At 40.0% G+C, this 72,089-nt stretch overlaps 2 protein-coding genes and 1 long non-coding RNA gene across 3 annotated transcripts; 2 read left to right on the top strand and 1 right to left on the bottom strand.

Moving 5' to 3' along the window:
- Positions 1-28,981: 28,981 nt before the first annotated feature.
- On the top strand, positions 28,982-31,435 carry LOC116410801. Its single transcript, XR_004222640.1, has 3 exons — positions 28,982-29,124; positions 29,330-29,404; positions 31,151-31,435. It is a non-coding gene; the product is annotated as an uncharacterized LOC116410801 (long non-coding RNA).
- A 2,437-nt stretch (positions 31,436-33,872) lies between these two features.
- LOC100497949 (trace amine-associated receptor 4) lies at positions 33,873-34,920 on the bottom strand. Its single transcript, XM_031902704.1, has one exon. The coding sequence runs from the start codon at positions 34,908-34,910 to the stop codon at positions 33,873-33,875; it is 1,038 nt and encodes a 345-aa protein (XP_031758564.1). The 5' UTR covers positions 34,911-34,920.
- A 10,861-nt stretch (positions 34,921-45,781) lies between these two features.
- stx7 (syntaxin 7) lies at positions 45,782-62,272 on the top strand. The gene is made up of 10 exons (XM_002936309.5): positions 45,782-45,889; positions 47,612-47,756; positions 48,548-48,617; positions 49,741-49,831; positions 51,641-51,778; positions 52,757-52,809; positions 53,425-53,521; positions 54,839-54,911; positions 57,769-57,851; positions 58,825-62,272. The coding sequence occupies exons 2-10, from the start codon at positions 47,678-47,680 to the stop codon at positions 58,918-58,920; spliced, it is 780 nt and encodes a 259-aa protein (XP_002936355.1). The 5' UTR covers positions 45,782-45,889; positions 47,612-47,677; the 3' UTR covers positions 58,921-62,272.
- Positions 62,273-72,089: the final 9,817 nt, after the last annotated feature.

The raw sequence follows: 72,089 nt of genomic DNA, 5'->3' as shown, positions 1-72,089 counted from the left end.
AGATATGTTAACTGTCCCTGCGCTGCAATGGTATCTTCCAGCCTTTTCTAGGTTGAGATATGTAACTGTCTCTAGGCTGAAATGGTATCTTCCAGCCTTTGCCTAGGCTTTCATATGTAACTGTCCCTGTGTTGCAATGGTATCTTCCAGCCTTTGCCTAGGCTGAGATATGTAACTGTCCTTGCACTGCAATGGTATCTTCCAGCCTTTGACCAGACTGAGATATGTAACTGTCTCTAGGCTGCAATGGTATCTTCCAGCCTTTGCCATCTAAGATATATAAATGTGTTTGCGCTGCAATGGTATCTTCCAACCTTTGTCAGGCTGAGATATGTAACTGTCCCTGCACTGCAATGGTATCTTCCAGCCTTTGCCTAGGCTGAGATATGTAACTGTCCCTTCACTGCAATGGTATCTTCCAGCCTTTGCTCAGGCTGAGATATGTAACTGTCTCTAGGCTTAAATGGTATCTTCCAGCCCGTTGCAAGGCTGAGATATATGTCACCTCTCTAGACTGCAATGGTATCTTCCAGCCTTTGCCTAGGCTGAGATATGTAACTGTCCCTGCACTGCAATGGTATCTTCCAGCCTTTGACCAGGCTGAGATATGTAACGTCTCTAGGCTGCAATGGTATCTTCCAGCCTTTGCCCAGTCTGAGATATGTCACTGTCCCTGCGCTGCAATGGTATCCTCCAGCCTTTCACAGCTGAGATATGTAACTGTCTCTAGGCTCCAATGGTATCTTCCAGCCTTTGCCTAGGCTTTGATATGTAACTGACCCTGCTGTTGCAATGGTATCTTCCAGCCTTTGTCAGGCTGAGATATGTAACTGTCCCTGCACTGCAATGGTATCTTCAGCCTTTGCTAGGCTTGATATGTAACTGTCCCTGTGTTGCAATGGTATCTTCCAGCCTTTTACCAGGCTGAGATATGTTACTGTCCCTGCACTGCAATGGTATCTTCCAGCCTTTGCCTAGGCTGAGATATGTAACTTCCCTGCACTGCAATGGTATCTTCCAGCCTTTGACCAGGCTGAGATATGTAACTGTCTCTAGGCTGCAATGGTATCTTCCCGCCTTGCCCAGGCTTAGATATGTAACTGTCTCTAGGCTGCAATGGTATCTTCCAGCCTTTGCTCAGGCTGAGATATAACTGTCTCAAGGCTTAATGGTATCTTCCAGCCCTTGTCAAGGCTGAGATATGTACTCTCTCTAGACTGCAATGGTATCTTCCAGCCTTTGCCTAGCCTGAGATATGTAACTGTCCCTGCACTGCAATGGTATCTTCCAGCCTTTGCCTAGGCTGACATATGTAACATCCCTGCACTGCAATAGTATCTTCCAGCCTTTTCCTAGGCTGAGATAGTAACTGTTCCCTGCACTGCAATGGTATCTTCCAGCCTTTGCCAGGCTTGGATATGTAACTGTCCCTGTGTTGCAATGGTATCTTCCAGCCTTTGCCTAGGCTGAGATATGTAACTGTCCCTGCGCTGCAATGTATCTTCCAGCCTTTCCAAGGTTGAGATATGTAACTGTCTCTAGGCTGAAATGGTATCTTCCAGCCTTTGCCTAGCTTTCATATGTAACTGTCCCTGTGTTGCAATGGTATCTTCCAGCCTTTGCCTAGGCTGAGAATGTAACTGTCCTTGCACTGCAATGGTATCTTCCAGCCTTTGACCAGACTGAGATATGTAACTGTCTCTAGGCTGCAATGGTATCTTCCAGCCTTTGCCATCTAGATATATAAATGTTCCTGCGCTGCAATGGTATCTTCCAACCTTTGTCAGGCTGAGATATGAAACTGTCCCTGCACGGCAATGGTATCTTCCAGCCTTTGCCGAGGCTGAGATATGTAACTGACCCTTCACTGCAAGGTATCTTCCAGCCTTTGCTCAGGCTGAGATATGAACTGTCTCTAGGCTTAAATGGTATCTTCCAGCCCTTCAAGGCTGAGATATGTCACTCTCTCTAGACTGCAATGGTATCTTCCAGCCTTTGCCTAGGCTGAGATATGTAACTGTCCCTGCACTGCAATGGTATCTTCCAGCCTTGACCAGGCTGAGATATGTAACTGTCTCTAGGCTGCAATGGTATCTTCCAGCCTTTGCCCAGTCTGAGATATGTACTGTCCCTGCGCTGCAATGGTATCTTTCAGCCTTTTCCAGGCTGAGATATGTAACTCTCTCTAGCTGAAATGGTACTTCCAGCCTTTGCCTAGGCTTTGATATGTAACTGTCCCTTTGTGCAATGGTATCTACCAGCCTTTGCCTAGGCTGAGATATGTAACTGTCCCTCACTGCAATGGTATCTTCCAGCATTTGCACAGGCTTAGATATGTAACTGTTTCTAGCTGCATCATGGTATCTTCCAGCCATTCCCTAGGCTGAGATATGTAACTGTCCCTGCACTGCAATGGTATCTTCCAGCCTTTGCCCAATCTAAGATATATAAATGTTCCTGCGCTGCAATGGTATCTTCCAACCTTTGTCAAGGCTGAGATATGTAACTGTCCTGCACTGCAATGGATCTCCAGCCTTTGCCTAGGCTGAGATATGTAACTGTCCCTCACTGCAATGGTATCTTCCAGCCTTTGCTCAGGCTGAGATATGTAACTGTCTCTAGGCTTAAATGGTATCTTCCAGCCGTGTCAAGGCTGAGATATGTACTCTCTCTAGACTGCAATGGTATCTTCCAGCCTTTGCACTAGGCTGAGATATGTAACTGTCCCTGCACTGCAATGGTATCTTCCAGCCTTTGACCAGGCTGAGATATGTAACTGTCTCTAGGCTGCAATGGTATCTTCCAGCCTTTGCCCAGTCTGAGATATGTCACTGTCCCTGCGCTGCAATGGTATCTTTCAGCCTTTTCCCAGGCTGAGATATGTAACTCTCTCTAGGCTGAAATGGTATCTTCCAGCCTTTGCCTAGGCTTGATATGTAACTGTCCCTTTGCTGCAATGGTATCTTCCAGCCTTTGCCTAGGCTGAGATATGTAACTGTCCCTTCACTGCAATGGTATCTTCCAGCTTTGACGAGCTTAGATATGTAACTGTTTCTAGGCTGCAATGTATCTTCCAGCCTTCCCTAGGCTGAGATATGTAACTGTCCCTGCACTGCAATGGTATCTTCCAGCCTTTAGCCTAGGCGAGATATGTAATTTCCCTGCACTGCAATGGTATCTTCCAGCCTTTGCCTAGGCTGAGATATGTCACTGTCCCTGCGCTGTAATGGTATCTTCCAGCCTTTGACCAGGTTGAGATATGTAACTGTCTCTAGGCTGCAATGGTATCTTCCAGCCTTTGACCAGGCTTAGATATGTAACTGCTCTAGGCTGCAATGGTATCTTCCAGCCTTTGCCCAGTCTGAGATATGTCACTGTCCCTGCGCTGCAATGGTATCTTCCAGCCTTTTCCCAGGCTAAGATATGTAACTGTCTCTAGCTGAAATGGTATCTTCCAGCCTTTGCCTAGGCTGAGATATGTAACTGTCCCTGCGCTGCCAATGGTATCTTCCAGTCTTTGTCAGGCTTAGATATGTAACTGTCCCTGCACTGCAATGGTATCTTCCAGCCTCTTGACCAGCTTTGCCCAGTCGAGATATGTAACTGTCCCTGCGCTGCAATGTATCTTCCAGCCTTCTCCCAGGCTAAGATATGTAACTGTCCCTGCGCTGCAATGGTATCTTCCAGCCTTTGCCAAGGCTGAGATATGTAACTGTGCCTGCACTGCAATGGTATCTTCCAGCCTTTGACCAGACTGAGATATGTAACTGTCCCTGCACTGCAATGGTATCTTCCAGTCTTTTACAAGGCTTAGATATGTAACTGTCCCTGCACTGCAATGGTATCGTCCAGCCTTTGCCTAGGCTGAGATATGTAACTTCCCTGCACTGCAATGTATCTTCCAGCTTTGCCAGGCTTAGATATGTAACTGTCTCTAGGCTGCAATGGTATCTTCCAGCCTTTGTCTAGGCTGGGATAGTAATTGTCTCTAGGCTGCAATGGTATCTTCCAGCCATTGCCCAGTCTGTGATATCTCACTCTCCCTGCGCTGCAATGGTATCTTCCAGCCTTTTCCCAGGCTGAGATATGTAACTGTCTATAGGCTTGAAATGGTATCTTCCAGCCTTTGCCTAGGCTGAGATATGTAACTGTTCCTGCGCTGCAATGTATCTTCCAGCCTTTGCCTAGGCTGGAATATAACTGTCTCTAGGCTGCAATGGTATCTTCCAGCCATTCCCAGTCTGTGATATCTCACTCTCCCTGCGCTGCAATGGTATCTTCCAGCCTTTTCCCAGCTGAGATATGTAACTGTCTATAGGCTGAAATGGTATCTTCCAGCCTTTGCCTAGGCTGAGATATGTAACTTTCCTGCGCTGCAATGGTATCTTCCAGCCTTTGCCTAGGCTGAGATAGTAACTGTCCCTGCTCTGCAATGGTATCTTCCAGCCTTTGACCAGGACTGAGATATGTAACTGTCTCTAGGCTGCAATGGTATCTTCCAGCCTTTGCCTAGGCTGAGATATGTAAATGTCCCTGCACTGCAATGGTATCATCCTGCCTTTGCCCAGGCTGTGATATGTAACTGTCTCTAGGCTTAAATGGTATCTTCCAGCTTTTGACCAGGCTTAGATGTGTAACTGTCTCTAGGCTGCAATGGTATCTTCCAGCCTTTCCCTAGGCTGAGATATGTAACTGTCCCTGGCACTGCAATGGTATCTTCCAGCCTTTTTCCAGGCTGAGATATTAACTTCCCTGCACTCAATGGTATCTTCCAGGCTTTGACCACGCTGAGATATGTAACTGTCCCTGCACTGCAATGGTATCTTCCAGCCTTTGACCAGGCTGAGATATGTAACTGTCTCTAGGCTGAAATGGTATCTTCCATCCTTTGCCTAGGCTGAATATGTACCGTATATACTGATTATAAGCCGATCCGAATAGAAGCTGAGGTACCTAATTTTACCTAAAACAAAAACTTGAAAACTTGTTGACTCGTGTATAAGCCTAGGTGGGAAATGCAGCAGCTACTGCTAAGTTTTAATAATCAAACAAGCCTTTAGGGCTGAGATATGTAACTTCCCTGCACTTGAATGTATCTTCCAAGCCTTTGCCCAGGCCCTTAGGATACTGTAAAACTGGTCTCTAGGCTGCAGATGTATCTTCCAGCCTTTTGTTAGGCTGGATATGTAATTGTCTTAGGCATGCAATGGTATCTTCCAGCCATTGCCCAGGCTTGTTGATATCTTCACTCTCCCTGCGCGTGGCAATTGGTATCTTCCAGCCTTTTTCCCAGGGCTGAGATATGTAACTGTCTATAGGCTGAAATGGTATCTTCCAGCCTTTGCCTAGGCTGAGATATGTAACTCTTCCTGCGCTGCAATGGTATCTTCCAGCCTTTGCCTAGGCTGAGATATGTAACTGTACCTGCTCTGCAATGGTATCTTCCAGCCTTTGACCAGACTGAGATATGTAACTGTCTCTAGGCTGCAATGGTATCTTCCAGCCTTTGCCTAGGCTGAGATATGTAAATGTCCCTGCACTGCAATGGTATCATCCTGCCTTTGCCCAGGCTGTGATATGTAACTGTCTCTAGGCTTAAATGGTATCTTCCACCTTTTGACCAGGCTGAGATATGTAACTGTCTCTAGGCTGCAATGGTATCTTCCAGCCTTTGCCCAGTCTGAGATATGTCACTGTCCCTGCGCTGCAATGGTATCTTCCAGCCTTTTCACAGCCTGAGATATGTAACTGTCTCTAGGCTCCAATGGTATCTTCCAGCCTTTGCCTAGGCTTTGATATGTAACTGACCCTGTGTTGCAATGGTATCTTCCAGCCTTTGTCTAGGCTGAGATATGTAACTGTCCCTGCACTGCAATGGTATCTTCAAGCCTTTGCCTAGGCTTTGATATGTAACTGTCCCTGTGTTGCAATGGTATCTTCCAGCCTTTTACCAGGCTGAGACATGTTACTGTCCCTGCACTGCAATGGTATCTTCCAGCCTTTGCCTAGGCTGAGATATGTAACTTCCCTGCACTGCAATGGTATCTTCCAGCCTTTGACCAGGCTGAGATATGTAACTATCTCTAGGCTGCAATGGTATCTTCCAGCCTTTGCCCAGGCTTAGATATGTAACTGTCTCTAGGCTGCAATGGTATCTTCCAGCCTTTGTCTAGGTTGAGATATGTAAATGTCCCTGCACTGCAATAGTATCTTCCAGCCTTTTCCTAGGCTGAGATAGGTAACTGTCCCTGCACTGCAATGGTATCTTCCAGCCTTTGCCTAGGCTGAGATATGTAACTATCCCTGCACTGCAATGGTATCTTCCAGCCCTTGACCAGGCTGAGATATGTAACTGTCTCTAGGCTGCAATGGTATCTTCCAGCCATTGCCCAGGCTTAGATATGTAACTGTCTATAGACTGCAATGGTATCTTCCAGCTTTTCCCTAGGCTGAGATATGTAACTGTCCCTGCACTGCAATGGTATCTTCCAGCCTTTGCCTAGGCTGAGATATGTAACTTCCCTGCACTGCAATGGTATCTTCCAGCCTTTGTCCAGGCTGAGATATGTAACAGTCCCTGTGCTGCAATGGTATCTTCCAGCCTTTGCCTAGGCTGAGATATGTAACTGTCCCTGCACTGCAATGGTATCTTCCAGCCTTTGCTCAGGCTGAGGTATAACTGTCTCTAGGCTTAAATGGTATCTTCCAGCCCGTGTCAAGGCTGAGATATGTCACTCTCTCTAGACTGCAATGGTATCTTCCAGCCGTTGCCTAGGCTGAGATATGTAACTGTCCCTGCACTGCAATGGTATCTTCCAGCCTTTGCCTAGGCTGAGATATGTAACTATCCCTGCACTGCAATGGTATCTTCCAGCCTTTTCCTAGGCTGAGATAGGTAACTGTCCCTGCACTGCAATGGTATCTTCCAGCCTTTGCCTAGGCTTTGATATGTAACTGTCCCTGTGTTGCAATGGTATCTTCCAGCCTTTGCCTAGGCTGAGATATGTAACTGTCCCTGCGCTGCAATGGTATCTTCCAGCCTTTTCTAAGGTTGAGATATGTAACTGTCTCTAGGCTGAAATGGTATCTTCCAGCCTTTGCCTAGGCTTTCATATGTAACTGTCCCTGTGTTGCAATGGTATCTTCCAGCCTTTGCCTAGGCTGAGATATGTAACTGTCCTTGCACTGCAATGGTATCTTCCAGCCTTTGACCAGACTGAGATATGTAACTGTCTCTAGGCTGCAATGGTATCTTCCAGCCTTTGCCCAATCTAAGATATATAAATGTGTTTGCGCTGCAATGGTATCTTCCAACCTTTGTCAAGGCTGAGATATGTAACTGTCCCTGCACTGCAATGGTATCTTCCAGCCTTTGCCTAGGCTGAGATATGTAACTGTCCCTTCACTGCAATGGTATCTTCCAGCCTTTGCTCAGGCTGAGATATGTAACTGTCTCTAGGCTTAAATGGTATCTTCCAGCCCGTGTCAAGGCTGAGATATGTCACTCTCTCTAGACTGCAATGGTATCTTCCAGCCTTTGCCTAGGCTGAGATATGTAACTGTCCCTGCACTGCAATGGTATCTTCCAGCCTTTGACCAGGCTGAGATATGTAACTGTCTCTAGGCTGCAATGGTATCTTCCAGCCTTTGCCCAGTCTGAGATATGTCACTGTCCCTGCGCTGCAATGGTATCCTCCAGCCTTTTCACAGCCTGAGATATGTAACTGTCTCTAGGCTCCAATGGTATCTTCCAGCCTTTGCCTAGGCTTTGATATGTAACTGACCCTGTGTTGCAATGGTATCTTCCAGCCTTTGTCTAGGCTGAGATATGTAACTGTCCCTGCACTGCAATGGTATCTTCAAGCCTTTGCCTAGGCTTTGATATGTAACTGTCCCTGTGTTGCAATGGTATCTTCCAGCCTTTTACCAGGCTGAGATATGTTACTGTCCCTGCACTGCAATGGTATCTTCCAGCCTTTGCCTAGGCTGAGATATGTAACTTCCCTGCACTGCAATGGTATCTTCCAGCCTTTGACCAGGCTGAGATATGTAACTGTCTCTAGGCTGCAATGGTATCTTCCAGCCTTTGCCCAGGCTTAGATATGTAACTGTCTCTAGGCTGCAATGGTATCTTCCAGCCTTTGCTCAGGCTGAGATATAACTGTCTCAAGGCTTAAATGGTATCTTCCAGCCCGTGTCAAGGCTGAGATATGTCACTCTCTCTAGACTGCAATGGTATCTTCCAGCCTTTGCCTAGGCTGAGATATGTAACTGTCCCTGCACTGCAATGGTATCTTCCAGCCTTTGCCTAGGCTGACATATGTAACTATCCCTGCACTGCAATAGTATCTTCCAGCCTTTTCCTAGGCTGAGATAGGTAACTGTCCCTGCACTGCAATGGTATCTTCCAGCCTTTGCCTAGGCTTTGATATGTAACTGTCCCTGTGTTGCAATGGTATCTTCCAGCCTTTGCCTAGGCTGAGATATGTAACTGTCCCTGCGCTGCAATGATATCTTCCAGCCTTTTCCAAGGTTGAGATATGTAACTGTCTCTAGGCTGAAATGGTATCTTCCAGCCTTTGCCTAGGCTTTCATATGTAACTGTCCCTGTGTTGCAATGGTATCTTCCAGCCTTTGCCTAGGCTGAGATATGTAACTGTCCTTGCACTGCAATGGTATCTTCCAGCCTTTGACCAGACTGAGATATGTAACTGTCTCTAGGCTGCAATGGTATCTTCCAGCCTTTGCCCAATCTAAGATATATAAATGTTCCTGCGCTGCAATGGTATCTTCCAACCTTTGTCAAGGCTGAGATATGAAACTGTCCCTGCACTGCAATGGTATCTTCCAGCCTTTGCCGAGGCTGAGATATGTAACTGACCCTTCACTGCAATGGTATCTTCCAGCCTTTGCTCAGGCTGAGATATGTAACTGTCTCTAGGCTTAAATGGTATCTTCCAGCCCGTGTCAAGGCTGAGATATGTCACTCTCTCTAGACTGCAATGGTATCTTCCAGCCTTTGCCTAGGCTGAGATATGTAACTGTCCCTGCACTGCAATGGTATCTTCCAGCCTTTGACCAGGCTGAGATATGTAACTGTCTCTAGGCTGCAATGGTATCTTCCAGCCTTTGCCCAGTCTGAGATATGTCACTGTCCCTGCGCTGCAATGGTATCTTTCAGCCTTTTCCCAGGCTGAGATATGTAACTCTCTCTAGGCTGAAATGGTATCTTCCAGCCTTTGCCTAGGCTTTGATATGTAACTGTCCCTTTGTTGCAATGGTATCTACCAGCCTTTGCCTAGGCTGAGATATGTAACTGTCCCTTCACTGCAATGGTATCTTCCAGCATTTGACGAGGCTTAGATATGTAACTGTTTCTAGGCTGCAATGGTATCTTCCAGCCATTCCCTAGGCTGAGATATGTAACTGTCCCTGCACTGCAATGGTATCTTCCAGCCTTTGCCCAATCTAAGATATATAAATGTTCCTGCGCTGCAATGGTATCTTCCAACCTTTGTCAAGGCTGAGATATGTAACTGTCCCTGCACTGCAATGGTATCTTCCAGCCTTTGCCTAGGCTGAGATATGTAACTGTCCCTTCACTGCAATGGTATCTTCCAGCCTTTGCTCAGGCTGAGATATGTAACTGTCTCTAGGCTTAAATGGTATCTTCCAGGCCGTGTCAAGGCTGAGATATGTCACTCTCTCTAGACTGCAATGGTATCTTCCAGCCTTTGACTAGGCTGAGATATGTAACTGTCCCTGCACTGCAATGGTATCTTCCAGCCTTTGACCAGGCTGAGATATGTAACTGTCTCTAGGCTGCAATGGTATCTTCCAGCCTTTGCCCAGTCTGAGATATGTCACTGTCCCTGCGCTGCAATGGTATCTTTCAGCCTTTTCCCAGGCTGAGATATGTAACTCTCTCTAGGCTGAAATGGTATCTTCCAGCCTTTGCCTAGGCTTTGATATGTAACTGTCCCTTTGTTGCAATGGTATCTTCCAGCCTTTGCCTAGGCTGAGATATGTAACTGTCCCTTCACTGCAATGGTATCTTCCAGCATTTGACGAGGCTTAGATATGTAACTGTTTCTAGGCTGCAATGGTATCTTCCAGCCATTCCCTAGGCTGAGATATGTAACTGTCCCTGCACTGCAATGGTATCTTCCAGCCTTAGCCTAGGCCGAGATATGTAATTTCCCTGCACTGCAATGGTATCTTCCAGCCTTTGCCTAGGCTGAGATATGTCACTGTCCCTGCGCTGTAATGGTATCTTCCAGCCTTTGACCAGGTTGAGATATGTAACTGTCTCTAGGCTGCAATGGTATCTTCCAGCCTTTGACCAGGCTTAGATATGTAACTGTCTCTAGGCTGCAATGGTATCTTCCAGCCTTTGCCCAGTCTGAGATATGTCACTGTCCCTGCGCTGCAATGGTATCTTCCAGCCTTTTCCCAGGCTAAGATATGTAACTGTCTCTAGGCTGAAATGGTATCTTCCAGCCTTTGCCTAGGCTGAGATATGTAACTGTCCCTGCGCTGCAATGGTATCTTCCAGTCTTTGTCAAGGCTTAGATATGTAACTGTCCCTGCACTGCAATGGTATCTTCCAGCCTTTGACCAGCCTTTGCCCAGTCTGAGATATGTAACTGTCCCTGCGCTGCAATGGTATCTTCCAGCCTTCTCCCAGGCTAAGATATGTAACTGTCCCTGCGCTGCAATGGTATCTTCCAGCCTTTGCCAAGGCTGAGATATGTAACTGTGCCTGCACTGCAATGGTATCTTCCAGCCTTTGACCAGACTGAGATATGTAACTGTCCCTGCACTGCAATGGTATCTTCCAGTCTTTTACAAGGCTTAGATATGTAACTGTCCCTGCACTGCAATGGTATCGTCCAGCCTTTGCCTAGGCTGAGATATGTAACTTCCCTGCACTGCAATGGTATCTTCCAGCCTTTGCCCAGGCTTAGATATGTAACTGTCTCTAGGCTGCAATGGTATCTTCCAGCCTTTGTCTAGGCTGGGATATGTAATTGTCTCTAGGCTGCAATGGTATCTTCCAGCCATTGCCCAGTCTGTGATATCTCACTCTCCCTGCGCTGCAATGGTATCTTCCAGCCTTTTCCCAGGCTGAGATATGTAACTGTCTATAGGCTGAAATGGTATCTTCCAGCCTTTGCCTAGGCTGAGATATGTAACTGTTCCTGCGCTGCAATGGTATCTTCCAGCCTTTGCCTAGGCTGAGATATAACTGTCTCTAGGCTGCAATGGTATCTTCCAGCCATTGCCCAGTCTGTGATATCTCACTCTCCCTGCGCTGCAATGGTATCTTCCAGCCTTTTCCCAGGCTGAGATATGTAACTGTCTATAGGCTGAAATGGTATCTTCCAGCCTTTGCCTAGGCTGAGATATGTAACTGTTCCTGCGCTGCAATGGTATCTTCCAGCCTTTGCCTAGGCTGAGATATGTAACTGTCCCTGCTCTGCAATGGTATCTTCCAGCCTTTGACCAGACTGAGATATGTAACTGTCTCTAGGCTGCAATGGTATCTTCCAGCCTTTGCCTAGGCTGAGATATGTAAATGTCCCTGCACTGCAATGGTATCATCCTGCCTTTGCCCAGGCTGTGATATGTAACTGTCTCTAGGCTTAAATGGTATCTTCCAGCTTTTGACCAGGCTTAGATGTGTAACTGTCTCTAGGCTGCAATGGTATCTTCCAGCCTTTCCCTAGGCTGAGATATGTAACTGTCCCTGCACTGCAATGGTATCTTCCAGCCTTTTCCCAGGCTGAGATATGTAACTTCCCTGCACTGCAATGGTATCTTCCAGGCTTTGACCACGCTGAGATATGTAACTGTCCCTGCACTGCAATGGTATCTTCCAGCCTTTGACCAGGCTGAGATATGTAACTGTCTCTAGGCTGAAATGGTATCTTCCATCCTTTGCCTAGGCTGAGATATGTACCGTATATACTTGATTATAAGCCGATCCGAATAGAAGCTGAGGTACCTAATTTTACCTAAAAAAACTGGAAAAACTTGTTGACTCGTGTATAAGCCTAGGGTGGGAAATGCAGCAGCTACTGCTAAGTTTTAATAATCAAACAAAATACCAATAAAATAACTAGTTCTGTAAGTGGAGAAGAGGGTCAACAAAAACAATATGATACCTTAAGAGTACTACCCCCTTAGCTCAATCAGCAACCAAGCTAAAACACAAAGAGTTAAAGTCCTTCAAAACCATATATATATTTTATATAGAATATAAAGTGCAATGTCTAGTGCAGAATGGGGCAGCTGAGGATGGTAGATGAAGATGGATGTGAGAGCCTAGGCCAGGGCACTGGAGGGTCTGGTTGCGGGTGGGCTAATTTGCACACAAAGGACAGAGGGTGCTAGTCTGGAGGGACCCATGGCACCCAACTCAAGTATAAGACGAGGGTGACTTTTTCAGCACATTTTGGGTGCTGAAAAACTAGGCTTATACTCGGGTATATACAGTAACAGTCCCTGCACTGCAATGTATCTTCCAGCCTTTGCCCAGGCTGAGATATATAACTGTCTCTAGGATGCAATGGAATCTTCCAGCCTTTGCCCAGGCTGAGATATATAACTTTCTCTAGGCTGCAATGGAATCTTCCAGCCTTTGCCCAGGCTGAGATATATAACTGTCTCTAGGCTGCAATGGTATCTTTCAGCCTTTCCCCAGGCTGAGATATATAACTTTCTCTAGGCTGCAATGATATCTTCCAGCCTTTGCCCAAACTTAGATATATAACTGTCTCTTGGCTGCAATGGTATCTTCCAGCCTTTGTCCAGGCTGAGATATATAACTGTCTCTGCGCTGTAATGGTATTTTCCAGCCTTTGCCCAGGCTGAGATATATAACTGTCTTTAGGCTGCAATGGTATCTTCCAGCCTATGCCCATGCTGAGATATATAACTGTCTCTAGGCTGCAATGGTATCTTCCAGCCTTTGCCCAGGCTGAGATATATAACTGTCTTTAGGCTGTAATGGTATCTTCCAGCCTTTGCCCATGCTGAGATATATAACTGTCTCTAGGCTGTAATGGTATCTTCCAGCCTATGCCCAGGCTGAGATATATAACTGTTTCTAGTCTGCAATGGTATCTTCCAGCCTATGCCAAGACTTAGATATATAACTGTCTCTAGGCTGCAATGGTATCTTCCAGCCTTACCCCAGGCTGAGATATATAACTGTCTCTAGGTTGCAATGGTATCTTCCAGCCTTTGCCCAGGCTGAGATATATAACTGTCTCTAGGCTGCAATCGTATCTTCCAGCCTTTCTCCAGGCTGAGATATATAACTGTTTCTAGGCTGCAATGGTATATTCCAGCCTTTGCCCAGGCTGAGATATATAACTGCCTCTAGGCTGCAATGGTATCTTTCAGCCTTTCTCCAGGCTGAGATATATAACTGTCTCTAGGCTGCAATGGTATCTTCCAGTCTTTGCCCAGGCTGAGATATATAACTGTTTCTAGGCTGCAATGGTATCTTCCAGCCTTTGCCCAGGCTGAGATATGTAACTGTCTCTAGGCTGCAATGGTATCTTCCAGCCTTTGCCCAGGCTGAGATGTGTAACTGTCTCTGCACTGCAATGGTATCTTCCAGCCTTTGCCAAGGCTTAGAAATGTAACTGTCTCTAGAATGCAATTGTATCCTCCAGCATTTGCCCAGGCTGACATATATAACTGTCTCTAGGCTGCAATGGTATCTTCCAGCCTTTGCCCAGGCTGAGATGTGTAACTGTCTCTGCGCTGCAATGGTATCTTCCAGCCTTTGCTCAGGCTGAGATTTGTAACTGTCTCTAGGCTGCAATGGTATCTTCCAGCCTTTGCCCAGGCTGAGATGTGTAACTGTCTCTGCGCTGCAATGGTATCTTTCAGCCTTTGCCAAGGTTTAGAAATGTAACTGTCTCTAGGATGCAATTGTATCCTCCAGCATTTGCCCAGGCTGAGATATATAACTGTCTCTAGGCTGTAATGGTATCTTCCTGCCTATGCCCATGCTGAGATATGTAACTGTCTCTAGGCTGTAATGGTATCTTCCAGCCTATGCCCAGGCTGAGATATATAACTGTCTCTAGGCTGCAATGGTATCTTCCAGCCTTTGCCCAGGCTGAGATATATAACTGTTTCTAGTCTGCAATGGTATCTTCCAGCCTATGCTCAGACTTAGATATATAACTGTCTCTAGGCTGCAATGGTATCTTCATGCCTTTACCCAGGCTGAGATATATAACTGTCTCTAGGCTGCAATGGTATCTTCTAGCCTTTGCCCAGGCTGAGATATACTTTATGTAAATGTAACTGCAATACCAGAATAGTTATTTACTTACTAGAATTCTTGCATTGTAAGAAACAATGTGTGGGAAGAAAAACCCGTAAAGTTAAGGACAGAGTAAGAGAGCATAGTCTAGCAACAGAGAGAACAATGCTTTAGCTTCACCAGTAACGTGAGAAAAGGAAGTAGGGATTGTAGGTTCAGTTTGAGGTGGCGTTGGTTCATGCAATTAGAGATAGCTAGGAGGCAGTTAGAGATTTGACTCTTAGTTTCAACTGTTAATGAAGGGGTTGACAAATTGGACAAATTTGGATATCATCAGCATACAGATGATATTTAAAGCCAAATGAACGGATAAGATCTCCCAAAGACAGCGTGTAAAGGGATAACAACAATGGCCCAAGTACAGAGCCTTGGGGTACCCCCACATTAAGAGGAACTGGAGATGAGGTTTTGTTAGCACAGGAGACATAGGAGACCTGAAGATCGTTTGCAACTCTGCACAACACCGTCTCAGTAGAGTGCGCAGCCCGAAAACCAGATTGCAGCGGGCCTAATAAATTATGGGCGTTTAGAAAGTTAGTTATACGGGAGAAGACAATACGCTCTAAGATTTTGGAGGCAAGCTGGAAAGCGAGACAGGACGGGTCGAGTGTGCCCTTTTTTAGGATAGGCTTGACACAGGCCTGTTTGAATGAAGAGGGTAAACTTCCATAGATCAGAGAAGAGTTGAAGCTGGAGTAAGTTCAAGAGCACAGTGTTTAAGCAGAGAAGAAGGCATAGAGCCTGATTCACTAAAGTGCAATAAAAATTATCAAACGCTTTTTTGCGATAATTAGTGCGCGATTCACCATAGTATTATCGCGTGCGTTAATTTGACATTTTCGCACTAGTTTTAACGCATGCGTTAATTTCCGCACTGAAAAGAATACGATCGCATGATTCACTATAACTTAGGCGCGCTAAATATCGCATTCGGCTATGCGAAAATTAACACATATTACAGGCAGGCGAAAAATTATAGAAAAGTACAGTAAATGAGTTTTTGCCAATAAAATATGGACTTACAGTGTTATTTATTCAAGTATGTGTCTTTTTACTCAATTTTACTAAAGTCTTGGCATGTATGGAATTTCGCTACTATTATACAGTATAATAGTGGTAAATATTTAGTCGCCAAAATATACTGTGCAATAGTGGTAAATGTTTAGTCGCCAAAATATACAGTGCAATAGTGGTAAATATTTAGTCGCCAAAATATACAGTGCAATAGTGGTAAATATTTAGTCGTGATATTATACAGTACAATAGTGGTAACTATTTAGTCGCACAAAATACGTTACTAGGTATAATAATTATAGAAAGGTACAGTAAATTAGCTTTTGCCAATAAAATATGGACTTTGCAGTGCTATTTATTCAAGTATGTGTTTCCCCTAGAGTGAAGCAGCCGCCAGTTTGCAGGGAAATGGTCATTTTTAATACAGTAATTTTACGAAAGTATTGGCGTGTATGGCTAACATGGCGTGCGTTCATTTGCGCGACTATTTATATGCGGCTACAAGTGATGAAATGTTTCACCAGGCATGGATTCGCAGCGAATTTTTGGACGTGCGGCGAATTTTTCCGCAGCAAATTTTTTCATGTGTTTCGCAAAACAATCCGCCAATGGCATAAAAAAATTCACCACGCGAAAATTCCCCACACGTCCAAAAATTGACACAGGCTTCAAAAAATAATAGTCACGGGCAACAAATCTTTTGCCTGCACAACATTTTTGCCGTTTCGGGGATCTTTCAAAATTAGTATGTAGCGTATTTTCTGCCGAGTGTGATATGTAATGTCGCGACAATTAGCGCATGCGATAAATAGCGTGCATGCGACAAAAATATTGCATGAAATACAGCGTGTAAAATAGCGCAAGTATGCTTATAGTGAATCGTGCGAAAAGTCGCGGAAATTAAGACGCAATAAAATTTTTACCGCGCGCTATAAATATCGCACGTTTTATCGCACTTTAGTGAATCAGGCCCATAGGGTCAAGAGAGCAAGTGGTGAGCGGAGCCGACAAAAGAAGCCGGGAGACTTCAGAGACAGTTACGGAATTTGATTGCGGATGGACTCCACTTTGTTCATGAAGAAATCAGCAAAGTCCCGGGCAGAGTGCATAAAGTGAGGTAATGGAGTCTGTGAGGGACGCAGAAGGGTGTTGAATATAGAAAACAGGCACTTCGGGTTGGATTAATTGTTGTTTATAAGGGTGTTGTAGTATTCCTGTTTAGCCTTCGATAGGGCAGAATTGAGGCAGGCCAATAGGAATTTATAATGGATGAAGTCTGCTTGCGTACGGGATTTCCTCCACATACGTTCCGCAGACCTTGCACAGAAGCGTAAGAATTTGGTCTGTACATTCAGCCAGGGGCGTGGGTTTTGCGCCCGAGTACGCTTAGGCTGAAGGGGTGCAAATAAGTCAATGGTGGAGGCTAGAATGTTATTATCAAGAACGTCTAGGGCTTGTAATAATGCATAGGAAGGTTGGCTTTTAAACGGTTAATAATATGTTTCCATCTGCGGTAACTAGGCAGAGTTGTGAATGACCCCCCTTTTCCCCTATGCGATTGGCTTGAGCTTGTTGGCAGGGATATTAGGTCACAAGGGCAGAGTTCAGGGTGCAGATGTCATTGGTGGTTCAGGGTCACATGAGGTCGCTTGTGGGCTATATATTGGGACCGCCGCTTATACTTACATTCAGTCATCTTCAGCTGGCTTCGAGGCTGCACCGTCTTCAGGATGCTGTCAAGATTCGCATCTGCGGGATCGTTGGCTCTGGAGGTTCCTGATCTGCGAGCGGAGGACGTCATGGCGTGGCTGCGTTCCAAGGCGGAGAAGGAGGAACTACGTTGAGTCTTCTCGCAATGACAGGAGGAGCTCGCCGGTGATTCTGACGACAACATCGCCTGCTAATCAGAAGACATCTCAAGCCCCAGGAGCCAGCCAATCAGAGGACAGCGAACCCGGAAGAGTGGTTATAAAGCTGCGGCGAAGGGGAGTGCGGCAAAGAAGAAGACGACGCAGATGCGGAAGAAGACTCGCGCTGCTACAGGGACCTCCGCCGCTTCGCCAAAGAGTCGCCGCTGGCCAGCCACGTCGCTACCGCCGGAAGAGGAGTCGAATGCGCCGCCGGTTGAAGAAGGAGGAAGCCAAAGAGGAGAGCAGTGCGCTGATGCAAGTGCGCCCTCTCTGTTCAGAGCTGACAACACTTCAGCTGTTAACACTTCAGCTGCTGCAGCGTCTTCCCCCACCCTGTCTTCTCATGCTCTCTTTCAGGTCCGCAACTCCGCTGCGGGACCGGGGCAGACAGAGCAGAACTCGGCATTGCTACGGGAGCTAGGTAAACTACTCCAGGCTATACCTGGTTTTAACTCTGCCTGCAATGATAATTCTCCTGGTGCGGTGCACGTGCAATCAAGCACAGGAGTTAACCAATATAGCTTTAAAGACTCTTTTACTTGCCCAGTCACTCCCCTTGGGCTTCATTTATCTGCTTCGGTTAGGGATAAGATTTTAAAATGCGAATATATTGACTTATTGTCTCTTTTGCCTTCTGCAAAGGAGTTCCTTAAAATTGAGAAAAAGGGAGAGAAAGAAGAGGACAGGCGTAAGCCTGTTGCTAGAACTTTCTCAAACTGGTTGCAAGCATTCTGCATTTATGCCAATATATTATGTAAAAAGCATCCTCAAATTGGACCAGGTTTATTTAAACACTTGGATATCATATTAGAAGCCTATAGAAGCTATGGGGGAGTGGCGTGGTTTATATATGAAGATAGGTTTCGCCAAAAAATGTCTGTGCACAAATCTATGACTTGGGGTTCAAAGGATATAGATTTGTGAATGGGCATGCTGACACCTAGACCTCAACCAACTAATTCTGCTGGTAAGAATGCTGCAGGGAAGTCTAATGCTTGTTGGGCTTTTAACGAGAATTTTTGTAAGTGGCAGAATAGCTGCCGTTACAAGCATGAGTGTTCTATATGCAACGGGGCACATCCTGCCTTTCGTTGCGCAAAAAGATTCCTCAGTAGTGCCAATAAGACAAATCCAAAAGAACCCGGAGTTAGGGCTGATAACGCCAGTGAAAATCAGCGAAATGTTGCCATACCTAAAAATGTACCCAGACAGGCAGACAGCGGAAATAATTGAATTTGGATTCTCTTTTGGCTTCCAAATTCCTGCCGATGATTTAAGTGGTCTCCTGTGTTGGTTGATAATTAGAAATTGGCTAGTTTACACCCTGAAATAGTTTCTAAAAAATTAGAGAAAGAACTGTCAAAAAATAGAATTGCAGGCTATTTCTCTGATATAACCATAAGGAATATGAGAATTTCACCCCTGGGGGTAGTGCCCAAGAAAGAATTAGGCACATATCGCCTAATTCATCATTTGTCATATCCCAAAGGCCTTTCTGTGAATGATGACATTTCTCCTGAGTTTTGCTCAGTTGAGTATTCATCTTTTGATAAAGCAATTGATTTAGTTCGAAAATGTGGTCAAGGTGCATTACTTGCAAAAACGGATATTGAATCAGCCTTTAGGCTGTTGCCTATACACCCTGATTCCTATTATTTGCTGGGTTTTCATTTTCAAGGGGCTTATTTTTATGACAAATGTCTCCCCATGGGTTGTTCTATTTCTTGTAAATATTTTGAAATGTTTGCTAATTTCATAGAGTGGGTTATTAAGTTTGAATCTGGATCCAATTTTGTGATTCATTATCTTGACGATTTTCTATTTTTGGGCCCAAAGGGGTCAAACGCCTGCAGCATTCTTCTTAATACTTTCTTATATTTTTCTCAAATATTCGGAGTTCCCATTGCAAGAGAGAAAACTGTTGCCCCAACAACTTCCTTACAATTTTTGGGTATTGAAATTGATACTATTTTAATGGAATTTAGGTTGCCTGAAAGAAAAATTTTAAAGCTTAAAAGCTTAATTTCGGGTGCCTTAGTGGCTAAAAAATTAAAATTGAAGCACATACAGTCTTTAATAGGACATCTTAATTTTGCCACTAGAGTAATTCAGATGGGCCGTGTCTTCAATAGGCGGCTTATTTATTTAACTACGGGTGTAAGTAATCCTAACTGGCATATACGTGTTCCAGGTTCAGTGAAAGAGGATTTGTTGGTATGGCAACAATTTTTATCAATATACAGTACAATGGTAGAACTTGTTGGCAGGAAGAATTTGTTGAGAATTCGGCCATTCAGCTGTTTACAGATGCTGCTGGATCAACTGGTTTTGGGGCATATTTGTCTGGTCGTTGGTGTTGTGCAGCCTGGCCTGCTGAATGGTTGGAACAGGAATTGACAGGGAATTTAGTTTTGTTAGAAATCTTTCCAGTGTTGGTAGCTTTGGAAATTTGCGGCCCCTTATTAGCCAATAAACTTATTTTATTATTTTGTGATAATATGGGAGCGGTTCAAGTTATTAACAACCTTTCAGCGAAATCGCCTCCAGTAGTTAGGATTATGAGGCAATTAGTTTTCTTGGCTTTGAAGTATAATATTTGGCTCAGAGCAAAGCACATCCCAGGTTGTCAAAATAATTTAGCAGATGCTTTGCCTCGTTTTCAGCTCGATCAGTTCAGGTGGCTAGCAGGAGAGGCAGAGCAGGAAGGATATGCTTGCCCACATCTGTGGAATATTCCGCTATCAAATTACGAGAATGGCTGATGCACTCAGTAAAACAAAAGACATGGTCTGCATATCTAAAAATATGGACAACATGGTCAGAATTTAAGGAATATTTCTGGTGATGATGTAGATGTTTTATTGTCATTTATGCTTCAACAAATTGAATCAAAACATTCCCCAGCATATATAAGAAAACAATTAGCTGGTATTTCTTTCTTTTTAAGATTGTTTAGGCTTCCAGACGTTACAAAAAGTGCAGTCGTAAAACAGCTGCAAAAGGGTTTCTCAAAGGTCACAAGTCAAAAAGACCAGAGAAAGCCTATTACTTTGCCAATATTACATGAGTTAATTTGTTGTTTAGGGTCAATCTGTAGTAACGTATATGAAACCACATTGTTTAGATTTTTGTTTATTTTGATGGAGCTCTTAGAGTTAGTGAAGCGGTATCTCAATCAAAAGCTAAGCCGGGAGGCTTGGATGTATTGGATGTTATGTGTATTAAGGATAGACTTCGTATTTTAATTAGAAGTTCAGAAACTGATAGCTCAGGGAGGGGATCCACGTTATGGATAGGAGCTTTTCATCAATCTAATTTGTGCCCAGTTAAAGCCTTTTTGAAGTTTTCAAAGTTTAGACCGAAGGTATCAGGACCACTTTTTGTACATCAGGATGGCATTCCAGTGTCAAAATTCCAAATGCAACGAGTACTCCAATTGAGCATTTCAAAAATTGGTTTGCCAGTAAGTTACTATAAGTCCCATTCCTTTAGAATTGGCGCTGCCACCCAAGCTTCCATGCTGGGCATGGGTGAAAATTTCATAAAAAGGCTTGGACGATGGGAATCTAACCGTTATTTGTCATATGTGAGACCGAACTTAGTGGATTTGTTGTAATTTACTTTCAGGAAAAAAGCAGTTCTCTATCTGGATAGTGGGACACTCTTTTGTTTTCCGGGCCCGAAGACGAGCGCAAGCGAGGAATTATGGCCTCAATTTAGGTTTTTCATCGAAAGAAGCAAATATTATTTGGTTTGGTTTGCGAGGCGCCAGGTGGAGTGATTTAAATGATATTATTGCTAAGTTACATTCAAAATGGGGTACACCGGATATTATTTTCATTCATTTGGGGGGCAATGATATCGGTCGCATGAAAACAATTGACCTCATTAATTGTATACATAGAGATCTGGCTCAGCTTCATTTTACCTGACCAGATACCATTATCATATGGTCTGAGATAATTTCTCGCCTACCCTGGTTAATAGACAGTCGTTTAAAACCTTTGGAACGTTGCAGGAGGAAGATTAACCATAATTTAGCAAAATTTCTTGTATCTTTAAACATGTTACCTTATTGTCACACAGAGTTGGAATTGGGTGGAAATGGCCTGCAGGATGTTGATGGTTTTCATTTATCAGATATTGGTCATGATATTTTCAATGTAGGCATTCAAAATGCCATTGAAAAAGGTATGGTTAAGTGGAGATGTGCCAACACCACTTTGTATGTTTAAAGTGCTGTTGGCGTGGAGGGAGTTTTATGTTTCAGGTTGTTTTTTCGGGTCGAGGCTACATCCCGGCTTGGAAGGTAAGGCGGGGCTAAGTACTCTTCTCCTTTAAATGATTAGGCGGCCTAGGACATTTGGTTCTCCTTGGGCTAGCTAGGAAGTTTAAAACAACATTGTTCTCTGTATAAAACAATATATGGCTTTATGAGAAATTTCGTAATAAACAGCTGCGGCCATTTTTATCCACCCAATCAACTTTGTCCGTGTTTTTATTTAATCTGGTTTTACCTTGAGTTTATACTACATACCATTCCCATGTTATTATCAAGAACGTATAGGGCTTGTTATAATGCATGGGAAGGTTGGCTTTTAAACGGTTAATAATATGTTTCCATCTGAGGTAACTAGGCAGAGTTGTGAATGACCCCCCTTTTCCCCTATGTGATTAGCTTGTTGCCAGGGATATTAGGTCACAAGGGCAGAGTTCAGGGTGCAGATGTCATTGGTGGTTCAGGGTCACATGAGGTTGCTTGTGGGCTATATATTGGGACCGCCGCTTATACTTTCAGTCATCTTCAGCTGGCTTCGAGGCTGCACCGTCTTCAGGATGCTGTCAAGATCCCACCCTCCCACCCTATAATAAATAAATAAATAAATAATAAAAAAATATATTAAAAAAAAAAAATTGTATATTGTCGCAGCTGGAGGGAGTTTTATGTTTCAGGTTGTTTTTTCGGGTCGAGGCTACATCCCGGCTTGGAAGGTAAGGCGGGCTAAGTACTCTTCTCCTTTAAATGATTAGGTGGCCTAGGACATTTGGTTCTCCTTGGGCTGGCTAGGACAACATTGTTCTCTGTATAAAACAATATATGGCTTTATGAGAAATTTCATAATAAACAGCTGCGGCCATTTTTATCTACCCAATCAACTTTGTCCGTGTTTTTATTTAATCTGGTTTTACCTTGAGTTTATACTACATACCATTCCCATGCTGTTGTACTCACTAACCAGGGTATCAGGGTCAGACATCTCGTTAAAGGAGGATAGACTGGACCTGAAAGAGCGAGCTAAGGCCGGGAGATCTACGTCACATGTATTTCTAATTAATACAGCGGGGGAAGGAGCAGGTTGGGAAGGAGAGTGAGAGACAGAAAATGTAACCAGGTGATGGTCAGAGAAGGGGAAAGGGACACTGTTAAAATCAGAAAGGGACAGATTTTTAGTAAAGACTAAATCCATAAAGTGGCCATCCTTATGAGTCGGTGCGTTTTGTCCACTGCTGGAGTTCAAAGGAGGAGGTTAGGAGGAGAAAACGTGAGGGCCAGGGTTGCGAGGGATCATCAAGGTGGGAGTTAAAATACCCAAGAATTATTGCAGGGCCGTCAGTACAGAGGAAAAAAGAGAGCCAGGTTTTAAAATCAGAGAGGAAGGTAGCAGGGGAGGAAGCTGACGGGGGCCTTTAAATGACAGCCACCCGAACAGAAAGAGGATGGAAGATTTGAAGGGCATGCACCTCAAATGAGTTAAAAGAAAAAGCTGGAGGAATAGGAATAGGTGCAAACCTACAACAGGAGGAGAGGAGAATTCCAACTCCCCCACCACGTCCAGTGGTCCGGGGGGTGTGTGAGAAAGACAGACCGCCATGAGAGAGCGCAGCTTCAGTGGCGGTGTCATTCTGGAAAAGCCAGATTTCTGTTAGTGCAAGGAGATGAAATGAACAGATCATGGATAAGCGTAGCTTTATTAGTTAAGGAACAGACATTAAGAAGGGCACAAGAAAACGGAAGGCAGGAGGAGGGAAGAGTGGGAACCTGAATAAGATTAGAAACAGCAGAGCAACGAAAGGCTTTAAGCAGCGGGGCAGAAGGACGAGGATGGATATAAGTAGGTATGGAGCAGGGCCGGGGTTTGGAAAGACATCCCCTGCAGCCAGCAATAGTAGGAAAAAGAGTGAAGAGATGTGAGCAGAGGATTTAAAATGAGTGCGCCTCTGCGTACGGACAGTAACTGGGGGACAAAGGTGTTGCAAGTAGTTGTAAAGGGTGAAGGAGCTGGAGTATGTAGATGGGAGCAGGGAGGAGGATATGTGGATGGAGTATGGACAGACAACAGGGGGGTTAAAGGAAGAGACTACCTTAGGGAGCACCATGCATACAATCAGTAGAAATGAAGTGCGTTTTGCCATTATCAGGTGAGTTGTAGTCTTATAGCTTCAGGGAATGGCAGTAGCAGGTGAGATGGTTCCTCAGTGCATTATTGAATTGATCTGCATTTTACACAGTTCTTTAATTTCAAGCAGCAGTTTGTAGTGGTTGTAGTTCTCCTTTGTTGAACTCCTTGTTAAACTCGTTCAGATCACTTGTAAACGAATCACTTTGGAACGAAACACCCTTGCAAATGCTCACCCCCCAGCAAATGCTCTCCCCTAAGAAAGGGAGAGACAAAATCTGGGCAACACTGCACACAGGTCTGGGGGGGAATCACAACTGATGCATTACAAATGGTACCATTTGGGTGGGTGAGACGTGCCCAACTGATATACATTGTAGGCAAATGTAGGCTTTACATGTCCTTTAAAGTAGGGTTCCTCAAACTTTTTATGCATGGGGCCAGTTCATGGTCCCTCAGACTGTTTGGGGGCCGGACTAAAATCCTCCCCCCATGTCCTCATACTATGGCCCGCTCCCTGCTGCTTCCTCCAGCTCCCCGCTGCCTCTTCCTGCTCCCCGCTGCCTCCTCCCGCTCCCTGCTGCTTCCTCCAGTTCTCCCCTGCATCCTCCCACTCCCCGCTGCTTCCTCCGGCTCCCCCGTGTCTTCCCACTCCCTGCTGCTTCCTCCGGCTCCACCTTGCGCCCTCCCACTACCCGCAGCTTCCTCCGGCTCCCCCACTACGTCCTCCCACTGCAATCACATGCATTGGATAGCTTCGTACAGCTGGTTGCCTTTTAAGCTAATGAAAATTCAAGGCAATTAAAACTCTTAGTTCATTGTTGATACGATCTGGAAATCTAGTCACCTCAAGCACACTGAAGCAGCAGCCAGATAAGGGTACAGAGGTAGACTGACGGGCAATACAGCCAATCAGTTGAAACCACTGCACAACTGCGATTTTCCTCTTGAAGCCATTACTGCCAGCAAAAAGGAAAAAGTAAGAAAATCAAGAGTTAAAAATCCCAAAACGCAACCCCCGTACCCATTGGCTCCAAGCGGGCCTTTACATATGAGGTTTTAATGTGATTTTTTATAAAGTAATTTAAATCAACACAAAAGTTTTTTAGTGAAAAAAACAGACATTTATTGGCTCAGAAGATTTAACACAAATTCAAAAAAACATAAGCCATACTATACCACAGTGGAAAGGAAAACCCAGTGCCTCATGGTACCCACTCTCCTTCCTAACGCGTTTCGCACCATTGGGTGCTTCATCAGAGGAAGCCAATAATTGCCCTATCCTGAAAACTATTTGTTATTTATAATGCTTTAGAAGAAAATACCTGTAAAAAACTTGGCTTTCGGTCATTTCAACAAAGGCGATATGGCGACGCAGGAAAAGTTTCAGGGGATATGGCCATGCAGGAGAAAGTATCGGGTGAAGTTTAACTATGCGGTGATCGATTGATCGAGTCTAGCCTGACTCCTTCCTATACAGAAGGAAGGCTAGACTCGATCAGTCGATCGCCGCATAGTTAAACTTCACCCGATACTTTCTCCTGCATGGCCATATCCCCTGAAACTTTCCCTGCGTCGCCATATCGCCTTTGTTGAAATGACCGGAAGCCAAGTTTTCTACAGGTATTTTCTTCTAAAGCATTATAAATAACAAATAGTTTTCAGGATAGGGCAATTATTGGGGGAGGGTAGAATAGATTTTTTAGTTAAAAAATTTTAGCGTTACTTTTCCTTTAAGGAAGGCAGCGTATCTATTGGTTCTTAGATTGAATGATATATTTCAAAATAAGAGTAATAGAAAATGGTTGGGTATTTTTGTGTGAGGCATAATTCCATAATATTGACTTTAGCATTGGAAACTATTGTCTATTGGCTGGGAGTAGACAAGGGATAAAATCAAGAGATAAATGATCATGTCAGGTTTGTCCAAGGAATGCCTTAACTGTCAGGATAATATTGCTCTAGTCTAGACATTAGTAAGGAACTTTACTAGCAAATGTGCCATTCTCTAAAGCATAAAGCTAAATACAAAGCTAATTCCAAAGAAACATACTATGTATTAAAACCCAGAATGCTTGCGAGCCATTTGAGCTAACATGAGATCATATTTATTATTCCAGAAGCTAATGTCTTTATGGATGATGATAATAGTTATGATGACCTGCTACTTAGTGAAGCTCCAGCTACTACACTAAAAGGTAAGATTGAAACTGTGCATATTAAAATATGTATACAGGTATGGTATCTATTATCTGGAAACCCATAATTTAGAAATCTCCAAATTACAGGATGTCTGTCTCCCATAGTCTCTATTTTAATCAAATAATTCACATTTTTTAAAATTATTTAATTTTTCATAATAATAAAAGTATCTTGTACTTGATCCCACTATGATATAAATAATCCTTATTGGAGACAAAATAATCCTAATCCTATCAATTTTATTTACTGTTAAAATTATATTTTTGTGAATTTAAAGTATGGTGATCCTAATTATAGAAAGACTTATCTAGAAAACCCTTATCTAGAAAACCCTAGGTCTCGAGCATTCTGAATAACAGGTACCACATCTGTAAGGAGATGTTATTGTTATCAAATCCTTTGTGAAAGATTCAGCCGAATACCAAACTGATTCCTAATTTGCATATACAAACTAGGGCATGAAAGCGTTAAAGAGAAACGCGCGCTATGCACGTGGTTAAAAATTTTCAACTTCTGTATTTATGTGACAATAAGTCATGTGATTTGCATCCTGGATTTGGTGCATCACTAAATATATATATATACACATATTTTCTGCTGACCCTGCTAAATATAAATACACACACAAAAAATGCAGCAGTCTACCACCCAAACTTCAGGTACAAATATCCCTGCACAGGTTTTTTCAATCTAACAACATTATGGGGCCCATTTATCAATGTACGATTGGTTACAAATAGAAAAAATTTCAATTCTTTCTAACTTTTAGAACTGTGCATATTTTCCGCAACTTTTCATTAATTTGCGTGACTTTTTCATACTTTGTGAAATTTGTGAGACAAAATCGTATTTGTCGCAATGAGTACGAAAGTTTCAGATTCATTTAAGCTTCAGTATTGTGACTTTCCTTGGGCCGGGTTGGAGCTGCAGAGTGCCATTGAGCCCTATGGGAGACTTTCCTTGGGCCGGGTTGGAGCTGCAGAGTGCCATTGAGCCCTATGGGAGACTTTCCTTGGGCCAGGTTGGAGCTGCAGAGTGCCATTAAGCCCTATGGGAGACTTTCCTTGGGCCGGGTTGGAGCTGCAGAGTGCCATTGAGCGCTATGGGAGACTTTCCTTGGGCCAGGTTGGAGCTGCAGAGTGCCATTGAGCCCTATGGGAGACTTTCCTTGGGCCAGGTTGGAGCTGCAGAGTGCCATTGAGCCCTATGGGAGACTTTCCTTGGGCCGGGTTGGAGCTGCAGAGTGCCATTGAGCCCTATGGGAGACTTTCCTTGGGCCGGGTTGGAGCTGCAGAGTGCCATTGAGCCCTATGGGAGACTTTCCTTGGGCCGGGTTGGAGCTGCAGAGTGCCATTGAGCCCTATGGGAGACTTTCCTTGGGCCAGGTTGGAGATGCAGAGTGCCATTGATTCCTATGGGAGGCTTCCAAAATCATGCACTGAAGGTTCAAAGTCAGAAAGTTTTTCGCGCCGTTTATGATCGTTCGAATACAAAAATTTAAATAACTCTGGCAAACTACCTTTCACTTGACTGGATTATACCTGCAAAAGTTCCAGCAAAGCAACCATGGGGTTATGTAGTAACACTGGCAAAGTTTGCCCTGATTTAGTAACTCAACAGCAAAAGTAGAAATGAGTTGCTTGCCAATTTCTGTTTATTTGCATTTCCCATTATAAAAACTGTTTATTTGTTTATCATATTAGCTAGATTCCTCATTTGTACTGGCCACTCGGCAGCTAATTTCCACTATAACTTTATTTTCCATCTTGTGTCATAGAAAATAACCAGGCTGTTTTTACAGTGTCAACTTCCACACTGGTTACTTCTGAACTAGGTAAGCCTCTTTTTATATAATTACATATTTCTTTTCTGATAAACCCTTAATGTAAAGAGAAGCCATAAAGCTTTACAAACTAAAGAAAGTATTCACCATGTACCCTTCTTAAGAAACTAAATAAATATTCATTACTGTATATGCCATACTTTTAAGCTTGTGCTGTACATTTTTGCAGGTGTTTATGCATGTGCTCTAATCTAAAAATTTATAACATTTTTAAATGACTCATTTAAGCATGAGAAGAATAATGTACTATACTCTACCAATAGAACTACAGGCTGGCGTACATATGTAAACATTACTTTAACATATGGTAGGATTCATAGGCTTGATCCTTCAGCCCAGCATAAGTTATAGAACCAGCTGTCTGTTCCCTAGCAACTTACACCTTGTCATATTGCTGTGCTTATTAATAATACTGATATTCCTTTCAGTTATAGGAACAAGTCACTAATCACTTTAATTTACTAGACATGTGGAATACTAATATTAACAAACTGCAAATTACATAACATCTAGAAAATTCATCCATGTTTCGTATATTAAGTTTATTTTCTGTTTTTTAAAAAATGAGTACAAAATGAATAAATAGCGTATTATGTGCACAGAATCTACAAGGTCTAGATATTTGTTCACAGATATTGGGTTGGGAACTGCCACACCCTGCCAGTTCCTTTACCAATTTTTATGTATAGCTTCCTCCATATACAGCACAAAGTGAAAGGGGAGAAATTGTCTGGCCACAAAATAAACCACACAGGCCTGATTAACCAATTAGAATGATACTAGATCTATTTAGATGAAATTGCCTGTGGAAAACTCTAAGGGGCACATTTACTAATCCACAAATTCCCGAATGGGAAAAAATCGGATTGGAAACGAAAATTTTGCGACTTTTTCTTCGCCGTTGCGTTTTTCCGTATTTTGCACGATTTTTTTGTCGCCATCACGACTTTATAGTATTTTGTGCGACTTTTTCGTTGCCGTTGCGATTTTTTCGTATTGAGCAATTGTAAACGGTGGAAAAACCAATCCGATTTTTTCGCGACAGCGACGAAAAAGTCGCAAAAATACCGATCATTACAAAAAAACACGTTCGGACGCTTTCGGTCCGTTCGTGGATTAGTAAATCTGCCCCATAGCATATGATGTAATGAGCAATTCTGAGAAAAAGTAATGCTGAAAATCCCTATTAACCATCAAGTGTATTTTTACGGTTTGCTATTTATAATTTTGTCTTACTGTGTGCCTTATGCTGTTTTTCTTTCTAGACGACATCAAAGAACTGATTAACAATATGGAAGAGACAAATCAAGGAAACCTAATTATTTTTTGTTCTGTTATGGGCTGTGGCCTTTTACTAATAATTGTAGTTTTGCTATGCCTGGTACCCAAAATGGCACACCTAAAATCAATGTAAGTATCATTTTACTTCTTCTCATTTGTTGCCATTTACTATTGAAAACTTTCATTTTTGTGCAGAAAAAGGAAAGTATCTGAGAAAACAATTTTTTGTACTTTAAGAGCAGATTTATCAAAATTCGCACAAATATGTCACTATCATAGGGAAATTAATAATTAATATTTCTTCTTTATATTTATTTTAATTCTGGTATTATAGGCGATGTTCAGATGAAGTATAAAGATTAGATGTCTTCTTCTATGTCCTGGAACAAGTGATTTCTTACCAGGAAAGGTGAGATTCTTGGATTTAAAGATTTTCTTTTACAAGAAAGGTTTGCCAAGGATTGAAAAGTCTCCCTAACATAGCACGCTGTTATGATTGCCCTTACAAATTCATCAACATTCACTATATAACTTAAATTTTATGTGCCACTCCACAATCCAGATCTTTATTGAATCTGCTTTGTGGCCTTCAGCTTGCATGTTACTTAGGTTTTCTGTGCACAGTGCTCTTCAAGGCTCATATACAACCACAGTTGCGGTTATGCAACAATGGACAGTGTTGTTGCACAAATTGACTTTCTGCCAAAAACACTGTTTGCATTTTCCTGTAGCTGTGCTCATTGCTATTAAGTCTATCCCACCTCCTGTTCTGAGTTGCACCCAACTGTACCTATTAATATAGTAGACCCTAGCTACAGCTACCTTAAAGGAGAAGGAAAGGCTAGTAAAAAGTTAATCTCAAGCTGCAGGCATACCTTCAGTTGTCTCAATAGTGCCCTTAAGTCTCCCCATATTTCACCTGTTCAAAAGATCTGAAGCCAAAGAGGAAGAAAAAACACTGAGCTGTGTAAAGAAAGTTCCCATAATGCCTCACTCCTGCACAGACATGCAGACCAAGTGAACATGCTCAGTTCGTAAGACTATGGGGCACATTTACAAAAGCACAAACGCTCAGAGCGTATTTTCGCCAAATTTTTCGGGCGTCTGCATGACTTTTTCGTATGCTTGCGCGAAAAAATAGGAAGGTTTTACCGCTGTTTTCTACGAAAATTTTGTGACTTTTGGATCGCCAATACGATATTATAGTGACTAATACGATTTTTCCATAAGCATTTTCGGGATATTTGCGGTCTTCAGAAATTTTTGTTTCCAATCCGAATTTTTCCCATTCGGGATTCGAATTTGTGGATTAGTAAATCTGCCCCTATGAGTCAGCTTCCTGCTGATTGGCTCAGATCCACATTCCTAAGGGGGGGTGAGTTCTTAGCATTCTTGAGGGAGGGGGAAGGAGGAAAGAGCAGAGAACAGAAAGCTGCGTGTCTCTGTCACAGGAATTACAGACAAACTAATATTTTTTCAGAGATGTCAGTGCAGCGTTTCTGTGAGTGCTTATGCCTTTTACATAGACTTTTCTGATAAAGCTTACTTAGTTTTTACCTTTCTTTCTCCTTTAAACTTGGAGATAATTCCAGGCTACCCTGTGCGAGCTGCATCACTAGGTGCAGCAGAGGTGCACCTAAAAAAAGTGCAAATTTCATTTTGACGCTGAGCACTGGAAATAATGCAATCCTGACAAAATTCAGTGCAATTAAGTCCCATGCATCGGTCATAACTATGTCAGAAACAACTTGAATTACTTAATTTTTTTAAAAAAAGATGGCAAATTGCATCCAAAATTCCACTTTATACATTGCACTAGCATGAATTAGTAAATTAAAGAGGACAAGCATCTTTTAATATTTTGTATTCACAATATAAATAGTAAAGTGCATGATCAGAACGATGATTCAAAATATGATAGTAATACAATACTAGCTTATGAATGTATTTTCTTTTTGGTTTCTAAGTGAGCTAGCCAGATTGCATTTGAAATTTAATTTTCTGATTAAGAAAAACACAGAAACGGAAGGCAAATACTTCAATAGGCAGAATAGTAAAAGAAGACCAGCTGCAGTTTGTCTCTGAATATTAATCTGTATACTGTATTATACTAAAATGTACTTATAAGGTGAATTATCCCTTTATCTTTGTCTAGAAGCTGGACATTCTCAACTGGCAATAAGACTTTTGTTAAATCTTTAGCCAACTGGCTGGAAGAACAAGAATATAAACAGGACCAACTGGCTGTGTTCCAGCAACTCCTTTCTTCTTTGTCATTGCAGAATAGAAAAAGAAGACCAGCTGCAGTTTTGTCTCTGAATTATAATCTGTACACTGTATTATACTATACACAAGCACACTGCCTAACAATGTGCTTTTCCCAAAGTGTCCGTAAAACAGCAAAAATATTAGCACGAAAAAGCATTGAAAGAAAGTTATATTTAATCAGTTAATAAATGCTTCATACAACATATTGGCGTTTTCATCTTATCCATATGATATTTTTATGTTTATTTGGGTTTATTCACATGAATGGTAAGTGGCAAAACAATTGCTGCATCTTGTAAATATATATCGGAAATGGAACACTGCCATTTCTTGTGTTTTATGGAGTTTACATTGGTAAGAGAACCCATTAAAGGTCACCTATCATCCAATTATTGGATGGTGATCCAATCCTATGTCACACACATGCACATAATGAGCAAGCGGGGCATATGCGCATGCCCAAACATGGCTCCCGTACAGGGTGCTTGCTTGCAAGAGGAGATCTTGACAAAATGCTATTGTTTCCAACAGAAGTGCAGGATCTATTAGCCCCGGTGGCCTTTAACTTTTAACGCGGTTACAGGCATATGAAAACATTCGTATGTGAGCTCTTAAGCTACAACAGAATAACTAGGTTGCCAAATAGGTGTCTTTCACCCTAGATTTTATCCTAAATAACCTTCAGGAGTATCTAGACATAGGGCTATATTTAATTAGATGAGAAAAGCTTATCTCCTTATTTAATTTCATATTTTCCCATAGAGCCTAATGCCATTCAATGAGAAATTATATTGAAGTCTGTGGAAAAATTGGTACAGGTATCGGACCCCTTATCCGGAAACCCATTATCCAGAAAGCTCCGAATTACGGAAAGCCCGTCACCCATAGACTCCATTTTAATCAAATAATTCAGAATTTTAAAACTGATTTCCTTTTTCTATGTAGAAATAAAACAGTACCTTGTAATTGATCCAAACTAAGATATAAATAATCCTTATTGGATGCAAAACATTCCTATTGGGTTTAATTAATGTTTTATTGATTTGTTAGTAGACATAAGGTATGGAGATCCAAATTACGGAAAGATCCCTTATCCGGAATGCCCTTGGTCCCGAGCATTCTGGATAATGGGTCCTATACCTGTACTTAGAAAAAAGTTTTTATTCCTCAAACAAAATCTTGACCATAAGTTTTCACGTGATTAAATAACATTCTCTCATGGAATTGAATTTGCCCAATTGTCACTAACATTTGTAATATGTTTTACACGTTTGTCAATATCAAAATGTATTTAAGAACTATTTGGATTATTCCATCATCTTCTTGTCTACCTTTCAAAATTAGTCCCCTTAGGTTTTTTTTCTATAGTGCACTTTACAAAAATGTTCCCCTAACAATATTATATCAGTTCCATTAGTTCTATTAGCACATAAAAATGTAAACTAACAATTGCTACTGTGCAACAGTAATTTCATAGTGGTCAATTTTTTGGGGTTGCAATTGTAAATGTGCCTTCATGTTTTTTGTGCTTTATATCTTTCCCCACAAACCGAACAAAAAGCAAAGTGGTAAGCCTTGGCCAATCAGGCTGCTCAGCACAGATAGTTCTTTATTACCAGACTGGACAATTGATGTTCTGTCTGCAATGCTTTTACACTTCAAATTCAATGTTGCAAGGCTTCAATTAAATTAAGAAAATATCGGCTACATGTTATGTCACATGGTGATCAAACAAGGAATAACCATGTTAACGGGTTGGTTCTGAGATCATTTGCATTTGGTCTTAATTTTTCTTATTTGTAGTTTTTAGTTATTTCATTTTCATTCAGCAGCTCTGCAGTTGGGAGTTTCAGCAGCTATTTGGTTGCTAGGGTTCAAGTTACCTTAGCAACCAGGGAGTGGTTTGGATAGTAACAAAAAGTAACAATAACAATAAAACTGTAGCCTCACAAACCAATTATTTTGTGGCTGCTGGGGTCAGTGACCCCTGTTTAAAAACTGCAAAGAGTTGGAAGAAGAAAGCAAATAATTAAAAAAACTAATAAATAATGAAGGCCAATTATAAAGTTTCTTAGAAGTGGCCATTCTATAACATACTAAAAGTTAACTTAAAGGTGAACCACCCCTTTAAGCTATCAAAAATGTAAAGGGGGTTTATGCCCCTTTACCTTCTCTCCCAACCACAGAGGCAAAATGATAAAATACTGAAACCAATAAAGCACCTATTATTTTAAAAAAATGTTTATGTTTCTTGCAAAAATAAAATGAAAGGAAATAAAAATACACTGGATGGTATTTGTACTAATAATAGCCAAAAATATTTATTGTTTTAGAGATCCGCGCTCAAAGGTCTTATGAAAAAATAAAAATTCCTTTATTGTAATGGTGGACTGACGTTTCGGCACACCCTGACGAACCTCCCTGACGAAGGTTCCAGTAAGAAACCGAAACGTAGGATCAATAAAACCTCACCTCTGCATTATCTGATATTAGTTATTTTTTTGTCTGATCAACCAAACCCCGTGAGTGCTGACATTTTGCCTTACTATATATATATATATATATATATATATATATATATATATATATTTACATGTTGGGCAGTTTCATTAACTATTAGATAAAACATGAAATGAAGATGAATCTGCATTAAATATGTTTCCTTTCATAATAAGTACAAAGCATTTTCGAAACCATGGATAAAAAAAGGCATAAATCATGGGGTTAAGAGTGGAATTAATATAACCCAACCACAGAACTATGTCATATATGCCATTAGCTGATGCAAAATTAAAATAGGGATCAAACAGAGCAACTACAGAGAAAGGAAGCCAGCATAATAAAAAAGTCCCCATTACTATGCTCAGAGTCTTTGCAGCTTTGGTTTCAATGGTTAAGGACAGCTTAATCCTTGAGTTTGGTTTCTGATCCTGAGTGCTTGGATAATGGTGCACAATCTTAGCTTGTTTTTTTGCTACAGAGAAAATATATATATAAATGCCGATTATAAAATTACCTGGTATATAGAAAGAAATTAGTGAAGAAATAGTTCCCCACAACTTGTCCAACAGGATAAAGCAGGAGCCTGTACAGAAAATACCAATATCCTGTGTACCTTCAGTGTCTACATTAGAAAAAAAAAGACCAAATGAATAAATACAGGGCAGACACCAACTGATAAATACAAACACCTCTATTACAGACGTAGTTATGTTTTTGTAATAATGAAGAGGCTGACATACTGCATAGTAGCGGTCAACAGAAATAAAAAAGAGATGAAATATTGAGGTAGTAGACAACATCATATCAATACAGCTGTGGAGCTTGCAGAATACCTCTCCAAAGTACCAACAAGATGTCAGTGATCTCACCATGCTGTAGGGCATAACTAGCAGTCCTAGAAGGAAATCTGCAATAGCCAAGGACATAACAAGGACGTTGGTTGGAGTTTGGAGTTGTTTAAAATGTGATACAGAAATAATCACCATTAGATTTCCCACAGTTGTAAATATGATAGCTCCAAGCATGAAAAGGAGCAAAGCTGAAAAACTGGAAAGTTCCTTGTTGGACTTTGGACAGGAGTTGTTAGTATCTTGGAAACAATAGTTTGTGTTTTGCTGGTTCCAAAAGAAGTCAGAGTCATTCATGATTTTGTAGTTGAGATCAAATCCCTGTTAGGTAAAAAAAAAAAAAAAAACACAGCAAGAAGTATAAATTATTCAGTTGTAACTGTCATTGAATATAGCTATATAAACACGTTTTATAGTATGTAAACTATGTAAGAATTGGGACTTGTTCCTACACTAATAACTACAGAGGTATGAGACAAACCACTGCCCCGATTCAGTTTGATAAAGAAAAACTTAACTTCCAATTTTTTTCCAGGTTTTCTCATATACCTCTAGTGAATGTTTATGAAATGTTAAGTTATTGGGGCTGATTTACTAATCCACGAATCCGAATCCCGAATGGGAAAAAATCGGATTGGAAACGTACATTTTGCAATTATTTCGTGTTTTTTGTGATTTTTTTCGTCGTCGACGCGACTTTTTCATAGCCGTTACGACTTGTGCGAATTGTCGCAACTTTTTCGTGTTGAGCGCTAGTAAACGGCGGGCAAACCTTTCCGGTTTTTTCACGACGGCTACGAAAAAGTCGCGACAATTCGCGCAAGTCGTAATGGCTACGAAAAAGTTGTGACAATATACGAAAAAAGTCGCGAAGGCGACAAACCGCAAAATACAGATCATTACGAAAAAAACGCATTCGGACACTTTTGATCCGTTTGTGGATTAGTAAATCGGCCCAATTGAGTTCATTTTATGAAACATAATCAACCAAATTCAATTTTTATTAACATATCTCCTCATTCATTCCCTGATTTTCTGTAGACTTTAACAAACTTTTGATAAGAAATACAATAGAACCCCTGATTTTAGGTACCCGGATTTTAAATTTTCCTAGAAATGACACCATTTTTCACAGCCCCATGCAGGCAAGTGGTGTCTTTTTTTCCTGGATTTTAAATTTTTCCAGAATTTTTTCTGTTTTGATACCATCTCCTGGGAATTGTAAAATCAGGGTTCTACTGTATGAGGAGAGCTTTAAATATGATTAGAATTAACCTGCCATGTGAACTATACATATTAGATAAGTTGTTTATTTAAAGCATTTGTAGATGGATTAATACATGTATGGTATTTATCATTTAGAAACCCATCATGCAAATTTCTTTTAAAAGAAACAATTCTTAATTCTTGACCGATTAGTCTTTTTTTCTGTACTAATAAGATAGCACCTTCTACTTAATGTTACCTAAAATAGCATAAATCCATGCCGATGACACAATTATCTCAGTGAAATTTTTTTTTTAATATTTAATGGAGTAGCATGGTGCTCTAACAGTACCTTTGCCAAAAATGGAAAAAAAACAAAACCAAAATAGTTCCCTTACAAAAAAAATCATCATACTAAGCCATATCTAGCATATGCAATATTCCAAATGGGTATAATTATTAGTTTTCTGGCTGTCCCTCAAAGTTGTTTTGATAGTGGTCAGCTTTGTCGTGTCCTATCCAAGATAGATTTATCATCTGAATCTCGGTTTCTACGATAACAAATACAACAAAATACAATATTTACATATTTAGCAATTCTTGTAGATCTTGACCTTGATCTTTCCCATTATTCAATATGTAAAAGATGATTTTAAACATTGTACAAAGTGCACAATAACATAATAAGCACATACTTAGCTACACAATTATTTTATCATTGTTATAATGGTGATGCCACACAAGGCACTCGTGTTGCACACAGTAAATTGCACAATGCATGTTAGGCAAAGTGCCCAAAACAGTAGTAATTCACATTCACCCCAATAAAGAATTGTTTTGGGGTACTTTTATACATAATTTTCTGTGGGATGTGATAAACCTAAATTCAGGTTGGTTTTTGGCTAAATTCCAGCACTTTTTGCAGCATTTGAATTTAGCCTAACAGACACCATAATGGAGACTTTAAAGCAATGGACTCCTAAAAATAAACTTTTTACAGATTATGCAGATTTTTTTTTTTTTTTTTAGAATTTACTCAGATTTGAATAAGCAAATAATTGCATACCTAGTTTTAGCCTAGATAAAAAAACTTAAAAAACACACACCTGTTTTAGGATCTCCACTTCCATTTGCTTAGATCTGTTAGAACAGCTTTGATTTTATACCTGAAAAGTGGTTCCCCAAAGACAACATGTAACTTGCAGCTGCGGGAAAATTATCACCTCTGATTATTCATTTACACTTGACATCCTGTTTGCTGATGAGCTGCATTTGTTCTAACACATATTAGTGTTTTTTACTTTTAAAAAATACATTTTTTAAATGTTTTTTTTATGATTAACATGCATTTTGATCTATAAACATATAATTAACCCCAAATATTGTGGTAAATTCCAAAACTTCTGCTGCAAGTCTCTGGTGGCAGGTAGCAAGATTTGGGGGAACAAATACATTTCCCATCTGGTGGTGCCACACCACTGAAGCTGCCATCCTAGATACCACCATTTGCAATAGTAGCTGGGCCTCATCCTCCTCACTTATATAGGGTGAAAGGGAGGAGGCTTCACTACTAGGTCAAGTTGTTATTATGGGGAACTTTAATTTTGCAGACATTGACTGGAGTAATGAGGTGGCAGTACAGGTTTGTAAATATGCTAAATTACATCTTTTTATTACAGCCAGTTAAAGAACCTACTAGGAATGATTCTCTTTTGGACCTGGTGATATCTAATAATACTGAACTCATCTCTAACATTTGTGTGGGTGAGCATTTAGGTAATTTAGGTAATTGTTGATTATAACATGGTCTTCTTTTAGATAATGCTGCAGACAGCTCTATAAAGGGGTAACTAAAACATTAAGTTTTAGCAACTCTGTATCAACTGGGAAAGGCTTTTCACATGGTGAAACACAGAAGGAAAATGGAATATCTTTAAAATGTTCATTAAGTATCCGTCAAAAAAAGGGTGCAGTCGTGGCAAAAAAGGGTGTGGTCACGTAAAAAAAAGGCGCTGTCACATCAAAAAAGGGCATGATCGCATAACAAAAACCACAGTCGCGTCAAAAAAGCATGGGCGACAAAAAAAAGACGCAGGCAACAAAAAAATAGATGCGGGCGACAAATGCGTTTTGCAAATTTTTCACCGTTTCGCGAATTTTATGGCGAAGCGAAATGGGACAGATTCACTCATCACTACTGTCTACACAAGCCAGCTAATTAAGGCTTCACTTTTAATAGACCCAATTCTAGTAATACAGATGCATGGATCACTCAGGAGGAAATCAAAATAGACATGAACATGTAAAGGTAAACAAAGGTCCAGGACAGGGTGGTATTCATCCCATGGTATTATACGAGCTTAGCTCTGTAAGTGCCAAACCTCTTCAATTCGTTTTTCAGGATTCATTGAGATCTGGCATAGTGCCAAGGGCAAATTGCTAATGTGGTTTCATTATTCAAACAGGGATCCTGTTCTCAATTTGGAAACTATAGGCCTGCTAGTCTGACATCAGTTGTAGGAAAGTAGTTTGGATGGAGCACGCCAGGACTACTTCATCAATAAAAATATCCTTTATTTAGAGCTTGAATTAAAACCATATCGAAAAAATCAGACCCCCCAGCTTAATGCGTTTCATGGCTCAAACGCCACTTCATCAGAAGCTACAACCAGAGTCTCACACCCACCAATCCCTTAAATGCACTCCTTAATCCACACCCCCTCATATACTATTAACCCCACAGGTTGCAGAGAGTTTAATTAAATGAAATAAGACATATTAAACATCCCGAAACACAATTAAAGCCCATATGTATAAAGACATTGAGCTATGTTGCACACAATACATGGGGTTTAATCCATGTGGAACATTTATAAATACAGAATTAAAGCCCGTATGTATGAAAACATTGAGCTATATTGCACACTATACATGGGGGTTAATCCATGTGAAATATTTGTAAATACATGTTAATTATCATGCTCACAGGTGCACCCCCTAGTTTGTTTAAACCCCCCAACCACCAGGTGATTAAATACAATACAATAAAATAAAACATATGCATATTAGCTTAAAACCACCATATATGCCTATATACACATAGACATAGAACCATATCACACATCAAACATGGGGTTTGATCTATATTAGGTATTTATAAATATATATTAAGTAACCAAAAATTGGTCATATATAATTCTACAACAAGAAGTCTTAGTGCATAAAGGATTGGTTAGAATATGGTAACATAGCATAGCACTTACTCCATCTCTCTATAATGCCCAAAAGGTCACAGTTCACAAATAATAATAGATAATAGTAAATAGATAATTGATAACTAATGTTAACAAAAACAAGAAACCTCCCATTCCCTATTCAAGCCGCCAAAGCAATCTATAGTTCTTAAATAATATATCCAATACACTTCTCTCTCAGATAGTTTCTTATCCAGTTCTCCCTTTCTGATATTCCATTTGGGCTTGTCAATAATCTGAAAAGTGATACTACATCTCTTATTATGCTTCTCAATTGCATGTTTGGCTATAGCTGACCTTAGGTCATTCCTGGCAATGGCTGATATGTGTTCAAGGAACCTAATGCCCGCTCCCCGAATGGTCTTACCGACATATTGGGCTCCATATTCACATGTGGCCAAATAGACCACACCCTTTGACTGGCAATTGAAATATTGGGGAATATTGTAACTAAATCCTGTATTAGAGCTCATAAACACTTTGGATACCTTAATTAGGCTGCAAGCTTTACACCTACTCCTGCCACATTTGTAGGTGCCCTTATAACGCATCCATGCAGACCCCTGATTATTATTTTCGGTAGAATATAGGCTTTTTGAGACCCACAAGGCAATGTTTCTACCCCTCTTAAAAATAAATCGGGGTTTCTCATCCAAGATCTTAGATAGATCTGGGTCTTGTAACAACACCCCCCAGTATTTAATAACACTTCTTTGGATTTCGAAGGCTCCTCTACCGTAGGTCATGCAAAACCTAAAGGTATGTTTGGATTTATGTTTAGAGCCATCCTTAGATCCCCATTGTCTCCGAGGTGTGTCATTTAGTAGATCAGACCTACTAGTGGCTACTGCTCTCTCATAAGCCACTTTAATGGTTTGGGTATCATACCCCCTCTGTATAAACCGGTCCCATAACTGCATGGCCTGGTTTTGAAAGGAATCCCAGGAGGAACATATGCGTCTCAGACGCAGAAATTGTCCCACTGGGATTCCTGCTAGTCTGACATCAGTTGTAGGAAAGCTTAGGATACTTGAATAATTGCAAATCACAATACTGTTAACTATAAATTAAGTTTGTGCATGTTTTTTTTTCATAACAGATCATGCCACACTAATTTATTTGCCTTTTATAAGGTTAACAGGAACCTTAACTCTGGAATGGCAGTGGATGTCATCTATTTGGACAGTACTGCACATAAAGTTAATGATGCAATTGAGGAATTTGGCCTGGAACATAATATTCGTACTTGGATAGAGAATTGGCTGATGGATAGATTACAAAAAATGGTGGTAAAAAAAAACATTTTCTAATTGGGCCAGTGTTGTTAGTGGAATACACCAGGGTCTGTCCTTGGTTCTTTGCTTTTTAACTTGTTTATTAATGACCTGGAGGTGGGCATAGAAAGTATGGTTACTATTTTTGCTGACGATACTTAATTGTGCAAAACTATAAATTCAAAGAAGGATGCTTGCCACTTTTCAGAGTGATTTGACAAAATTGGAAAACTGGGCAGCAAAATGGAACATGAGGATCAATGTTGAAAAGCGCAAAGTTATGCACTTTGGTAGAAAATAATAAATGTGAGTTATACACTAAATGGAAGTGTGTTAGGGGGATCCTTTGTTGGGAAGGATCTGGGGAATTTTGTAGATAACAATTTGTCAAATTCTAGGCAATGTAATTCAGTGGCTACTAAAGAAAATAAAGGGCATTGACTTAAGGCAGTGCTGTCCAACTTCTGCGGTGCCGAGGGCCGGAATTTCTCTTGCATACATGGTGGAGGGCCACTAATGGAAGCCAGTTTTGGCCACTCCCTCATTTTAAACCACACCCACTTCAAACCACACCCATTTTATCACAATGGTCGCTGCAGGGATATCAACCATCATTCATATGTTAAAGAATTATATTATGTCATATTAAGACACACCCTTAAATCCATATGCCTCCTCCTCCCCTGTGGATAGCACAGCAACCCCCAGCATATAATTACACACCTTAGGGACCATTTAATGGCTATTTCCAACTGCTAACAAACTCCCAGAACAAACCCCTGCCAGGTTCACCTCCCACAGGCAGCATAGGGTAGGCAGAGTATGGCACACACAGGCAGCACTCTGCATGCCCTATGATGCCTGTGGGTGCCATACCCTCCCTGCCCTATGCTGCCTGCGTGTGCCATACCCTCCCTGCCCTATGCTGCCTGTGGGTGCCATACCCTCCCTGACCTATGATGCCTGTGGGTGCCATACCCTCCCTGCCCTATGATGCCTGTGGGTGCCATACCCTCCCTGCCCTATGCTGCCTATGTGCCATACTCTGCCTACCCTATGCTGCCTATACACAGGCAGCATAGTCAAGGCAGTACCTACCTGAGGTGTGAAGAGGTGAACAATGTGGGTGATTACAGCCTGAGCCTGAGGTGTGAACACTGCAGGGGGTGAACAATGCAGAGATTAAAAGGTGTGAACAACACAGGGGATTACATTTTTAAACAATACAGGAGGATTACAGCCTGAATCTGAGGTGGAACCTTGCAGGGGCCAGTTAATCTCAGTATTGATGCCATTTAAAGCTAACACAAAGTTAAGCCATCAAAGCAGCCAGACAGTTGGGGGGCCACACAGAGGGGGGTCGAGGGCCGCCAGTTGGACAGCACTGATTTAAGGGATGAAAACATTATTTTGCCTCTTAAAGGAGAACGAAAGGTAAAAACTAAGGAAGCTTTATCAGAAAGGTCTATGTAAATACACACATAAGCACTCACAGAGAGTCCTCTATCAAAAGATTTGTTGTCTCTGTTTTCCTGTGCCAAAGACGCGCAGCTCTCTCCCCTCTCCTGCTCCCACTCCCTCAAGAATGCTAAGAACTCACTCCCCCCCCCCTTAGGAATGTGGATCTGAGCCAATCAGCAGGAAGCTTCCTCATAGTCTTACAAACTAAGCATGTACACGGGTCTTGGTCTCGGTGCAGGAGCGAGGCATCATGGGAACTTTCTTTACAGAGCTCTGTGTTTTTTCTCCTATGAGGCTTCTCATCATTTGAACGGGAGAAATGTGGGGAGCCTTAAGGGCACTATTGAGAGAACTTGAGATTAACTCTTTATTAGCCTTTCCTTCTCCTTTAAGAAGGCTATTTATGAGCTATAGAGAGTGCAGAGATTTGCAACAAAACTTGTAAAGTAAATGATAAAGTAAAAGATTTGAACTATGATGTTAGACTTTCAAGGTTGGGGTTGCTTTTCCTGGCAAAAAGGCGCTTGCGAGGGGAAATGATTACTCTGTACAAGTACATTAGAGGGGATTATAGGCAAACAGGGGATGTTCTTTTTCCCATAGAAAGGATCAGCGCACCAAATGCCACCCCTTTAGAGGAAGGGAACTTTCACAGTGAGGGCAGTGAGGTTGTGGAATGCCCTTCCAAGTGATGTTGTGATGGCAGATTCTGTTAATGCCTTTTAGAGGGATTTAGATGATTTCTTGAACAAGCAAAGTATCCAAGGCTATTGTGATACTAATATCTACAGTTAGTATTGATGTTGATATATAGGGTTTATGTATGTGAGTGTATTGGTCAGAAAAGGTTTGTGTGCTGGGGTTTACTTGGAAGGGTTGAACTTGATGGATTTTGGTCTTTTTGCAGCCCAATTTAAGTATGTATCTAAGTAATGTATTAATGTTTGCAGATGGCACAAAACTTTGTAAGGCATATACTTCTATCCAAATCTCCTTTTTTATGAACATGTTTTTCAGAATCAGAATTCAATTAATCCTTCATTCCTGGGGCCAGATTCTGCTCAGCTCTCTCCTGCTCCCCCCTCCCACAAGAATTCATAAGAACTCTCTCCCCCTCCTTTAGGAATGTGTGGTTTGAGCTACCAAAGGCTAAAGCTGCAGCAGGAAGCTATGAAGACCAAGCTTCTAAGGCTCTTTACTCAGGTGTGGTAAAGCTTTCTGCTAAATAAATATAGCATTCTAGGTGGCACTAATCTGGCAGTAAAATGCCAAAATGACTTTCCTTCTCCTTAAAGATTTTTCTCTCCCTAACAACCAATTGCAGTGTGATCTGACAAATTCGGCAAATTATCATAGGGTTAGTGAGCACCGAACAGTTGCACATTTGGAAAATATTCAAACCTGCCCAACCGATTTTCAGATGAAAAATTGCTACATCAAAAATCGGGCAGGTTTGAAAATTTTTCGTTAGAAAAACCATCAGATGGTTCAGTGCCCACTAACCTTATGATAATTTGACATATTTGATGGATTGCAACTTAATTGGTTGTTAGAGAGAGAAAAATTTTTAAGTGTATGGCCACCTTTAGCAATTAAATTTGCCAATTGTCCAATTGTTTGTAGGACCAAGCAGGTAGTTTCTCCAGCTTCAACTTGACAATATTGCTTGAAATGGTTATTCTTATTGATGGGCAAATCGTACTTTTAAATTATCGTTTCAAGATAAGCCTGGTCCTACGATAATAAAAATCTTAACATGTATAGCCAGCTTTAGTCTAGGAGACCAGTTTATAGGAGGTTGCAATAGTCTAAATGGGATAGGATAAGGGCATGGGTTTGCAATACTGTGAAGGAAAAACAGGAAAATCTGCAGTGGCATTCCTATGATTTGAGAAGGAAAAAGACTTGTCAAATCAGCAGGGTTTATGGTCCCGCCATCAGTATTAATGGTAAAAGAAGAAGAAAATACAGGTTTAATTATAGGTGGTATTAGTTCAGCACAATTATGTCTGATTTGTGTCAAATACAAGCACAATTGGTCATTTTTGACCCATGGGCCACAATTGCATCAGACATCCCTCTTGTGATTACAACAAAGCTGTACTTCTGAAAAAAATGCTGCATTGTGGGGAAAAAAACATGGCAATGGTGCCCAAAATAGTATTTCTCTCAGAGGCATCACTTTTGCAGTGAAAGTTCTCTATAGACAAATGGTCAACCCATAGGTTTTAGAACTTCTTGCTTTAATGTAAAGGTAATGAATATAATACACAAGTTTTGGTGATTCAAGTGACAGAAATTACATCACTAAGCATAATTTATAAGGATTTACAGGATTTTCATGGTTCTTATGTATTATATACAGATGAAGTATTTCACACAGTTACACCCATTCATAAAATAAATGCCGTATAGTGTGATTGAATGCACCATTAAATCTTGCCATGTAGGCATAAAAGATATAATGGGCAATATTTAGTTCAATAAAAAAATTATCTACTAATTTTCCCTGTATATTTCTACTGGGTTTTCACGAAATAAACCACATTGAAGTCGGCTTTTTTACTCTACTGCATATGTGCAGGCCCCAGGATTAGAGCAAAAGAAAAAGAAAGGAAGAGGATCGTTCGCCTTCATGTACTACAGGCAAGTGCAATTTTCTGCTAATAGGAGCACCAGCTGGTTTCACTGTGGCTAAAAATTAATCCTATTCTTTATTGCAACTCCCTATAGATCCTATCAGGTCTCTGTCCATGTTTCAAATGAAGGGTGGGATTGTTCTAACAGTCCCTTGCCAGAAGCACACCAGGAGGAGGATAGCCAATCACAGCCTTGCACTCACACAAGCAAAGACAGGCTTCAGTTCTCTATCAGGTCAGCCTAGCTGGTTCCTATCCTACAGTGCACGTACTGAGAGCCGCCGGCTCCCCAGTTTTGGTGGAATTTCTCAATAAATCAATCCGAAACACAACTTTTTAATATCAATCCTTCCATATTTAATGGAGTATAATTCACTGGTATATTCTTTATTTTTAATGTCTTCTTTAACTGGTAAAGTTCCTGTAATAAACTGAAAATTTGAGTCATTTCAGTTCTGTTTTTGAGGTTTGCTTCATTCTTGCGCATCATGTAAATGAAATTCAAACACACAGTTGAGGAAAAAGCTGTTCTCTGGTTCAAAATTGACCAAGCACAGTCCTATTAAATGTGCCAAGCATTGCCACCTTGTAACTAGTTCTCAGTACACATGAATAAGTACACATGCACAAATTATAGTTTGTAAGATTGTTGTATTTATTTATAAGCAGTTAGGTTTAACTAAACCAGAGACTGAAAATCAGTTGTCATAAATTTTCAGTTTGTACCTGCAGTCTAAGCAAAGGATAAAAATAGGCATTTGTTAAGGAATAACACACTATTAAAGGTGTTGCAAAGACACTAATGAGCTGTTTTGCAAGCATGGACTTAGCACCTAACTCACTTTCCTGCACTTATGTGTTCTGACTTGGGTCTTCGTATTCTCAAGAGAGGAAACCTTCTCACAGTTCATTGTACCTGCCCCAACTGCTGCTGTTAAACAAACACCTCTGAGCCCTATTACCACTTTTAGGTTATCAATACCCCTTGGAAATGTAATTTAACAGGTTTATGTCAGCGTCAGTTAAAAAAAGGAGAATGTCACGGATCTAATCCTTAGAGCTGAGGATGTTAAAACATAATTAAAGCTGTTTATTACACCAGGGTATATTTAAATTGTAAACAGAGAGCTTGCAGAGGCTCAATTGAGCAAACAAGAACGTTAAAGTAAACCTACACTGATTTAAACAATTTGATATATACCCGCACACTTCATTAAATAAATAATTCTTTATTTAAGTAGTTATAGTAGGAGTAAGCCAGATCTACAGCAGCACGACTCTGTGACTGCGTTACACTGACTAGCCCCTGTCACAAGGCAGTACGTGTGCGTCATTGCGTTACGTGCAGCCGTGCGTCACTATCGCGTGATGAGACTTGTGGCTTTGGGATTTTCAGTAAAACAGGAAGCTTGGAGCCTGCAGGTGACAGTTTTGCGGAAGGTGTAAGTGTTGATTCTGGAATGCGGGCTGTGTTTAGGAAATTGGGACTGGTGGATTGTTTAGGAAAAACGGGACTGATAGTATGAAAGTTGTGTAGGGGAAAAGAGTATGCATTTACCCTAGCCACCAAAATCGCTTCCGAAGTCTGAAGCTCACTGACAGTAGGGGTGGGGCGGAAATCCATTGTATTAGCGCAGCCGGACCCCCCCTTAAAATACCCACTGGGTCCGGGACAACTGTCCCCTTTGTCTACCCCTGGTGACTGCACTGCCTTAGTGTTTCCAGTCGATTTCTGCCTGCACTAGTGTCTCTCATACGTCTATTGAGACACAAAATAACACAGCACTGTTACTGTATGTTGAAAGAATTACCTTGTAAAATGATTTTGTAACAACAGTATCAATTAAAAGTAATAGTTCATCCTTTAATGAATTATTGTGTAATTGTCCTGTGATTTAATGCAAGATGTGGGAGTCTTTCTCTATCCTGCTTTTCAACAGACAGGCTTGCAGATCAGCTGATTAGATCATTATCTTCCTCCCAAGGACCAAAAATGGAGTTGCTTCAGTTATGTAACGCCCTTTAAAAATTGCATTATGACATGAATTACCCTTTTAAGTAGGTTTTAGCTTAAAGGAACAGTTCAGTGGAAAATTTAAACTGGGTAAAATGTATACGCTGTGTAAAATAAAAAATATTTGTAATATAGTTAGTCAGGCATATTTGTCTATAAAGGCTCTGTGAGCAGATGTCTAACATAATGGCCAGAACTTTATTTCCTGCTTTCAGCTCTCTAACCTCTTAGTTAGTCAGTGTTTTTGAGGGGGGGGGGGGTATAACTACTCAGTTAGTTTGTGAGCACACAGGTAAGATTCAAATGCAAACTAACTGAATTGTTATGTCCCATATGCCCCCCCCCTCCAAGTCACTGATACATTTTTGCCTAACTAACTATATTGAAAACATTTTTTATTTTGCACAATCTGTTTTGGCCATTTTCATTTTTACACTGACCTGATACTTTAAGGATGAAGACACACAGAGCTACTAAGTAGCAGCTAAGTAGTGTCATGGCTACTGAACACCAGAAAATACCCTGCCATAAACAATACTGAGAAATGCGTTTAGTAGCCATGACGAGTAGCTGCTGCTAGTAGCTCCATGTGTCTTAAAGGAACAGTAACACCAAAAAATGAAAGAGCTTTAAAGTAATAAAAATATAATGCACTGTTGCCCTGCACTGGTAAACCTGGTGTGTTTGCTACAGTAACACTACTATAATTTATATAATAAGCTGCTGTGTAGCCACGGGGGCAGCCATTCAAGCTGGAAAAAAGGAGAAAAGGCACAGGTTACATAGCAGATAACAGATAAGTTCTGTAGAATACAATAGTGTTTTATCTGTTATCTGCTATGTGCCTGTGCCTTTTCTCCTTTGAATGGCTGCCCCCATGGCTACATAGCAGCTTATTTATGTAAATTATAGTAGACTTTCTGAAGTAAATACACAACTTTTACCAGTGCAGGGCAGCAGCACATTATATTTTAGTTACTTTTATACACTTTCATTTTTTGGCGTTACTGTTCCTTTAACCCCAAAGCTGCACAAAGTTGATTCATACTGTAGTGGAAGCAAACAAAAGGTGTGTAGGTATTGCCATCAGCTTACAACTGTCATGCAGAAAGATGATGCATATTTGCTTACTTAGTTTTATCACTTCCAGATTCCTGTAGTACTCTACATTGCCTTGACCTCGTCAAGAAAAAAGTGGAGTTGACTATATTCGACCATGTCTTACAGTACTGGCCAGGATCCAGCTCAGCTTGCCCAGACCATATCAGGCAATATTCAGAAAATCACACAAAGCTGTAAGTTACAGTCTTTTTTAGCAGTTGTTAAAATTTAGTTTGTCATTTGTCTGAAAATGACTTAAAGGGAAACTATCATAAAGACAAATATTTGATGTAAATGTCACGTCATGGATATAACAAACTTTCTCTATATAACTGACTAAAAAGTCTGTATAGTTTCTGAAATAGTCAGGTTTCTCTTAACTCTGCCCTTTTAAACGAGCACTCTCTCTAAATGCAGGCATACATCATACATCATTGGCCTGTGCTCCCCTCCCCTAGCCTAGATGATAGAAATGTCTTGAGTGAAAGATTTTTGACACAAAGTTTGCATGTAGAGGCTGATTGCTGAGGGGAAGATAGTAAAGAGTGAATTGATTTTTTTTTTCTTTTAGAAATTAAACAGACATTTTCATTGCTTATATCACAAATGGTACAGAGTTCTTAACTGGTTTTATTTAAAAACTTTAATATTTCTATGTTATTATATTATTTTGTTTTCATGATTTTTCTTCATTAAATAGATATGTTTTTATGACGCCATTTCTTTTTGCTGCATTGTTTTGTTTATTTTTGTCAGTGGTCACTTGAGCAACCAACCAGGGTACTGTAACTGATCCCATGTACTTGGACTCCTCAAATATGCATACAGTACAACTGCACAGATTGTAATTATGCTCAGTGTTTCCCTCTCCCCAATGAAGGCACATTTTGGTACTGACAGATATAATGTTTAGGGGCTGCACAGTAATGACATGCGTACATTTCTATTTTATTCTGTTTTTATATCTATTCCATTCGCCTTATAGCTTCTGAAATACAAAGGATAGTAAATCAACTTGGAACTGTACAAGACACAGCAGAACTTAGAAATCGTCTGTAAGTCCAATTTTTCTTTTCTTTTTACTATTTATTTTTTTTTTTTCAATAAAGTCATTGAAGTGATTGAAACACACTAAGGGTTTTACCAGTTCCTATCAATGTTTTATAAAACATATCAGTATTACTTTTTCTAGTGCTATTTCTTAATTTTAATACCAATTTTCCACTTACAAAGAGACGGAACATGTACAGAGAGTGTTCAAGATCAAAGAAAACACTCAGAAAGGGATTCTTGTGAGAAGAAACCACAAAGCTAGCCTTTTGTATTGCACCACTCAATCTGACCAGTCAGGTTTGTAACAAGTTAATAAATAAAATGTAACTTTTATTACTTTATTTAAAATAAACTTATGCCACAAAGGAAAATCTGTTTAAAATCAGGGGGGAGAATCATAACAGGAAAACTGTTGTGGCTCACAAAAAGAGTGATCTATCTGGGGACCACCATCTGAGGATTGTAACTGATATTAGCTGATATTAAATTGGGATCAGTGATTCAATTCTAATCACAACTCTCCACTCACTGTTATGTTATAGTGTATTTGATGAAACTCAATTTTTCCTCCTAGACACACTTAAAGAGTGTTCTTTAAGTAGTTGGTATTTATTATTTCACTGCCCCGGGGCCACCCATCACAACTACACCTGTCCCTCTCCATTTAACTCCTCATTTTAAGCAAAATCACAACTCCCGCCTGCCTACCTCAAAGGACTGAAAGCGCCTGAAAAACGTTTTTTAAACAGATTTTTCTTTTCCTCTTTGACATATAGTTATTTTAAATTAATTAATAAAAGTTAAGTTTTATTCAGGAACAAGTTCCAAATCTGACTGGTCTGAATTAGTGGTGTAATACACAGATAACTTTGTGGTTTCTTCTTCACAAAAATTCCTTTCTAAATTTTAACTCTAAATGCTTTAATTTTGATGGTAATAACAATACTGGGAAGGTTTATAAAGTGATACTGACAAAAAATAGTGTCATAAAGAGTGTACTTTTTTCTTGTTCCTTCCTTTACTTCTGTAAATGTATTAAAAATAGAGAGTTCAGAGAGAGTTAAAATAATATTCACAGTTCTTTAAGCAAAAGTAATATATGCTGTATTTTTTTATGTTTTTTAGCCAAGAGAAGATACAATATGCACATAAAATTGCCAAAGACACAGACAGATGCCTCAAAGACTATGCTTCACTGCCTTTAGAAAGTGATCAGGTAAAATACAATCATCTGAATAATTTGAAAGTTCACACTATATATATTATGTATAGTGGATATAATGGCTTGGAGTCCTACATAAATTAGTCTAAATAAGTATAAGGTACATTGTTTTTTAATTAGTCAGGGTTAAGCTGGCCATACACACACCGATAATATCGTACGAAACCTTGTTTCGTATGAAATTTGGTGCATGTATGGCAACTCGGCAAGGCGACCGATATCACAGAAGGCTGCAGATATCGGATGCTTCGCTGATCGGGGTGGGTTAAAATATTTTGATCCGGCGCCTTCAATGGCTGAATCTATGTTCAGGGCTGAATTGGCAGAAGGAGGTAGAAATCCTATTGGTTCTACCTCCATATCTGAAGATTCAGCCCTGAATCGAAAGATTGAAAATCGCCACGTGTTTGGCCAGCTTTAGAGTTTTGAGTTCTGTGCTTTGTATGATGGCAACGTGAGTATATTATCTATTGCGCAGCAGTATGCACTGGAAATGTAAGTAGGTTTGTAGTGAAACAAGCAGTGGATGCTGGCCATGTCTGGACTAAGATTTAAAACAGACACTTTGGGTATGGGTGTCAGACGGTACTGCCGTAAGCGCATTAAATATAATAATGGTGGGTACTGGTACCCAAAAGAATATTATACACTCAGTGCAGCACATTACATTTTTCTTTTAACCAGTCCTCTTACATCTGCCTCCCCCCCAGTCTCAGGTTACTTGCATAATTATTTGCTCTTCCTTTCTATGTATTCCAGTTTATTCTCCCATAACTTTCTCTGACCCCTTTTTCTCTTCTGTTTCATTCTTTTTTTTTTGCCCTTTTTTCTTTACTCTGGCCCACAGTTTTTCTTCCTCATTGTGTTCTATTTTCACACAAAAAGTCTTCCTGCTCCTTTAGGGTGAAGACACACAGGGCTACTAGTAGCAGCTACTTTTCACTGCTACAGAAATAGACAATGCTGAGAAATTAAGAGAAATTAAGACTCCAGCCAATCTGATTCCCCACAGCTATACTGGGCAGGCCTTAAACTTTATTGGCAGCAGGTGACGTAGCAGATTAAAAAGAAGATAGCTGATCTGTGGTCATTAAAGTAAGGCAAACAGTTTTTCACAATCTGCCTGACTTATTTTGTCAGGCAGGTTTGGGGAGGCCTTAATGCATTGTTAATAGTACTCATTTGTGATATATATGACACAAAGAAAAACATTTTCCCCCAAGGCTCACAGGAGTAGAACTAGACTTTCAGTTTCTTAAAGTAACCAATACCTTAGAAATGATCACCCAGTTAGGTTGTATACTGCTGCTTGAAGCCCCATTAGTTTATCTACATAGGAATCATTTACAATCCTAGCAAATACTTATAAGTGTGCAAAAAAATCTTCTTACAACTGATAGCCAACAAGTGTTGCATATATGTATTAATATGCTGCCTGCACCACCATTGTGGGGAGTGTTCTACAATATGCTTTGTAAAATCTAATTGCTTGGCTCTGTGTATGTTCAGGCTGTCTTTTACTTATAATTTATTGAACCCTCAATTTATTTCAAAAATGCTTGCTGACCAAAGTTCCTACCAGTAAACATATTGTTAAAACATTTATAACCCCACATGGGTGATTTGTTTCCAGCTCTTCAGATAGAGATAGATTCAGCTGCAGGTATATCATCAGCTTTTAAAACCATTGTATCACTGTCCCCACATTTCCCTGGTTATGCAAGCATAAATTACCCTTACTGTAGTATATATCTTGGGCTTTTTTACATGTATTAATTATGTTTGTTTTTACTATTTCTACAGCGACAGAGAAAATTGCAGAAAGATCGACTTGTGAGTGAGTTCAGTTCAGTACTTAACAATTTTCAGAAGATCCAAAGACAAGCTGCAGAAAAAGAAAAGGAGTTTGTGGCCAGAGTTCGCGCAGGATCCAGAGTTTCTGTAAGCAGAATAATATTTACTAAAAAATGTGAAAATACAGTACATATTTCAGAGAGATCAGAAGGAAAACCTATGCGTGAAAATAATGCATAGATATTGACTCATAGACATCATAGACTATGATGCATTTACATATTGTTCCAGAAATTCGAATTTGTCTACTCTCCAGGATTTAACCAGAGACAGAAATTAAAAGTACAGCATGTGCAGAGCAGCTACACAATTCTTAAATGTATGCAACATTTTAGCTGACTTTTTTATTTCCGTAATATAAAGTACCAAAACTTTTGAAACTATTCTAAACTGTAACATCTAGTCAAATGTTATACTTTCATCCAAAGGTAAAGACAGTTGTTTTGTGACAGCTGCAGAGATACCTAATGCATTAGCTATAATTAAATCACCATTAGCCCAGTCTAAGGTAAAAGGGAGCCTACTTTAAGAGCTACTGTTTTAATGGAAAGGGTGTGTCTCATGGAATACTTTTGTGCACAGTAGAAAATGTGCAAATGGAAATGCTGGATGTGAGATATAAAAGATGATATTGGGGTCACAATAAAATTTTACCTTTAGGAAAAACTGCAGATCAACCACCATAAGCAGGAACACTGTGTGATCAGGCTGGGGACAGAGAGGCAGATGAAAGGCATGAGGTGAGGGTGGGCTGCTATTGCAGAGTTCTGCCAGTCTTTCACTGATATCACCAAGTTATGCTACTGAGAAAGAGCCACCAGCTCCATTGGACTCTGCTTGACATCAAGAGGATGAAGTAAGGAAAAGTTGCAGTGCTGGAGAAGATTTTGGTTTTTTTTTGACAAACTGGATATGAAATGTATGCTAAATCCCCAAAAGTACATGATTCCTCAAGCTTTTTATTGACATAACAAGGAAGCACACTGTGAACTGTTTTTAATTCAAATTTATCAAACTTAAAGATATTTGTAATTTTTAACATTCTTATTTTGTCTCTTATGCTAGGGAGGTTTTCCTGATGATAGTCAGAAGGAAGGGTCACTGCTCACTTGGGAAAAGTAAGAGCATCTATGTTTTTAGTTATATTAAATATGCAACTACATACAGAACCTTATATACATCCCTGATAGGAATTATTAAATGTGTTAAAGCCAACCTTCAGTGTTTCAACATTAGGTAACTGATAAATCATATTTAGTTTATAACTGAAAGAAAATATATCATACTTGTATTTACATGCATAGTTATGTTATTAACCAAACCAAACTCAGATGTCATTGGTGCTGCTGTTATGTTGTACATAGTTGAGCAGAACCACCTTAAACTCTGTTCCTAACAGTTTTATAAGTACCCTTGTAGCCTTTGTTATCTTTATATGTTGATTGAACTAGACCAAGAGGAAAACAACATGCACAAATTCTGTGTGTCTATTGAAGGAATACCATTTGTGCAATACAAGCAGTGGCCTGTGATCAAAAAGCATGAAGGGTATTGCTGCAGCTGTGGGAATAGTGCTGTACCAATCTTTACACAACTTGCAGTGTGTTTAAATGTATGTACCAACCTGTGTGCAATGAGAAAGGCGACATATGGAAGGAGGCATTTTGCTTTTAACATTTTAGCCATAAAAAAAAGTATTTGTGCTGTAATTTGATCATATTTTTTTTTGTCAGTGAGGGGCAACCACAGGCAACAATGCAAGAAGAAGAAATCACAGAAGACGATCTTCATCTGATAGAAGAAAGGGAGACGGCCATACGACAGCTTGAGGTTTGTTTGCTGCTGAAAAGAATTTGTAATGGTTAGGGTATCTGATAGGATATTTTACAGTACTGTAATTCCTTTTCTTTAATATATTTAGTTCTCCTCTAATACACAGAATGCCTTCTAAAATTCAAAATGATGGGGAGTAAACACTGCAAAACATAAGGGTTTGATTGCAGATTTCCGACCTTAGGGGCACATTTACTAAGCAATTTTGAGATTGTCGGATTTTTTCTTATTGCTAGATAACTTCGAGATTTGGGAATGGGTTTTCGCCAGAACTCGATTTTTGCATTATTGTTCCCCCGAAAATTCGAGTTTGATCATAAATAAATGTCTTGAATCATAAATGTTAAAATAGACTAAGAAGTAAGGAGGGGTTCACAGCTCAGTAATTTGTAATTTAAATATTCCACATAAAGGTATAGTATACTGAGTTTTAAAACCTGTGCTGACAGGTGCATGGCACCTTTTTATCAGTTGTTCATGCAGTGCAGATTAAAATACAAATACAAATGTGCTTTTAATGAGACCAAATTTCTGACAGGTTAATAGATTGTAACTGCTTGTAACCTGCAGTACATGCAGTTAGGCTAAGTGATTTGGATCATATATATTCACAAAATAACAGTGAGGGTAATGTAAAATTCATTATCGTGTTTTAATTTGTAGCAATGCTGTAACCAATGACAACCACATTTCCCTTGATCAGTCAAACAATATTAAGTAGCAAAAGTGACAAAAGTTTCTTAATGTAGGCATGATAAGGTAGAATAATAAAAGAAAACGTCATTCTATCAGTTATGCTCTGTAAGTAAGGATGAACTGAATCCATAATTCGGCATTCAGCCTTTTTAAGCAGGATTCGGATTGACCTGAATTCATGTGCCTGTCAAAACCAGATCCAAATGTTTAAAATCATGTGATTTTTTTTTTTTTTTTTGTCACATAAACACAGAAGTTGAACATTTTCCCCTGCATGCGTGGTTTTCTTTCTATACCCTAATTTGCATATGTAGATTCAGATTTGGTTTGGTATTTAGCCAAATCTCTCACTGAGGAATCAGGGTTCAGGCCGAATCACAAAACAGTGGATTTGTTGCATTTCTAACTAATTTCTACAGGCAGACTTCACTGCAAATATGCATTACTTTCTGATTGGCTGAAGTTATACAGGAGCACATCCACTGTACTAAAGTTCATTTTGAAAGTTCCTCCATAGTGCATGGGGGGAATATACTGTAAATAACCTATTTATTAAACTATTAAGCACAAGAGGATTTGTTTATTTCCTGTCACTGGAAGAATTTTTCTTAATTCCAGGAGGATATTCAGGGCATAAATGACATCTTTAAAGACTTGGGCATGATGGTTCATGAGCAAGGTGAAATGATTGGTAAGTATTGCAAGAGGTGTTACAGCAGAGCAGAGCAGTGGGTAGCTCCTGTGATAACTTTAAAGACCTGGATCGTTGCTAATATTGAGATGCTGAAGCTTTAGGCTTGTACAATAAATTTAATATATGAAATATGGCATTTCAAGCCATATTCATTTTTAGGGTTTAGTTATCCTTTAAGGTTTGAGGCCTTAAAAACTATGCTACAAAGTCAAGGCGAGGCCTTTTCAGGGATCTATAAAGCATCATCAAACCTCAAGTAGTCTGCTAGGCTGCCAAATGTTTAGCTTGATCCCTCACTTCAGAGGACCCATTCCACCTATCTTGAGATAAATGGCTTAGATATTCACAACACTTCCTCCATCTTATGGCCACACACACCATGATGGTAGGCTTGTGTGCAGCTGCAAACCCCTTATTCTAATGAATTTGTTTTGTGCTGTGGTTGCTTCCAAAGACAGGGTGGAATTTAGCAGTAAAAGTTAAAATGAAGGGTTGTATATAGTTTTGGCCACATATAATGTTCCAGTACTTTTGGCCTTATAGTGTATATTTTTGAAAACAGTGTCCTAAACTGATATTTCTGTTGAGCCCCACAATGTCTAATTACACTGCTGGTAATTATCACAATTTTAGGCCAGTAATGGTGCCTGTGTGCTAATCACAATGGTTCTAGACATAAGTGGAAACATTCCTTCAAACTGGTCCTTTCTCTTTCAGTTTCAGCTTCTCAACAGGCAACAATCCTTTATTGTTTACTGTTTTTATTTTAGCAATTCAAGCGCTACATTTTTTAATCAAACTAGCCTTCCTGAGGTGCACATCAGTGTGCTCTCTGGATAAAATTTCTTATATATTCGATGTGGAAAGTCAGTGGGCAAAATGCATATAATTGGCATAGTTGCCATTACTGCATTGCAGTTACTGCCAAAATCCAATGCAGCCGCTTCTGGGGAGCTCAAAGAAGAAAAGGGCATAGGCCATAGGGGGGCATAGGCCACAGGGGTTGGCATTTGAGAATGCTTATTTGCTTTCCTTTTTGTTACGACCCAGCTGATTTAGGGCAAGCATTTATTTGCTGGTTAAGAAATTTTTACAGCTGTAGAAGAGGGCTTGAACATAACAGGGCTAGTGTACATCCGCAAGTGCAGTTGCAGTCCCCACAATTCCCCTGCAGTCAGTTACACGTAACTCCATATAATTAAATGTACTTGCATCAAATTGCCTTTGGTGCTGCTCATCCTTCCTGCTTCCCATTTTGAATCATGTTCTGCTGCACCTATTGACACAGGAGAACCCTTGAGCTACTGCCACCTCCTGACCAGGTGGTAGCTCCAGGGTTCCCTTCGTGCCCAGTGTAAATAGGTGCAGTGCACTTGCGACTGAAGAATCCTATGCAGATGTAACTCACACACCAAACACCGGAAATGACAACAGACAGATTTCCACGCAATTGCATCTGATTTGTGGCAAAATGCCCAATTTAATGAATTGGACGCAACTGTGGTTGGTGCAGCACAATTGCATTAAGAGCATCACCACCCACATTGCACTTTGCTTAATGCACTTGCAGAATACATGAGCCCGATCGCTCAAAAACCATTTCCTTACCCCAACATTCTGTCTTATCTTTGGTTTCTGCATTTATTAATTTGACCACTAGAGAGCAGTCAGACATTTAAAAATTACAAGTACAGCTATAACGCAACAAATGCTTCTGTTACCAAATCTAATTTATTATTTATGCTTGTATGTCTGCATACAAGTTTTCTCCTATTTAGTTGTCTTCCAAAGGAAAAGTTTGAAATAGCATCTAAAATGCAGAAAATATATATTTTTGTCTTTAAATACACATTTACATTCTCACTTTTGGGGAGATTTATCAAAATGTGGGATTAGATCTCATCACATTCTTATTCATTCCTTTGGGATTTTTAGAAGTGTATTTATCAAATGGTGAACTCTTACCCACTGATAAATACACTTATTCACCCAATTTCTATGGGATTTAAGATTTCTGTGGCGAGCTTTAATTTTGAATTCAAAACTGCCCCTTTGAGTAAAGTGAAATATATATAAGTGGGGAAAAATGGAATTTTACCCAACGATAGAGAAAATTAACTTTCTTTGTCAAACATTTTCACTTAATGGGCACCTATCACCCTAAATTTGCTTCCCCCACCAAGTGCAGGCTAATAGAGCCCACTCTCTCTGGTTGGCTAAAACAATATTTTTTTTTTTTTTTTAGAAAAAGAATACCAGTTCCCCCCGTGCAATGCGCCCACACTTCAGGAATCACTTTTTACTCTAATCTAGAAGCCATGCATCATAGTTACAGTATATGAATTTTATATAGGGAGACTTTTAAAGGGATGTGATGACACTACTAATATTGCTAACGTAACATACTTAAAGGACTTAGCAAAAAAACAATGTATTTCTGCATCACTGTTAAAATAACTGCACATCTTGTGGATCTTATGTCTCTTGTGGTAGTTTTGTTGTTTATCCAGCGCTAAATATCAATTTGGTGCAACCTTAGGCTGGGCTGCCTGCTCACACCTAACTTTGAGCCTGCTCTCAAGCCACGCCCCATTTTCTTTCCCCTTGCTAGTATTCAAATGAGGAAGCTACACCAATTGAGCAGTCTATAAGTGTTTTGGCCCACATTCTACCACTTAGAACATGCCACTATAGCCCAGGCCTTCCCATATATTCTGCTTCTGCTTATACTTTTCTTATCACTTTCAGCAAAAGCACTGAAGGTTGTTCAATCATGCCCAGGTCACAGACTCGACTCTTGTTAAGCAGGTGCAATTATCTCCTGTGTAATCTGTAATAATGCTTTCTTGTACAGACAGTATAGAAGCCAATGTGGAAAATGCAGATGTCCATGTTCAGCAAGCAAACCAGCAGCTGGCCAGGGCTGCAGAATATCAGGTAGGCTTTGTGTTTGTTTCAAACAGCATTATAATTTGTGGGGCAGTGGCAAATGCCACTTGGAAATTGGAAAAGTGTGACATGGAAAATGCTTTATTTAATTATGGAGATTACCTGTTTTCTCTGTTTTAGGACAAAATAGACTTTTAGTGCTTTGATTGCCACATGGAACACAAGGAAGTATGTCCTGTGGCCCTTCATTTTTCAGCTGTCAGGTTGTGCTGAGAATTATAAGGTGGCCACACACGTGGCGATTTCCGATCTTTTGTGCGACCATCGGTCGCTAACCGTTCAGGGCTGAAACAGCAGATAAGGAGGTAGAAACAATAGGATTTCTACCTCCTTCTGCTGATTCAGCCCTGAAGGCAGATTTTGATCAGGCGCCTGATCAAAATCTTTTAACCCGGCCGATCGGCGAGTCGACCGATATCAGCAGCCTCCTGCGATATCAGTCAACTCGCCGACTTGCCATACACGCACCGAATATCGTACAAAATGGGTTTTCATACGATATTATCGGTGTGTGTGGCCAGCTATAGTTCTGCAACATCTGGAGCACTACTGTTCATATTCAGATCAGTCTAAATTCCCCCTGTCACTCAGTAACCAGTTAAGACCTTTTTTTATGGCTTTGCTTTGCATTACTAAAAGGGGATCCCTAGAATATGCACTCTAAAGGATATGGAAAGAGAGACACAGTGAGAAATGCAAAAAAAAAAACCAAAAAAACCTAGCTTTCTTTTTTGCACATTTTTTTTTTCTCACGATGAACTTTGTCATTTCAGTCATAGTTCTTTATATCTCCAGCATGGAGGACAAACTGTTACGCCCGACAATAAATTGTGCAAATAAGCAGAACTTTGGTGTGCTGACTGAATTATGTTATTTAAGCATTACTTAATATTTTAAGGTAAACCTGTAAATAAATGTAGTTGAAAATAACTGTATATTGCCATTTTTTTGTGTGTTGCAGAGAAAATCCAGGAGGAAGATTTGCATTATTATTGCAGTACTTGTTGTAGCTGCAACAGTCATTGGACTGATTATCTGGGGAGCTGTTAAACACTAATGGTATTTTTACATTTGAAGAAATATTTGTTATCACCTAATTTCTTTACTGCACGAGAAGAAAGGCACATTACTCTAATGATGAAGAAAAATTAATTGAATATCTTTTGCATTGTTATGGCAGTGCTTGCGTTCTTTGGCTATGCTCTATCAAAGATGAGCAAGTGGGGGCTATGCCTTGTTGTACAAAACTGATTGTTGGTTGGGTTTAGGTCTGACAAGGTGCAACCTAGAAAATACAGAGCCCCTGACTTTACAATTTGGGTGAAAATTTGGCTGCAGGAAAAAATCCTCAGCACCCAGTCAGTTGTTTTCTATGCTCTGGTTGCACTAAATGGATTAAGTTGATAATTGGTTCCTATAGGTTACCGCACCAATGCAATTTTGCAGCTGGGTTCATAACTGAGTACCATTATAACCTTGAATGCCATTTGCAATCTGTATCTTGCCTCACATGCACTATTACTCTATTGTTAAAGGAGTCAAAGATAACATTGCCAACAATTTTGCTGCTGCTTGTAAAAAAAAAAAGAAGTAGGCTTATTCACTAACCAGCCTTTGTTAGTTTATTGGATCTGTTATCCAGAATGCCTGGGACTTGGGGTTTTCCAGATAAAAGATCTTTCCATAATGCTGAAAATCATATAAACATTAAACACAATAGGAATGCTTTGCCTCCAATAATATTAATTATATCTTAGTTGGGATCAATAACAAGGTTCTGTTTTATTATTACAGAGGAAAAGGAAATCATTTTTCAAAATTAGTCACCATTTTAAAAAAATAATTCTATGGGAGGTGGCCCTTTTGTAATTCTGAGCTGATGAATAAATCTCCATAAGCTTTTGTTTTTGACATTTATAATTATGAAGTGTAAACCCTACTAAAAATACAAGAAATGTTGTCACTCAAAGCTATGCTGTAAGAAAGCAAGAGTGTGCAATATACTAGACTACCTAATTATAATTTTTACAAGTTCGGTTTCCTGGAGCAGCCAGAAATATACCCCCCCAAAAAAAGTATGCTTAACTTTATTGAAAAATTAAATTGTGATGGTTGCTATATTGCACTGCACTCTTGCAGTTTTGCACATATTCTAGTGCACAAGTGCCACGGTTTTTTGCCTTTGTAAATTCGGTAACAAATGGTAAAGGTTTAAAGTAGCTCTTCTCTGTTTTAATGAGTTTGTTGTATTCTTCCATACAATTGTCTTGTATGGGGAAGGCATTTATCTCTCAGCTGAAAACAAAAAAATGTAATGTACTGTTTATTGAATGTACACTTTATTGATTATAATACATGTTTATCCATCAGACCAAGGGGAAACTATTTCTGTACAAGCCAATACAAATAGCACTATTAAAATATAACAAAGATGTTTACTTTCATTCATGTTTTCCATGATATGTATTATATTGTATACACTTGTGAGTTTTTCAGCCTGTGCTTTAGCATCAGAACTTAGTAATACAAATGTAATGTGTGATATGTCCTCTGTAACAACAGGAGGAGGGTATAGACCATGATATCTATCCTGAAGTTCTTTGTCGGGTGCTGACTCCTTCCATCCCCAACTGAAGATCATGAGTTAGATTAGACAGAGCAGCATATAAAATGGTCAGCCTTCTCCACATCAGTTGTTATGTAAATATAAACTATAGTATGCCCCCTCCCCCCAATCCAGCCTTATTAAAAGAGGGAATGCTGGCGATTGTAGTTCTACAGCATCTAAAATACTATCAAAAACACTTTACTAGCATATATAGTTATAAAAAGGTTCAGATACAGATATTTGTGTTCTCTTTGCAAAATATTTACTGTGACACTCCTCTAGTGATGTTTTGTTTTTTTAAATCTCTACTTAAGTTCTTTTAACTAAACCATTTTTATTGCTCTTTACCGTTTTATATTTTTATCTGGTGTTGCAAAATAATTTACAATAAGAATGTGTGTTAGGCAAAGTGCATCACATAGGGGCAGATTTATCAAAACACGAGTTCGAAAAATTCGGATTGGAAACGAAAATTTCTGAAGATCGCAAATAGCACGAAAATGCTTCCGAAAAAATCGTATTAGTCACGATAATATCATATTGGCGATCCGAAAGTCACAACATTTTTGTACCGAACGATTGTAAACAGCGGCAGAACCTTCCCAAATTTTTCACGCTAGTGTACGAAAGTCGCGCGGGCGTACGAAAAAGCCGCGCAAGCGCAAAAAAAAATTGGCGGAAATACGCTTGGAGCATTCGAACAAACGCTCCGAGCATTTGTGTCTTGATAAATCTCCCCCATAGTGTAAAGAAAAGACAGAATCCCTTTGGCCATGACCTTTCCATCATGCTGACCCAGAGGAAGTCTTAGCTGTCCAGCTAATACAGCTTTACTAACATGTTTAACTGAATTCATGAAGAAATATAATCCACAAATGGAAACTACTGATGTTGTTCTGGGTATTGACACTTCTTCCAATAGCGTAATCCTGTTATGGCCTCACACAGGTGATGAGTGCAGATGACTGTTATTATGCAGTACTTTCCTGGGATTATTTATCATTCCCATTGCACTATCCATGTAATGCTTCTAATCTGTGGTCCCTATAACATTTGCTCAACTTTGTTAGGATCAGTTTCATCTGGAGCTATTTAACCTGCTGTTATATATTCTAAAGTGTGGGTATCCAGAGGAAACCCATTCAGAGAAGAATATAATATTGAGCAACAGCTCACAGTGATTTCCTCTGTAATCAGCAGAGTTACCCATGCATAATGTATTTGTGTTTGCCTTATGCAACATATGGGCAGGAAAAATAGCTTGTCCAAGCCATAGTATGCATTCTATACTTTTATGCCTAACCTGTCTTATAAGGACCTTGTATTTAGTGGACAGATTTACCCACTCTTGTGCCATATTAATTACAGTTCAGCCTTTGCAAATTACCATAATGCTAAATAAATGTAATTATAAGCGCACAAATTAACAAAACTGTTTTATGTATAATATTGTTGAAACTAAAGAAAAATCTTCACGAGAAATAAATGTGAATTGTGACAAATATCATTCGAATAAAAGTAAATTTATTTAAGAAAAAAAATAACTTCTGTGGTCTGAAATTGTGTTGTCATTATACTTCCTTTTATCTTATCGTACTGTAAAATCTGTATAAACACAGATAAAATTAAGCAAGATGGTTCTGTGGGGAAATGTTTGTGTTATTTTCTATTACATTTTCTATCTGTTTTAATCAAATGTAAACAAACATATATGCTTTGTCTATTTATCAGTCAAGTTGTTACTTCATAAGGATGTTTTCTAAATGACCTGATTATTAAATATCTTCCTTCTGTATTATGATTCATTGGTTTATTTGTGTCTGTGACCTACAAGGAAAAAAAAAGAGCTAAAAAAAAAATACTATTAATACTTTCACTTGCCCTTTACATACATAATTGAGGTATGTATGCCTATATACAGTGATATTGCCTTGTTATTGAGATGCTTGCTTTTATTGCGGTGTGCTCCCAGGCATTCTCTCCAATAAGGGAGTGTAGCTATTTCTTTGCATTTTTATACAATATGTATGTATTACAACATATAAAACTGCACTCAAAGGTCTTGCAAAGTGAACAAAAAGAGCACACTTGCTCGCAATACCCTTCAGCTTCACTATACACTGTGTTTGATACCAGGAGTTCTCACGGTAATGATGCGTCTGCGCTCACGACTACGTGGTCACCAATGTGTCTTCTCCGGAATATCAATTAGTGTCACTGGTCTGCTTCACTCTCTCCTTTACTAATGGTAACATTAGTCATGTTATTCATATGCTCTGCTTTTCCCACCGGTCTAGACACTTTTCATTTTGAAAGACAATGATAGTGTTCTTTCATATCCAATTACTAGGTACTTGATTCTATGTTACCAATGTCACACCTGTGAGTTTAAGCCAACACCTAACTGAATAAGTTCAATGGAACGATTGTGCTTGGATGTCTGTGACTGTCCTATTTACATGCCAGTGAACTCCCTACCAGTCAGTTATACTGAAGAAACCACTCGGATGAGTGGTGAAACGTTTTCAAGAAAGCTCAGAAAATACCAGTTATTTTAGACTTACTGTATTTCATGACCTGGATGAATAAGAATCTTCATAGACTTATTCTTCTTTTGTTCCTGCCCTTTAACTTGGAGAAAGGTCTCTGCTGAGACTGAAACGTCAGTTCAGTTTATTACCACCATTTCGCAAAACCTGTCAGTGCAGCATATATAATGGTGTTATTTACACAAATATAGTTAGAAAAATGTACCAAGCATCAACATCCAGAATCTCCATGGTGGTGGGCAAAGGGGAAAGACTTGTGGCAGAAGTGTGATGACTTATCACTTCCAGCCCAGCATGCCTGAGTCAGTCACAAAGCAGCAGCAGCTACTGGATACTGGGCTCTAGGAGACAGTTTTGCTCCAATAGTTGAGTTCCCGCCAATAATACATGAGTCTTTTAATTTCTCCTGTGGGCTCTTAGAGGTGCAATCTTGTGGCTGTACAAAATGGAGAGTTATTTAGTTTAATTGGTCAGGGTTACAATCTGACTAGGTAGTTAATCTTTGTCAGTAGCAAATGTATTGTTAAAGTTATCATCTTCCTTCAAGCAGGACATTCTGCCCTGGCTTCCCTCAGACTTTAAGCAACCCTAATTTATCTTTTCTCTGCGCACTTCTGAGACTAATTGTCCCCTCTGCTACCACCATTAATAATATGCAAGGCTGAAGGTGGCCATACATGCTGCATTACACTTGTTTGGCAAGTTCGCCAAACGAGAAGATTTTAGCCCAATATGCCCACCTAAGGTGGACAATAACAGGTTAAAATGCCAGTCATAGGCACTGTGGGACCAAGGACCACATCAACAAGCCAATGCAGTCCCCAATCCAACAGAAAAATAATTTTTGGCCAGTTGTCCATTAGATAGGCCTGTTGGGGATGCCCATACATGAGCAGATAAGCTGCTGAACAGGTCTAAAGGTGGCCATACATGAGCAGATCCGCTTGCTTGGCGATGACGCCAAGCGAGCGGATCTTCCCCCGATATCCCCACCTACGGGTGGGCGATATCGGGGAGCATTTAGGTAAAAAAAAAAATAATCCGATCGTTTGGCCCTGGGGCCAAACGATCGGATTATGTGGGCGGCAATGGGGCAGTCGGATCGGGGACCGCATCAACGAGCCGATGCGGTCCCCGATCCGACCAGATTTTCTAACCTGGCCGATCGAGATCTGGCCAATTTCAGGCCAGATATCGGTCGGCCAGGCCGCTCTGCTCTCCCCATACACGGGCCGATTAGCTACCGAATCGGTCCAAGGGACCGATATCGGCAGGTATAGTCGGCCCGTGTATGGGGACCTTAAAGGACTTGAATCGGCAGCTGAAATCTGCCTGTGTTTGGTCACCTTAAGTCATCAAAGAAGCATTAAGGAGCCTTCACAAATGCAGATTCCTTATAGATATATACCCAGGTGCTACCTTCTTCAGCTTTTATCAAATACTTTAACCTTTCCTAAAGGATTTTATATTACACACAATGAGATTACCCTAAGTTTATCCATATACTACTTCAGAGACATGCTATCCTGTGAAGAAGGAACTCATTCTTTGTACTATATCTTTCTAGTTGCTACAACACGCTAATAGTGGTGCTTTATAATTATAGGCATGCAATTTTGATACATTCATTAACTACAGTATAAAATATATTTCTAGCAAAGTATTAAAATGTTGGGGTTTTTTTTTAAAGTAGCACATTGTAATTTTTCAGTTCATGATGCAACTTTCTCCTAAAAAATAAAACTATGCTGCTTCGTAATACATATTCTTTGCTCTATACATGCAAAATGTAAACATTGAAAGATCAGGATGAGCCCAGATTTATTTATTCTGTACATTATTTATACAGTTGGTGTAAGTTCTATAGCAGACATTTTTCAGCCAACACCTAGGATTTATTTAGTCAATTATATTTGAGTAGACTGAATCCTCAGGATTTGGCCAATCAGGAAAAAGCATTTCAATTTTAATTCTAAATATTTAGTTTTGAATTTGGTGCATTGCTAATGAGATGCCACAATATTGGGTTATAGGTAATAGTTATTCTTGTGAAAAAAGGACTATGGTGTCATCCTTTAGTTATAGTTCATTATAGAACTAATTGTGCATATTATTTTTTTTAGGTATACCAGAGTTGTTTGTGAATGGCATGTTTGTCCAAAAGCTGGCTGTGAGAGTTCATTGGGTTTTGAACCCATCATTAAGGTCAGTATTGCTACTGTGGTATTTGTCAGTCTGAGCCAGCTGGAATGAGAAATTCCTATGTTCAGCATGTTTTTTCATCTAATATTTCCTCAGCCCCTGCATTTTGCACAGCTAACGTAAGACTATTTTAAGTGCTTGAATTATGGAACAGGACAATGATTCTAGGAAATGTTCAGTTTTTTGTTTTATTTTATTGGAAGTATTTAAATTCAGTGGATCACTTTTTACAGCTTTTAAGAGTATTTTATTATTATCTCATTTATCTGCATTATAAATGTGTTTTCCATATTATGGGTAATTTTTTTGTTTTGATTAAAGGTAAATTTAAAATTTGTATATGGGGGGGGGGGGGGGGGCGGCAGGGTTAAATCATGTGAAGGAAGTTGGCCCCGGGTGATTTACATTTGAGCAGAGGTCATCCTGTCTCCTCCCAATTCTCATCAGTTTAAGGGGTGTTATATAAGTTTGGTGCATAAATTTGTACTGTTTAAGCCTATCCTTTATCCAGATTTAGAGGTTATAGGCATTGTCTGTGGCTTCCTCCCATTGTTTATGTTCTAACTCTGGGATGTCCTATGTCCAAAGACGATAGGCTCGATCAAAGGGTGGCTTATTTGCTTTCATGATAATTTTATATAGCCTGGTTAGAAGTTTGGCTGGAGATGGGGAGAGCAGGATGTCCTCTAAGGTTACCATAGTTATAATGGGGGGGTGGAATTGTGCATGAAAGGCATGCCTAAGCTGGAAGTATCTATAGAGTTGTATCTGTTGGCCCAAGGCTCTTTCTTGCAGGTCTTGGTGTGTGGGGAACCCAGTCGCAGCCAATAGATGTAGTCCCAAATTTATTTTTAATTTCTCTTTTACCCTAATTCAATCTCTAACTCAATCAAGAAAAATATTTTATCTTAAACATGGGGTATCTGAAAATACCATTAAAAGTGAATCTAGTCAAGGTGAGAATTTTTCTTATACAGTAATTATAGTTTTTAAATCAGAATTTTAGCTTTTAGTGCAGAGAGCAGCACTGGAGCAGTGTTGGAAAGGCTGTCTCAGGGTGGCCAGTGGTGTAGAATCACCCCTGTATCTAAGTATAACTAGCTACATATTTAAACATTTAACACTTCATAGGTCACAATTTTTTTAAGTGTAAAGGCTTGGCTAGATATCTGTTTGTGGTGATAAAAAGTTTAATTTCTCATCACCCTCAAACTGTTTATTATCCTAGACTCTTTTCTCTATATACTATACTACATAGAATACTATTTTCTTCCATTTATCAAGCTTTTCCAGAAATAGGGAATGCCCTCCTTTGAGATTATGTTGCAGAGACAGCTCTATAAGGGAGTAACTAAAACACAAAATTTTAGACATGCAGACTTTGCCAGTATAAGAACATCTCTACAATATATGAACTGGGAAAGGATTTCAACAGGTTTAAACTGTCCCTTGTATGTACTTTCACACCCCACATACATGGATTTGTAATCAAATGAACTTATTGTGATGAACCTCTGATTACTAATATTTTACCCCTACTGTCCCAATGGGGAGTGGTGTAAAAATGTAGTGTTACCAAGGCAACCAGTTACCATAGCAACCCGTTTTAGCCCTATTTAAGTTTCTATTTACTGACCAAGTTTTCTTGATTATGAGTCTATTTCAACTCATGGGGCTCATGTGAAACAGAACTGTGTTGATACAAACTTGTTACTTTCTCGGCTCACCCCTGACAGCTAGCTACAGTAGCGTGTTAATTTTGACACTTTTGTTTCTGTTTAAGCTGCTGCTTAGAACTTTTGATTACTTGCTTGTACTTATTATTTCTCTTGTGTTTTTTGATTTTTGTTTTTATTGCATGTTTTCAGTTTTTTATTGATTTACCTCTGGTATCCTGTCTCTGGTGACGTATGATGACGGCATCTCCACTTTTTCCCAACACTTTGTGTTTTTTTAGACACTGTGTTTGTTGTATTCACCACTTTGATAAAGGCTAGAGTGCTAGCCGAAACGTTAGTCTCCTCTTTATTAAAAAGAATTTGTTTATATAAGTCCTGTGAGTGCTGACCCTCTCTCAAGCACCTATATATATATATACAGTCATGGCCAAAATTATTGGCACCCCAGAAATTTTTCCAGAAAATCAAGTATTTCTCACAGAAAAGTATTGCAGTAACACATGCTTTTCTATACCCATGTTTATTTCCTTTGTGTGTATTGGAACAGAACAAAAAAAGGAGGGAAAAAAAGCAAATTGGACATAATGTCACACAAAACTACAAAAATGGGCTGGACAAAATTATTGGCACCCTTTCAAAATTGTGGTTAAATAAGATTATTTCAAACATGTGATGCTCCTTTAAACTCACCTGGGGCAAGTAACAGGTGTGGGCAATATAACAATCACACCTAAAAGCAGATAAAAAGGAGAGAAGTTCACTAAAGGTCCCCATACACGGGGCGATAGAAGCTGCCGACATCGGTCCCTTGGACCGACTCGGCAGCTTATCTGCCCGTGTAGGGGCAGAAACGATCGGACTGGCCGACCGATATCTGGCCTGAGATTGGCCAGATATCGGTCAGCCAGGTTAGAAAATCCCGTCGGATCGGGGGCCGCATCGGCTCGTTGATGCGGTCCCCGAACCGACTGCCCCATTGCCGCTTGCAGAATTCGATCGTTTGGCCCCAGGGCCAAACGATCGAATTCACCGACATTCCTCCCCGATATCGCCACCCGTAGGTGGGGATATCGGGTGAAGATCCGCTCGCTTGGCGACATCACCAAGCGAGCGGATCTGCCCGTGTATGGCCACCTTTAGTCTTTGCATTGTGTGTCTGTGTGTGCCACACTAAGCATGGACAACAGAAAGAGGAGAAGAGAACTGTCTGAGGACTTGAGAACCAAAATTGTGGAAAAATATCAACAATCTCAAGAATACAAGTCCATCTCCAGAGATCTAGATTTGCCTTTGTCCACAGTGCGCAACATTATCAAGAAGTTTGCAACCCATGGCACTGTAGCTAATCTTCCTGGGCGTGGACGGAAGAGAAGAATTGATGAAAGGTTGCAACACAGGATAGTCCGGATGGTTGATAAGCAGCCCCAAACAGGTTCCAAAGAAATTCAAGCTGTCCTGCAGGCTCAGGGAGCATCAGTGTCAGCACAAACTATCCGTCAACATTTAAATGAAATAAAATGCTATGGCAGGAGACCCAGGAGGACCCCACTGCTGACACAGAGACATAAAAAAGCAAGACTACAGTTTGCCAAAATGTACTTGAGTAAGCCACAGTCCTTCTGGGAAAACGTCTTGTGGACAGATGAGACCAAGATAGAGCTTTTTGGTAAAGCACATCATTCTACTGTTTACCGGAATGAGGCCTACAAAGAAAAGAACCTACAGTGAACTATGGTGGAGGTTCAATGATGTTTTGGGTTTTTTTTGCTGCCCCTGGCACTGGGTGCCTTGAATGTGTGCAAGGCATCATGAAATCTGAGGATTACCAAAGGATTTTGGGTTGCACTGTACAGCCCAGTGTCAGAAAGCTGGGTTTGCGTCCGAGATCTTGGGTCTTCCAGCAGGACAATGACTCCAACCATATGTCAAAAAGCACCCAGAAATGGATGGCAACAAAGCGCTGGAGAGTTCTGAAGTGACCAGCAATGAGTCCAGATCTAAATCCCATTGAACATCTGTGGAGAGATCTTAAAACTGCTGTTGGGAAAAGGCGCCGTTCCAATAAGAGAGACCTGGAACAGTTTGCAAAGAGAGAGTGGTCCAAAATTCCCGGTGAGAGGTATAAGAAGCTTATTGATAATTATAGGCAGCGACTGATTTCAGTTATTTTTTCCAAAGGGTGTGCAACCAAATACTAAGTTAAGGGTGCCAATAATTTTGTCCAGCCCATTTTTGGAGTTTTGTGTGACATTATGTCCAATTTGCTTTTTTTCCTCCCTTTTTGTTCTGTTCCAATACACACAAAGGGAATAAACATGTGTATAGCAAAACATGTGTTACTGCAATACTTTTCTATTAGAAATACTTGATTTTCTGGAAAAATTTCTGGGGTGCCAACAATTTTGGCCATGACTGTATATATTTATTTATTTGTACATTAAAGAATTATTTTGTTTTTCATCAAGTCCTGTAAGTGCTGAGTCCTCTGTTTCCAATATATATACATTTATATGTGTATGTGTGGAGATATACAGTATGTATCTCAACACACACAACTCTGGAGAGAAGGTCTATCATGCTTTTCTTTGTACCGCTGTACTTGGAATAAAAGCCTCTATTAATAAAAAGGTCCTTTTCTGGCCATTAAGCACAACAGAGGTTAACATGGAAACCATAAAAAGGGCATTTTATAATGTTATTTTTGTGCAGCTGTGATATGTCACTTTATCCCTTCAGTTCATCGTCCTTATTATATTTTATTCAGTTTTTTAAAAGCATTCAATTGTGCAGTTGGTCAAGTCATCCATGAGATGTCTGTTACTATTATATCAAGTCAAATATGCAAGCCCCAGCAGGATATAGCCTTTACAAAAAAGTAGAATCCTGAAATAATGGATATGCCGGAAGAAAAGTGCAATGGGTAAGTGAAAATGTTGCTGATGGCAAGTTTTGAATGTATTTAGGATGTTTAACAAAGCTTACAGGAAAGATGGCTGATAGCTCTCAGCTTCATTAACATGACAAAGCCCTAAGACAGACACAGACCATTCCTACATTAAACAAATATTCTTAATATTAACTTAGGGTTATATTTGTGCCTAAAAAAAATGTGCAATGTTTAGTAAATTTTGTTTTGAAAATAAATAAATGTATTTAGTTTTAAAAGATTTGCAAAAAAGTGTAAATCATTTAGTCACCTGTCTTTTGCATACAAATAGCCCTTTTTGATTCTAGCCATTGCAGACATCCAAAAGGTTTTGAATCGTACATAAAATTAATTGGTTACATCATAAATGCATTTTGTACCTTCATCAGTTAACAGAAAGATTACAGTACGTATTTATATTAGAAAGTATAGCAAGTAGTGATGGGCAAAATGTTTCGCGGCAAATTTCCACGTTTCGCCATTGGCGGATTGTTTCGCGAAACGAATGAAAAAATTCACCACAGAAAAATTCACCGCACGTCCAAAAATTGTCGCCGGCGTCAAAAAAGAATAGTTGCGTGCAACGAAATAATAGCCACGTGCGATGAAATAATAGCCACGTGCGATGAAATAATAGCCATGCGACAAAATAATAGCCACGGGGGAAAAAATTCTTTTGACGCACAACATTTTCGCCGTTTCGCTGATTTTTCGCTGTTTCGCTGTGAAGCGAAACGGAACAGATTTGCTCATCACTAATAGCAAGATTAGGGAAACAACACAATAATAGTAAAATAATTTTAGGAAATTCAGTAACAGAACAATGCTCCGATTTTTTCAGCTAATTAGATCTGATGCTATAGGTCTGAGTTACCCACACCTTTTTTTACCCATGAGCAACATTTAAAGGGGCAGTATACCCCCTTTTCAACATTGGTCCAATATACAGGGATTGTTCTCAATGTAATTTTTGCATGTATTTCTTGCTCTAAACAGTACAAAACTTGAAAATAAAGCTAAAGCCACATTCTACTTCCCAAAGAGCAAAGTCAAACAAACCAGCAGTCGGGAGGATTACTCCTCTTGATCTTCCTACAAATTTTGGCCTGTGTCCTTTTGATGTTTAAAAGCCTTTTACAGTGTGGCCCCTTACAATGTAGTCATGTAGTTGCACCAATATTTTTAATATTATAAAGAAATATATATATTAAAAGGAAGTTGCTACTTTAAAAGCTCAGCCAATGATAAACAAATGTGTAAATATGACTGTATGTATATTTATACACATACATATAGAATACTTAGGTGTCTTATCGTAGGGTGAGTTCTGTAGGGAGATCATTTATGTTTTCAGTTGTGCAAAATCTCAACAAGAATGTACTTCATATTAGCCATACCTTCCTTGAGTTCTTTCTAGTATTCTGTTACCATGTACCAAACTTCCATCATAAGCTGCAAAACCTTTTTCTTTTGTTCATTGACCTGAATTGCAGTTCCTCATTGTGTTCATAGGTCAGTTCAGATGGCTTGGGGCTATGCTAAGCATCCTTCTTGGTTTTTATATCAGACAGCTGCTTGGTTAATACATCTGAACCTCTGAGTTGCCACACTGTCAGGAAAATAGAAAATACTGCAATAACTTATCTAAATGTTATGCAGTTTTTCCTTATTAAAGGAATTTTAGCTCTTCTAGCGCAGACAGTGCAATTTTACTCTCTGCATTAGCCACCAACCCCTCATTGCCCCCTCTGCCTGAGGGAGGCGGCAACAGAAAGGCCACCTCAGGGTGGCACACACCCTTAACAGAAATTTGCATAAAATGAAATAAATCAGTTGAACAAAATGTTCCGATTACTGTGAACTACTGATCAAAACTTGTTGGACCTACAGCAGCTCTGAATGTTTAGCTTGTGACACATTGACACTATTACAAGGGAAAACCTGGGATATGTCCCATTTAATTTTATATTGTTATAGAATGTCTTGTTCTTAGTTGGACAATTTCTAGCTCTTTGCTGCTTGCAAATGAAAATCTATTGCTCTGTGGGCTACAGTTTTATTTGTATATAAGTGTACAGACATGTCTGCATCCACACCAATGTTATACTCCATTTTAGTGATCTTTTATTTATTTTGCACTATTTGGTAACAGAAAACTTCCCAGCCTTAATTAGATTTGCTGCTTTAGGCTCTTGGGGCCCTTCCCCAAAGAATTGGGCATGTGCCCATATATAGCATGTGCAATCATTTATTTCTAGTGAT

The sequence above is a fragment of the Xenopus tropicalis genome, chromosome 5 (assembly GCF_000004195.4).
Source record: "Xenopus tropicalis strain Nigerian chromosome 5, UCB_Xtro_10.0, whole genome shotgun sequence".
In the NCBI taxonomy this organism is placed as follows: Eukaryota; Metazoa; Chordata; class Amphibia; order Anura; family Pipidae; genus Xenopus; species Xenopus tropicalis.
The sequence above is the reverse complement of the archived record's forward strand: the minus strand, read 5'-3'. Positions and strand labels throughout refer to the sequence as shown.

What these genes read in the sequence shown, in the direction of transcription:
- stx7 (XM_002936309.5), top strand. Translation starts at nt 47,678, where the DNA reads ATGTCTTACAGTACTGGCCAGGATCCAGCTCAGCTTGCCCAGACCATA. An exon ending in TGCCTTTAGAAAGTGATCAG is followed by an intron (nt 49,832 to 51,640) that starts GTAAAATACAAT and finishes CTATTTCTACAG; the next exon opens with CGACAGAGAAAATTGCAGAA. An exon ending in CGGCCATACGACAGCTTGAG is followed by an intron (nt 53,522 to 54,838) that starts GTTTGTTTGCTG and finishes TCTTAATTCCAG; the next exon opens with GAGGATATTCAGGGCATAAA.
- LOC100497949 (XM_031902704.1), bottom strand. Translation starts at nt 34,910, where the DNA reads ATGAATGACTCTGACTTCTTTTGGAACCAGCAAAACACAAACTATTGT.